Raw genomic sequence first — 72,089 nt, forward strand, 5'->3', positions numbered from 1 at the left:
CACTGGGCAGAAATTGTCTGAGTCTCTCATTGAAACAATATTTATCTGGATTAATAGAAAAGGAAGAAAGTCTGTATTGTGAAGGAAAAGCAGTGACACTCTGAATTTGAGTTAGGAACCTGGGATTATCTTCAATAAATCGTACCTAAAATAAAGGAAGAACAAAATGTGCTTCTTTGTTCCTTGATTGTCATTATATGACATTGTCAGTGGTAACTATGTACGATTTAATCATCCACCTGGAATCTTGTAGCTGACTCTGAATTTTGTAGTTTTCCAAAGGCTGCCTCTCATTGATGGGTGTCATTTTCCTTCATCGAAGAAGTGGACGTTATAATAAAATCCTTTTTTTGGTTAAGTTTTTATACAATTGACTATCTCCCATACCCTACCAAATTTAGAAGTTCTAGGTGGAAGAGCTGGGCTTCTGTTGTTCACCATTCCCAGTACCTGGTGCTGGGTCTGGAACTCAGTAGGTGTCTTAGGTTAGATGCCCCAGCAGCAGAGCTGGAGTGGGGATTCTTATGCAGTTGAACTTTGAAGGAGTGCTCTCTGGAGAAGGGGAGTGAGGGAAGGAGGGGAGCAAGCACTCAGCTGGAGATGAACTTCAGCCTCATCCCGCGGGGAGCTCACTGCACCACAGAGCTAGTCCCACCTCAAGTCAGTGGGCTGCTCCTTTGTATTCCCATGTTATTCTTAGGCCTGCGCTTCCCCTAGGAATGAGATTTGCATACCCATCTGGACAAGGCCCCTCCTCTTCTGCTGAGAGCAATTCTTTAATACTTCGACAGTGGGGAAAAAAGTATAACTCTGCTGGTTGTCTCTGCTTCATCTTTCTACTGTACTGCTGGCTGTTTTCTGCTTGTTCATGACTTCTGAACTGTCAAAAAAAAAGCTGGCTTTTTTTTCCTGAATGCTTCCTGGATTCTATTCTTTATTCTACACTACTGACCAACTTGACTCATCTTAACTTTGCTAACAAGGTCATCAGTAATTATCTTAAACACACTTTCAGTCACGAAAGGAATAAAATGAATTTGCATAGCTCAGGGCTAGGTTTTTCATATAACATAGGGTTGAAACCAACAAAGAATTTTCTGTTAAAAATCTTCATATACTTACAGCTTGGTGTGAAATGTGAATTATGTTAGTAATTGATCCCAGAACGGTTGGGTGGTTTTTATGGATTTATTTTTTATTTTTTTTTTAAATAGTGGAGGATAGCTCTCCATTATATAACGTTTGGCTATTTCATCGCTAACCAAAATACACACACACACACACACACACACACACACACACACACACAAACACACACACACGGGAATCAATTCTCACATCTACAGGCTGACTTTGCAGCCCAGTGAATGGCAAGCTTTGTTCCCAGATAGCTTATACTAAGTGTCTTCAGCTACCTTGGCTTTACTGTATGTGTCTTTCTACTCTTTTCTCTCAATATTAACATTGTTCACCTTTCTCTGTGTTCCTTTTGAGAAGGTGATGGTGTGTGGAAGAATATATTCCAAATTTCTAACTAGAAAAATATTAGTTATGAAAGGGCTTTACATGCCATACATTTAAGAAGATTCTTCATTGAAAATGTGTTGCTAAGCATGCATGTGTCGAATCTGTGTTGAAGGGGTAATTCTGAGTGAACTTAATTTGGAACTGGTAAGATAATGAAAGCCACTAATTTAATCTACATTTCAGGAAAAGTGTTTTAGTACATAACTATGCAATTGTATCCTAAACCAATCAGCAAGTTTTAATAAATGACATAGCAGAACTTTTTTTTTTAATAGAGAGATAGGTCGTCAGGGGGGAAGGGTGGGGGAAATGGATAGTTAGGGAGTATGAGATCGACATTTACACACTGCTATATTTAAAACGGATGACCAGGGCTTCCTTGGTGGTGCAGTGGTTAAGAATCCGCCTGCCAATGCAGGGGACACGGGTTCGAGCCCTGGTCCAGGAAGATCCCACATGCCGCGGAGCAACTAAGCCTGTGCGCCACAGCTACTGAGCCTGCGCTCTAGAGCCCGTGGGCCACAACTACTGAAGCCTGCATGCCACAACTGCTGAAGCCCGTGCGCCTAGAGCCCTTGCTCTGCAACAAGAGAAGACATCACAATGAGAAGCCTGCGCACCGCAACAAAGAGTAGCCCCTGCTCTTTGCAACTAGAGAAAGGCCCTGCGCAGCAACGAAGACCCAACGCAGCCAAAAATAAATAAATAATATAAATAATATAAAAATAAATAAATAAATAAAATAAAATGGATGACCAAAAAAGACCTACTGTATAGCACAGGGAACTCTGCTCAATGTTACATGGCAGCCTGGGTGGGAGGGGAGTTTGGGGGAGAATGGATACATGTATACATATGGCTGAGTCACTCTGCTGTGCACCTGAAGCTATCACAACATTGTTAATCGGCTATCCTCCAATATAGAATAAAAAGTTAGAAAAATAGAGAGGTAGGTCCTGTTAAATGGAAATCTTAAATGGAATTATTTCTATTTAATGTAGGGGATTTTTCATATTCATATTCTTGGAGTTTGAGAGTTTCCAAGCCAAGTAACTCTTCTTCAATTCAGGTTTTAATACCATTAACTTAGTGTTATATTTTACAGTGAACTGTAAAAGCTGTAAAATTTACTTTAGATTGTTCTTATTATGTCTGAATGACCAAACGGTTGTGGAATAACCTTTCATGATTCTATATGAAACTTGTTTTTACTTTATTGATCCATTTTGTGTAGTGAAAACAAGGAAGGCTGCAAGCTCATTCTGGTTATGCTACAAAAGGCTTTTTGACCATGGGCAATTATTTCTGTTTCTTTGGGCCTCAGTTTCCTCATATGTCAAATGCATGTGTTGTACAGACCAGTGGTTTTAAACTCTATAGAGAATAAGGATCATCTAGGGAGCTTGTTAGAATGCAGTTTGCTGGGCCTCAATCCCACAGATGCCGATCTACCATATGTGGCCATATCCCTCCTGACTAGTGTCTGTGCCCATATAGGCTGCCCCTTCTTTTAGTGCAGGACCAAATCTGCCCCTTATGCATGATGCTCTTTATCCTCCAGCTCTATTTTCTTCTCAAGGAAAGGGCTTCAGAAATCCCCCTCTAACTCTCACCTACCATCATTCCGCCCCTCCACAGACTCATACACACAGCTCCCAAATATGAGCTTTTATTTCTTTTATCTTAAAACAGTCTCTCTGGTTAGCAAACCACTTCTTTCCTTTCCTTTACGACCAGAATACGTTAGTCCCAGATATTTCACCTCAGACCATTTTGTTTCTCTTTTTCTACCTGGACGAGAATCACATCAAGAGTAGTAATTAATGTTCTATTTACGTCTAATGATGGCAAGAATAGCTAACATTGATTGAGTGCTTCTTGCGGTCAGACACTTTCTGAGTGTCTTCCTCTGGCCTTCCTTCAATCCTCACATTACTCCTATGAAATTGACCATTTCCTTTGGCCTTTGACTCTTATTTATTTATTTATTTATTTATTTATTTTTGGCTGCATTGGGTCTTCGTTGCTGCGCGCAGGCTTTCTCTAGTTGTGGCGAGTGGGGTCTACTCTTCGTTGCAGTGCACAGGCTTCTCATTGTGGTGGCTTCTCTTGTTGCAGAGCACGGGCTCTAGGCGCGCAGGCTCACGGGCTCTAGAGCGTGGAGTCTAGAGCGCATGCTCAGTAGTTGTGGCGCACGGGCTTAGTTGCTCTGCAGCCTGTGGGATCTTCCCGGACCAGGGCTCAAACCCGTGTCCCCTGCATTGGCAGGCGGATTCTTAACCACCGTGCCACCAGGGAAGCCCTGGCCTTTGACTCTTTGATTAAGACCTCAGGTTAACAGTTTACTCTTCAAGATCAACTTCAAATCATCTTGTCAGGATTCAAAATAATATCTCATTGGAGTTTAGATCACAGTTGCACGAAACTGGATAAATTTATGTTGGGAGCAATGACATCTTTATGATATCACGTCTTACCACCCAAGAATATCTATTAACTTAAATCTCCTCTTAAAAAAAAAAAAAAAACACTTTATTTTTAGACCAGTTTTAAGTTCGCAGCAAAATTGAGAGGAAGGTGCAGAAAGTCCCCATATGCCCCCTAGTCACCCCACACACTGCCTCTCCTACTGCCCACACTAGAGGGCACCTCTGTTAGACTTGATGAACCTATACTGGCACATCATTATCACCCAAATTCCATAGTTTACGTGAGGGTTCACTGTTGGTGCTTTTATTCTGTGGGTTTTGACAAATGTATAATGACATGTCCTCACCATTGTAGTATCATACAGGATAGTTTCACTGCCTGACAAGTCCTCTGTGCTCTGCCTATTCATCCTTCCCCCCACCAAACCCGGGCAGCCACTGCTATTTTTACTGTCTCTATAGTTTGACCTTTTCCAGAGTGTAATATAGTTAGAATCATGGTGTATGTAGCATTTTCAGATTGGCTTCTTTCACTTAGTAATATGCACTTAAGGTTCCTCCATGACTTTTCATGGATTGATAACTCATTTCTTTTCAGCACTGCATAATGTTCCATTGTCTGGATGTACCACACTTTATTTATCCATTCACCTACTGATGGACATTTTAGTTGCTTCCAAATTTGGCAATTATGAATAGAGCTGCTGTGAACATCCACGTGTAGGTTTCTCTGTGGGCATAATTTTTCAACTCTTTTGAGGAAATAAATACCAAGGTGTGTGACTGATGGATTGTATGGTAAGAGTGTGTTTAGTTTTGTGAGAAACTGCAAAACTGTCTTCCAAAGTGGCCATACTATCTTGAGTTCTTTCCAGCAATGAACCAGAGTTCCTATTGTTCCACATCTTCACCAGAATTTCATGTTGGCAGTGTTTTGGATTTTGGCTATTCTTATAGATGTGTGCTGGTATCTCTCTCGTTGTTTTATCTTGCAGTGCCTGAATGACATATAATGTGGAGTATCTTTTCATATGCTTTTAAGTCTTCTCTTTTTAATTACTTTTGTTAAGATTATGTAGCTCTTTCCATGTTCTGCATAGCTCCTATTACATTTCGTGGCCGATTGTTTTTCCCAAAGATGGTTGCAATATTATATACCATACCATAAGCTTTTGTAGAATCTTGCCATGCCCCCATCAAGAGGTAAAGTCTAATCCTCTTCCCTGTCAATCTGGCTGGGTTTGTGACTTACTTGTTACCAATAGAATGCCCTGGAAGTGATGCTGCATGACTTCTGATGATAGGGCATGAAAGGCTTTTCCTTTTCATAAAAGACGAGGCCATGGTGCAGCTATTTTAAGCTAGAATATTCACTCTAAGGGACTTCACCTGCCTTGAGGCTGCCATTTTGTAAGGAAGCCCAAAGTAGCATATGGAGAGACTGCCTGTAGAAGCTCTGAGACTAGAATAAAGAGAAAGAAAAAGACGTCAGCCCTAAGCTGGTCCCATAACTTGCTGTTTCCGCTCCAGTCACTATCTGACTGCAGCATGAAGAGAGATCCTGAGCTAAAACCTCTCATCTGAGGCCTGTATGAATGCCTGACCCTAAGGCATTAGGAGAGATAATAAAATGGTAGTTGTTGTTTTTATGGGACCAGTACATTTCATGGTGATTTACTATATAGCAATAGATAACTAGAACAAATTTTTTCCGAAATTCTTAACTTTTTAGATTGCTACTGTAAAAATATTTTTAATGTTAAACTTTCTGTTTGTTTTTGTTTCTTTAATCATCCGTGCCTTTTGTAATTTTGTGTCTCATGCAACATGTGTGTTTGTACATTATATAGTGTGTTGATACCTCTAAACTGCTTTTCATTTGCTAAATTTGGGTTTTCATCTCTCAACTGATGAACATACAATTTAAGCTATGTTTTACAGTGACTTGCCTCTTGGCAATTACTAGTTGAGTTATGGGGGATTGGATATATTTTTGGCATCTATATTTGAATATAAATTGAATTTTTCTTATCATTTTGAAAAAATGAACAGAAAAATTGAAAAATGAAAGCACTAATACAAGTGATAACAAGCATAGGTCTTCTGTTACAATCAAAGAAAAGGAAATATTCAGACATGCCAAAAAGCTCAAACCAGCCTCAACTAAGTACTCATTGTCCATATGCAACTGTGTTCAGTTGTAAAAGAAGTGAACAAATGCAAACACATATATGAAATGTTGGGAAAATGGCCTTAAAAGTTGTGTTTAAAAGGTGAGTTATAATTGGGGATTTTGTAATTATCTTATGACTCTCAGCTCAGTGGAGCCATGATTCTATACAGTTCTAACTAGCTCCAGTACTAGGTGATGGTTTCTTAAAGATTTTACCAAATAAATATGCATCTGAATCCCTATGGAGAGAAGACCCTCACCTGAGATAATGACACAACAGTGAGAGAAACTGCTGTATGAAAGGCACTAATGAGTTTGACCTTGATGTACCATACAAGAGCCAAGATTTCCCTCTTCATTCTGCTGTGAGAAAAGGAATCCAGGATCCAGAGGAAAGGAGCATGTTAGCTTTTAGGGGTCAGTGTGAAAATGCACATAAGTGTTTCATTTTAATTACTTTACCCATTACCTGATTTACTAATGAAATATCTCTTAATATCTTCATAAAACTTTTTATGTTCCATCCCTCATTCTGTCTACCCTAGTGTGGCATCATTGTTTGATAGTGTTTTTCAGAAACACATTATTTATAAAAGTAGGGAGAGAGGACAGACAGCAGAAGCAAGAAGAACTACAATTCTGCAGCCTGTGGAAAGAAAACCACATTCACAGAAAGATAGACAAAATGAAAAGGCAGAGGACTTTGTATGAGATGAAGGAACAAGATAAAACCCCAGAAAAACAACTAAATGAAGTGGACATAGGCAACCTTCCAGAAAAAGAATTCAGAATAACGATAGTGAAGATGATCCAGGACCTCGGAAAAAGAATGGAGACAAAGATCGAGAAGATGCAAGAAATGTTTAGCAAAGACCTAGAAGAATTAAAGAACAAACAAACAGAGATGAACAATACAATAACTGAAATGAAAAATACACTACAAGGAATCAATAGCAGAATAACTGAGGCAGAAGAACGGATAAGTGACCTGGAAGACAGAATGGTGAAATTCACGCTGCGGAACAGAATAAAGAAAACAGAATGAAAAGAAATGACAGCCTAAGAGACCTCTGGGACAACATTAAATGCACCAACATTTGCATTATAGGGGTCCCAGAAGGAGAAGAGAGAAATGACCCGAGAAAATATTTGAAGAGATTATAGTCGAAAACTTCCCTAACATGGGAAAGGAAATAGCCACCCAAGTCCAGAAAGTGCAGCGAGTCCCAGGCAGGATAAACCCAAGGGGAAACATGCTGAGATACATAGTAATCAAATTGACAAAAATTAAAGACAAAGAAAAATTATTGAAAGCAAAAAGGGAAAAACGACAAATAACATACAAGGGAACTCCCATAAGGTTAACAGCTGATTTCTCAGCAGAAACTCTACAAGCCAGAAGGGAGTGGCACGATATATTTAAAGTGATGAAAGGGAAGAACCTTAAACCAAGATTACTCTACTCGGCAAGGATCTCATTCAGATTTGATGGAGAAATCAAAAGCTTTACAGACAAGCAAAAGGTAAGAGAATTCAGCACCATCAAACCAACTCTACAACAAATGCTAAAGGAACTTCTCTAAGTGGGAAACGCAAGAGAAGTAAAGGACCTACAAAAACAAACCCATAACAATGAAGAAAACGGTAATAGGAACATGCATATTGATAATTACCTTAAACGTGAATGGATTAAATGCTCCAACCAAAAGACACAGGCTCACTGAACGGATACAAAACCAGGACCCAAATATATGCTGTCTACAAGAGACCCACTTCAGACCTAGGGACACATACAGACTGAAAGTGAGAGGATGGAAAAAGATATTTCATGCAAATGGAAATCAAAAGAAAGCTGGAGTACCAATAGTCATATCAATTAAAATAGACTTTAAAATAAAGAATATTACAAGAGACAAGGAAGGACACTACATAATGATCAAGGGATCAAGCCAAGAAAAAGGTATAACAATTATAAATATATATGCACCCAACATAGGAGCACCTCAATACATAAGGCAAATGCTAACATCTATAAAAGAGGAAATCGACAGTAACATGATAATAGGGGGGAATTTTAACACCTCACTCACACCAATGGACAGATCATCCAGACAGAAAATTAATAAGAAAACACAACCTTTAAATGACACAGTAGAGCAGATAGATTTAATTGATATTCATAGGACATTCCATCCCAAAACAGCATATTACACTTTCTTCTCAGGTGCACATGGAACATTCTCCAGGGTAGATCACGTCTTGGGTTACAAATCAAGCCTTGCTAAATTTAAGAAAATTGAAATCATGTCAAACATCTTTTCCGACCACAACGCTATGAGATTAGAAATCAATTACAGGGAAGAAAACCTAAAAAACACAAACACATGGAGGCCAAACAATACACTACTAAATAACAAAGAGATCACTGAAGAAATCTAAGAGGAAATGAAAAAATACCTGGAGACAAATTACAAAGAAAACACGATGATCCAAAACCTGTGGGATGCAGCAAAAGCAGTTCTGAGAGGGAAGTTTATAGCAATACAAGCCTACCTCAAGAAACAAGAAAAATCTCAAATAAACAATCTAACCTTACACCTAAAGGAACTAGACAAAGAAGAGCAAAAACCCCGAAGTTAGCAGAAGGAAAGAAATCATAAAGATCAGAGCAGAAATAAATGAAATAGAAACAAAGAAAACAATAGCAAAGATCAATAAAACTAAAAGCTTGTTCTTTGAGAAGATAAACAAAATTGATAAACCATTAGCCAGACTCATCAAGAAAAAGAGGGAGAGGACTCAAATCAATAAAATTAGAAATGAAAAAGGAGAAGTTACAATGGACACCTCAGAAATACAAAGCATCCTAAGAGACTACTACAAGCAACACTATGCCAATAAAATGGACAACCTGGAAGAAATGGACAAATTCTTAGAAAGGTGTAACCTTCCAAAACTGAACCAGGAAGAAATAGAAAATATGAACAGAACAATCACAGTAATGAAATTCAAACTGTGATTAAAAATCTTCCAACAAACAAAAGTCCAGGACCAGATGGCTTCAGAGGTGAATTCTATCAAACATTTAGAGAAGAGCTAACACCCATCCTTCTCAAACTCTTCCAAGAAATTGGAAGGAACACTCCCAAACTCATCCTATGAGGCCACCATCACCCTGATACCAAAACCAGACACAGATACTAGAAAAAAAGAAAATCACAGACCGATATCACTGATGAATATAGATGCAAAAATCCTCAGCAAAATACGAGGAAACAGAATCCAACAACATATTAAAAGAATCATACACCATGATCAAGTGGGATTTATCCCTGGGATGCAAGGATTCTTCAATATATGCAAATCAATCAGTGTGATACACCATATTAACATATTGAAGAATAAAAACCATATGATCATCTCAACAGGTGCAGAAAAAGCTTTTGACAAGAGTCAACACCCATTTTTCATAAAAACCCTCCAGAAAGTGGGCACAGAGGGAACCTACCTCAACATAATAAAGGCCATAAATGACAAACCCACAGCAAACATCATTCTCAATGGCGAAAAACTGACAGCATTTCCTCTAAGATCAGGAACAAGACAAGGATGTCCACTCTCACCACTATTATTCAACATAGTTTTGGAAGTCCTAGCCATGGCAATCAGAGAAGTAAAATAAATAAAAGGAATACAAATTGGAAAAGAAAAAGTAAAACTGTCACTGTTTGCAGATGACATGATACTATGCATAGAGAATCCTAAAGATGCCACCAGGAAACTACTAGAGCTAATCAATGAATTTGGTAAAGTTTCAGGATACAAAATTAATGCACAGGAATCTCTTGCATTCCTATACACTAACAACGAAAGATCAGAAAGAGAAACTAAGGAAACAATCCCATTCACCACTGCAAGAAAGAGAGTAAAATACCGAGGAATAAACCTACTTAAGGAGGTAAAAGACCAGTACTCAGAAAACTGTAAGACAATGATGAAAGAAATCAAAGATGACACAAACAGATGGAGAGATATACCATGTTCTTGGATTGGAAGAATCAACATTGTGAAAATGACTGTACTACCCAAAGCAATCTACAGATTCAATGCAATCCCTATCAAATTATCAATGGCATTTTTTTTTTTTACAGAACTAGAACAAAAAATATTAAAATTTTTTTGGAGACACAAAAGACCCCTAATAGCCAAGGCAATCTTGAGGTCAAAAAACAGAGCTGGAGGAATCAGACTCCCTGACTTCAGACTATACTACAAAGCTACAGTAAAGGAGACAATATGGTACTGACACAAAAACAGAAGTATAGAGCAGTGGAACAGGATAGAAAGCCCAGAGATAAACCCACGCACCTATGGTCAACTAATCTGTGACAAAGGAGACAAGGATTACAAGGGAGAAAAGACAGTCTTTTCAGTAAGTGGTGCTGGGAAAACTGGACACCTACATGTAAAAGAATGAAATTAGAACACTCCCTAACACCATACACAAAAATAAACTCAAAATGGTTTAGAGACCTAAATGTAAGACTGGACACTATAAAACTCTTAGAGGAAAACATAGGAAGAACACTCTTTGACATAAATCACAGGAAGATTTTTTTTGATCCACGTCCTAGAGTAATGGAAATAAAAACAAAAATAAACCAATGGGACCTAATGAAACTTAAAAGCTTTTGCAAAACAAAGGAAACTACAAACAAGACGAAAAGACAACCCTCAGAATGGGAGAAAATATTTGGAAACGAAGCAATGGACAAAGGATTAATCTGCAAAATATATAAACAGCTCATGCAGCTCAATATTAAAAAAACAAACAACCCAATCAAAAAATGGACAGAAGACCTAAATAAACATTTCTTCAAAGAAGACATACAGATGGCCAGGAAGCACATGAAAAGCTGCTCAACGTCACTAATTATTAGAGAAATGCAAATCAAAACTACAATGAGGTATCACCTCACACCAGTTAGAATGGGCATCATCAGAAAGTCTACAAACAATAAATGCTGGAGAGGGTGTGGAGAAAAGGGAACCCTCTTGCTCTGTTGGTGGGAATGTAAATTGATACAGCCACTATGGAGAACAGTATGGAGGTTCCTTAAAAAACTAAAAATAGAATTATCATATGACCCAGCAATACCACTACTGGGCATATACTCAGAGAAAACCATAATTCAAAGAGACACATGAACCCCAATGTTCATTGCAGCACTTTTTACAATAGCCAGGTCATGGAAGCACCCTAAATGTCCAGCGACAGATGAATGGATAAAGAAGATGTGGTATGTGTATACAATTGAATATTACTCAGCCATAAAAAGGAATGAAATTTGGTCATTTGTAGAGAAGTGGCTGGATCTAGAGACTGTCATACAGAGTGAAGTAAGCCAGAAAGAGAAAAACAAATATCGTATATTAACACATGTATGTGAAACCTAGAAAACTGGTACAGATGAATCTGTTTGCAGGGAAGAAATAGAGACACAGATGTAGAGAACAAATGTATGGACACCAAGGGGGGAAGCGGTGGGGGCGTGGTGGTGGTGGGATGATTTGGGAGATTTTGATTGACATATATATACTAAAATGTATAAAATAGATACCTAATAAGAACCTGCTCTATAAAAAATAAATAAAATAAAATTCAAAAATTAAAAAAAAAGTAGGGAGATATCTGTGAAGGAAAGGTATTGATTTTGCATATTAAGTTTGCAAACAACTTCCTTAAAGATATACCTTCCTATTTTAATGATTTTAAAATAGATTATCTTTGGTCTTCCAATTTAACAGTCATGTCCTCTATAAATAATTTTAAATGTTTCTTCTATCTCAAAATTTATATTCTTATTTTCAGTTTCTTATGTAAATGTGTTGGCTAGCTTTACAAAATAGTATTTAATGCTAGTGATGGTAATGAGCATGCTTATCTTGTTCCTGATTTTAATTTCTAGGCATTCATCATGAAGCATATTGTTTCTTAAATTTGAGAGTTTATTTTATACAGTCACTTAAGAAAGTAACCTTGTTTTCATCTTTTAAAAATTGAGAAAATTTAGAAGTGGAAGCTGTGTTTTATCAAATACCTTACTGGCATGATATTGAAATAATTGCAGTTGCTTTCTTTGAACTATTATATATTAAAGTTTACATATTAAAGTAAAATAGTTGGATATATAGATGATGTGGTAAAGATTTCTTTGTTTCACATTTTCATACTTGGAATTTAGAAACCGTTAGATATGTGTGATAAAGATTAGGTAGCTGTTATCACTTCATTTGACTGGTGAAGCCTCTTTGGTAGGATAACACTTGTTGGAAGACCATCATTGGCTACCCCTGCCTAGAATGGCTATATAGATAAGGAAGGAAGACAAAAGACATGCAGTTGGGTCAGAATAGAAAAAGAAGATGTGAGCTGCTATTTGTCCTTTCATTTTAGCTAGTGCCAAGGGTTTGACTGCCCATTTAGACCCATGCCTATCCTGAAATAGACAAAGTATGAATTCCTTTCAAATATCTTTGAAACTTTGTCAAAAGGCAATAAATGTAATTATGTGAATGATTTTCAATTTCCTCTTTAAGACATGTCTGTGGAGGCAGAGTCTCAAGGAATAAATATGATTTTTTGTATTTAACATTTAATTTAATATATTAATGTAAATTAAATTAATAAATAAAAAATATGATTTGGAAGAGAACAGTTTATCCAAGCTTTTAATAATGATGTGGAAGGAGGTCTGAGAACCAAAGATTCTGTAATATTCAACTAAGTACTCTACATAAACTTCCAGTACTAATTTTGCATGTTTTGATTATGTGGCTGAGGTCGAATCGAGACTAATAAAGAAGCGTTATTGAACACATTTAATGTTTAACAACATAAATCCCAGAGAGGTTATGTTTTTTCCTAAAACTGCCTCTAATAAGGATTTTTTTGTAAGTCTGAGGCTAAGTGTGTAAATAGGTGTGTTTGCATTGTCAGTTGTGCATAATGCTAATGCGCGGTGCTATCTCTAGCTGTAAAATTAATTGTTTGCAAATTCTAAGCCTATCAAAGAAGACTTCTTTAGCTCAAATAATAGTGATTTAAAAAACTGATGCAAGATTGGCTGAGAGATCAAATATATAAAGAGCTATTTCCTCCTTGAATGAAAATGAGTTGCTTTGCCAGGTGGAAAGTTAAAAATTTTTTAAAGAAAATAAATCCATATAAACTTGAAAGTAGACTTTTACAAGCAAAAAATGATAGTTGAATGAAGTACTAAGAAACTGATTTAAAAACTTAGGTATGGATAATAGGAATGTCTTATAAAGACTAGTTCTAAAATTTAATATTATGTGGGTTTTTTAAGAAGATTTTTTTAGACCAGTTTTAGGTTCACAGCAAAATTGAGCAGAAGGGACAGAGATTTCCCATATACTCCCTGACCCCCCCACATGCATAGACACCCCCATTATCAACATCTCTCACCAGAGTAGTACATTTGTTATAATTGATAAACCTACACTGACACATCATAATCACCCAAAGTCCATAGTATACATTAGGGTTTACTCTTATTCTGTGGGTTTGGACAAATGTATAATGACATGTACCCACCATTGTAGTATTGTACAGAGTAGTTTCACTGCCGTACAAGTCCTCTGTGCTCTGCCTATTCGTCCTTCCCCCCACCAACCCCTGGAAGCCACTGATGTTTGTACTATCTCTATAGTTTGGCCTTTTCCAGAATGTCATATAGTTGGAATCACACCATGTGATCACCATATGTAGCCGTCTCATATTGGCTTCTTTCACTTAGCAATATGCATTTAAGGTTTTTCCATGACTTTTCATGGATTGATAGCTCATTTCTTTTCAGCACTGAGTAACAGTCTGTTGTCTGGATATTCTATAGTTTATTTATCTTTCCACCTACTGAAGGATATCTTGGTTGCTTTCAAGTTTGACAGTTATGAATAGAGCTGCCATAAACATCTGTGTGCAGGTTTTTGTGTGGACATAATTTTTCAGTTCATTTGAGTAAATACCAAGGAGTATGACTGCTGGATTGTATGGTAAGCATATGTTTAGTTTTGTAAGAAACTGCAAAACTGTCTTCCAAAGTGGCTGCACCTTCTTGAGTTCCTACCAGCAATGCATCAGAATTCCTATTGCTCCACATCTTTGCCAGCATTTGGTGTTACCAGTGTTCTGGATTTTAGCTATTATAGAAGATGTGTAGTAGTATTGCACTGTGTAGTTTTAATTTGCATTTTCTTGATGACATATGATGTGAAGCATCTATTGATATTTTTGTTTTCATCTGTATATCTTCTTTAGTAAGGGGTCTGTTAATGTCTTTGGCTCATTTAAATTTTTTTTCTTATTGTTAAGTCTTAAGAGTTCTACGCTATTTTGGATAACAGTCCTTTGTCATATGTGTCTTTTGCAAATATTTTCTCCCAATCTGTGGCTTGCCTTCTCATTATCTTGACATTGTCTTTTGCAGAACAGAAATTTTTAATTTTAAGGAAGTCTAGCTCACCAATTATTTCTTTCATAGGTTGTGCCTTTGATGTTGTATCTAAAAAGTCATCACCATACCCAAGGTTATCTAGATTTTTCTCTATCTTATCTTCTAGAAATGTAATAGTTTTGCATTTTACGTTTAGGTTATGATCCATTATGAGTTATTTTTTGTAAAGGGTGCAAGGTCTGTGTCTAAATTCATTTTTTTTTTTTTTTTGCATGTGGATGTCCAATTATTGTAGCACCATTTGTTGAAAAGACTACCTTTGTTCTATTGTATTGCCTTTGTTTTTTGTCAAACATCAGTTGACCATATTTATGTGGGTCTATTTCTGGGCTTTCCATTCTGTTTCACTAATATTTGTCTATTTTTTAACCAATACCATATTATCTTGTAGTACTGGTAAAAGAAAGAAAGCTTTATAATAAGTCTTGAAGTCAGGTAGTGTTAGTCTTATAACTTTGTTCTTCTCTTTCAATATTGTGTTGGCTATCCTGGGTCTTTTAACTCTTCATAGAAACTTTAGATTCATTGTACTGGTAGCCACAAAATAACTTGTTGGGATTTTCATTGAAATTACATTGAGTTTATAGATCAATTTGTCAAGAACTGACTCCTTGTGGAGGTTTTTTTAAAAAACGTTAAGAATTACTGAGAGTGAAATAATTTAACAACATGATTCCAAAGTCAATTTCCTTTAAACAGAGGGATGAAATCTGGCTACCATGTGGCCTACGATAACAGTTTTGGAATTCCCTGACCCCTCTGCTGACATATGAAATAAAGAATTTTATCCGTTGTGTATCAACTGGTTTTCTTTATTCAATAAGTCATTGAACATGCTAGATGGCCAAGGGAAGTTTAGTTCATCTGCCCAGGTGTAAAATGAAGATGATGTTGATACAGTTTACCTTATCAGGGTTGAAAAGATACATGGAAAATGACGAGTGGAGGGCATGGCTCAATAACTGTTAGTTGTTATTCGACAGTGAGGCATAGGGTGATGAATGGAAACTGTGCCCTCCTTTAATTTAAGTAGGGAGCTTAAAGAGCTTATGGTTTCATGAGGCCAATCTAAACACAACTATAATCTTCCTGCCAGGACTTCCCTGGGGGGCACAGTGGTTAAGAATCCGCCTGCCAATGCAGGGGACACGGGTTCGAGCCCTGGTCTGGGAAGATCCCACATGCCACGGAGCAACTAAGCCCATGCGCCACAACTACTGAGCCTGCACTCTAGAGCCCAAGAGCCACAACTACTGAGCCTGCGTGCCACAACTACAGAAGCCCACATGCCTAGAGCCTGTGCTCCGAAACAAGAGAAGCCACCGCAATGAGAAGCCCACGTACCGCAACAAAGAGTAGCCCCCGCTCGCCGCGACTAGAGAAAGCCCGTGCACAGCAACAAAGACCCAATGCAGCCAAAAATAAATAAATAAATAAATAAATAAATAAATAAACTCTTCCTGCCAATCTCGGTTATATTTGACTGACATCCACAGGTCGCACCCTTCAGGTACTTTGACCTTATTGTGCAAATAATTTATGAATGTGAAAAAGTTAGATGTACTTTTATGTTATCACAGATTTATAACAGTCTCTGTGGAAAGACCTTTGATTGTGTGCATTGGGTGTATTGAAAAGACGGAGTTCTAGAAGTGAGTACTTCCAAATATTACTTGTATAAAATGATGTTTTGGACAAATGCACACTCAATGAAGAGTATGGGACTTCAGTGAAAGCTGAAATAGAAGAGGAAAGAAAAATGGGAGATAGTACAGAGCAATGGAGTAAATCACTGAGCCTGAAGCCTGAAGACCATGAGTGAGTCTTGGAGGTTACCTGCCACTTTTTCCATGGTGTCTGTGTTCTGAGTTCCAGACAACTGTCTTATAAAGACATTTGGAGGCTCAAACCTATTTGCTTATTGGAGAAGGCTGGTATTAGAATTATGATGGATTTTAGAAGTGGTACAGCTATTCAAGAAAACTTTCAGATTTCTGACTAGTGGTTTGGAAGTGTTATTGCTAGGGATAGAATAAGATAGTTACACAGCTAGAAATCCCACTAGGGAAAGATAGAGACTTGAGGAGATCACCATAAGCTAGACACCAACCAGGAAATGCCTAGAACATCTGGCAGCTAAGCAACAATCAGAACATTTTGAAAGTAAACAGACTTACTTGGGCCACTACCACCAAAAAATGGATCTAAGACCTGCATTTGGCCTTGGGGGGTCTGTAGGGTTACAGACCCTGAAAAACTGCATTCTTGCATGTAGCCAAGACAAGAATATAGGTGAAAGGAGAAAGAAACTAGGTGAAAGGGGATATTATACAAAAACCTGAGATGAATTACCGCATTTTGGTGTATGTTACCACCGTTCTGCTAATATACATATGATTTAAATAGTGCTATGACAGTCCTGGTTAGACCATATAGGGCCAAAGGAGGAACTAATGATGTAAGCCTTGATGTCTACCCAAAAATGAGGATGAAGGTGGTCTTCTCCCCTCCCCACTCTTTCTTTGATTATAAAAGTGTAGCCCTCTTTGTTCTCGGGGCTGCGCTCCCCTGCCTGCCCGCTTGTATCTTTCACAAGCGTCCTATGCTAATAAACTCACTCTTTCCCTGTCACTGGGCCTGTCTCTGAATTCCTTCTGCATGGAGACAAGAGAACCTGAACTTCGGTAAGTCCTGAGACAAGGTAAGCAGTTTCAACTGGAAGACAGTGAGGGGGTGGGCGCTGCCCTCCTAAGTCAGAGACTGTGGATTCAAGTCCCAGTCCCATCCGAGAAGTGCGGTTTCCTTATCAGTTCTTGTTTATTTGAAGGAGAATAAAAAGAAGCAGGAAACACAGTGTCTGTAGCCCCAGTGGGAGTTGTTTTCGGTAAACTGCTTTATTGAAATAATTTTAGCTCAGAAGGGAATGTGAGGCAGATCGTAGCCCCAGCACCTCCTCACATGAGAAACGTTCTCCGCGATTTCTCTTAGCACATCAGACTGACCCTTTGGTGTCTTCTGAAACATGAGCAAATATCGCTGCCCTCCAGTCCTGTTGAATTCATTGTTGTTTCCCCACCATGCCGTGCTGGTGCTGACCTCCCTGCCTTAGCACGTGGAGCTTTCTGTCTAGAGAATACTCTTCTACTATATCTTCTCCTTCCCTTTGTCCATTCTCCTTTCTTCAGCACTTCAAATTATCTCCCTTAATTCTGACACATGACTTAGGGTGCTGACACGTACTTGATTTTGAATCTTTTTTGTAGCCAGTGTTTAGTGAGTCCCGCCGGTATAGAAGGCCCCGTATGAGGAACTGCAGAGGAATAATAAAATTACAAACCCAAACCCAAATCAACCCCCCTTTTTTGCTTCAAGTATAAAATGAGCTGCAACATGAGAACAAATAACTACAGGATTGTGCTATAACACAGATGAAGAATTGAAGGAGGATAAACTTTCTACCAGGAAAAAGGAGTAGGGAATGAGAGGTGCTTCGTGCTGGGTGTACCACTGAGCTGCCTCTAGAGGCTGGGATGGGTTTTAACAGGGCCGAGCCATAGGGAGAAGGCGTGACCTGACAGAATTGCAGAGGCCAGAAGGCTCAGACCGAGTGTTATTAGTACAACACTGAGGCTGTCAGCAGCTGGAACTTTCCCTGGTTCCCGAGGGAACACAAAGAATCAAGAGGCTACCTGATCTGTTTTTCAGAGTTTTGAGGCTTTGTGGGAGCTGCCATCACCATGGTAGCAAGTGCTGCTGCTCAGAGAACATGCTAAGGTTTTGGTGGATGAGCACCCCATGTTTTTGCATTAGACTTTCACATAAAATTACATAATGAAGCTCATATTTCATAATAAGGGTAATCGAAAGTGGTATTATGAAAGATAGGAGGTGAAAGCCTACTGTTGTCACCTTGGCCACGATCTGGAAATGTTTGCCCTTTGCTCTCGTTAAGGACTTTATAATCCCCTGATGGCGTCCGGCATTTTCTGATGTACAGAACCTTCCCACGAACAGGTGGCTGTAGCTCCTCCTCTCACCCTGGGCCAAAGGCTCTCACTTAGATCCCTGTGTGTCCTTTCTGTTTCCTGTAACGCCAAGATCACTTCAGTCCTAAGCATCGCAGCTCAGACCACCCAGTAGAAGCCGATCTTGATGGACACTACACAGTTCTCTAAAACAAAAAGGAAATCAGACTGTTAGAGAAAATGGACTTTCTTTCTGGAGAGAGAATTAGTGGTAAGTAGTTACGAAATTTAGACATCTGCCTTATAAGCTGGGCACCCAGAATAGAATTGTATTTGTGTTCTACCCTTTATAAGCACCCCCCATATGATTGGAATGGTGAGTAGATCAGATTGACTGAAATATAGGATATGTGTAGATGAATCAGGGGCTATCAGACAGAAAAAGTAATTTGTGCAAAGTTGTGAAGAGCCTTAAATATCAGATTCGGAAGTCTCGATTTTATTTGGTGTACAACTGGATGTTAGGTAGGGAGCATTATATTATCAAAAGGGTGTGTTACTAGGTAGATTCATCTGGAGGCTAATTCACCAGGTGTATTGGAGTTAGGATGGAGAGGACGAGGAGGAGTATTAGGAAGGCATTTCCATGATCAGATGAGAGAGATCAATCTACAGAGGGCTGATAGCAGTGAGAAAAGAAAGATCAAATGAGGGTAACTTTCAAAGAAACTATAACCCTTTTGTCAGGTACATCCTTTTCTGCTAGGCTACCAAGGTATTCTAGCATATCAGAATTCTTTCTTTCTAGAATATGAATACGTCTTATTTATTTTAATATGTTCCATGTGTAAGGTGATTTACTTATATTTTATAATCACCATAAACAACCCATTGAGGTAAGTCACTATTATTCCCATATTACAGATGAGAAAACCGAGACTCAGTTAAGTAGGTAATATACCTAATATCACATGGCAGGTAAATGATAGAGCCAGGGTCTGAACCCATGTCTACCTAACATAAAAATCCACATGCTTCTACTACAGAAAGTTGACTTTCTGTGAACAAAGTATATTGCAGCTTTTCCTAAAAATATTATTTTGTGAAAGAACTTGAAAATATTCTTTGCTTAAAGAATGTGGAGTAAAAAAATTGACTGAGTCAGTCAGATGAGTTACATTTTTCCAATAGTCAGGCACATTTTCTAATTACGGATTGCATTAGCTAGATTTGAAGACCAGACAATATTTTGCACAAATGAAATTTCAAAGGCTGTACCTCTTTAAGACAAGCTCAAGTTCTGAGGTAAATCTTTATATAGTTGGCTAAAATCAAGTGAATGCTTCAATGATTTTATTCCTACTTATTCCTTTAAAAATAATGTTTCTAAAATGATGTGTCTGCTTAAATCAAGATGTTGGTACTAAAATAGAGTCAATTCTTTTGGGACAGTATATCTTGAAGGATTACCTATTGCTAGCATGAAAATCCATTTTACAGTATTTTCTAGATGTTAAAAGGCGTCCTTTTGATTAGAAGTATTATTTAAGTAAGAAAGCCAATTGAACATCTTTCCATCAGCCACATGATCACTTTTCTTTATAAGCTTCAAGGAAAAAAATCAATACAGGGAAGCCATTGTAAAATTCTGTTTAAATGCTTCCAGGAGACCGGGGTTGGTGAGACTATAAATGTGGTTCCCCATGTTAATTAGAATGCAGGGTGTCCTTAGTCCTTTATAGGTATCCAATCCTATATTTCCTTCTTTTCTTTTAGTTTTTTTTTTTTTTGGTTTTGTTTTTGTTTGGGGGCTTTGTAATAAGGGGAGTGCATTGTCAGTTTTGAATGGCAGTGGATATAATTGCCCCACGTTCCCTAATTTTCTTTTTTTGACTTTTTTTTTTTAATTAATTAATTTATTTTTGGCTGTGTTGGGTCTTCGTTTCTGTGCGAGGGGTTTCTCTAGTTGCGGCAAGCGGGGGCCACTCTTCATCGCGGTGCGTGGGCCTCTCACTATCGCGGCCTCTCTCGTTGCGGAGCACAGGTTCCAGACGCGCAGGCTCAGTAGTTGTGGCTCACGGGCCTAGTTGCTCCACGGCATGTGGGATCTTCCCAGACCAGGGCTCGAACCCGTGTCCCCTGCATTGGTAGGCAGATTCTCAACCACTGCGCCACCAGGGAAGCCCCCCTAATTCTTTTATTCTGGCTCCCAGGGGCCACCCTCCCACAGATGTGACCCTGAGACTCTACATTAACACAGGAGAAACCAGAAGTGTGTCTGTGTGTATTCTCGGTATGTGATGAGCAGTGTGTTTTGGGCATCAGGCAATTTCCTGTCTCTATCTGACTCCTAAATTTAATGAAATCCCCAAATCTCCCAATTTGCATTTCACTCAGTCCTTCTCACATTACAGTCTGGCAGAGAGAGACTTTTTCCTGACACTCTCTGGTCCAAGGGCCATGACTAAACTCAGCACTATACTTCACACATTGTAAATCCTAATTTGTGTAGATTTTACAGACCACTTCAGGGAACTGTCTATCTTTCACTTTTCTTGGTCATATCTTGGCTCACCAGGTGTTATCAATAATCCCAAATAAAGAAACTCCTAGATCATAATAGTGCTGTTCTAAGCCAATTAGCCAAGAAAACAAAACAAAGAAACAATAGCAACAACAACAAAAAATGCAGTTGAGCACCTTACATGTATCTTTCCATTTCATGTATTGATTTAGCAGATTTTTATTGAGAGCTTGATGTGCTTCAGGAACTGTTTGAGGCACTTGGGCTGTATTGATGATAAAAAATCCTTGCCTCCGTGAATTTTCATTCTAACAGGGGGTCAAGGGTGGGGGATTTGAGAACAGACAAGTCATAAGTGTTACGGTTAAAACAAGCAAAGAGAATCAAGACAGGGGGATGTGGAGTGTTAGGAGAATCAGGTGGTCAGGGTGGGTCTCCTCAAAAAGGTGAGAATGAAGCAGATTCCAAGTAGGTGAGGGAAGAAGCTGTGTGGGCCTTGGAGACAGGAGTGTTCCAGCAGAGGGTCCAGTTCAAAGGGACCAAAGCAGGGACAGACCTGGTGTGTTTGAAGAATAGTGTGCAGACTAGGGTGGTGATAGCCAGGTGAGCAGGGGGAAATAGTAGGAGGTGAGGTGGGAGCCATAACAGAGGACAAGACTGGTGGGACCTGTAGCAAAGTTTTGGGCAGAAGAAAGCACCATCTGGCTCATGTTTTAAAATGATTGCTCTGGTTGCTGATTTGAGAAGTAACTCGAAAAAGGGACCCCTTTGGAGGCTGGTATAAGAATCCAGGGAAGAGATAATGAACACCTTTCTTTATTTCATAATGTTATTGTGGCAAATAAGTATGCAAGCATAAACACTTGGTAAAAAGCAACTTTCCAAATTTGGGGGGTAGTTGTACTATCTTTTGATTTCTAAGTCACATTTTAACATTTAAAATTGAACAGAGTATAGAAAAAGTTCAACTAACTGGAACCCTCACAGTGGCAACCATTTTTACATGTGATTTTTAACTGGGAGAGGCAAATAGAAAAAAAAAACAAAACTGAGATCAGAGATTTAGTGACTATAAAGTATATTCCAGGAGAGGAGTGGGATTGTTTTATGCCTGGGAAATAACACAATGATAATTGACATTCAAGTGGTGACTTCAAATATATTTTCACTCAAAAGGGCTATATATAATAAGCCAGTACCAGGAAGGGGTTTATATTCAAACCTAAGACCATCAGAAATTTAATAAAACAGAACACTCTCTGACTGAGACAGTCCAGTTATTGAGGTCTTTTGGTTCTTGTGTGCAGGTTTTACTCAAAGAAATTTATTCATTACTAGGAGTTCACAAAAGGAAATGAAGCTTGGTCACTAGTCTTTTTTTTTTTATCCTAGTGCTTGCAAATATTTTAAGGTAATCCATCTCGGGAATTTCCTCAAAGAAAGAAATAACAAAAGTTGGATATTTAGTTATTTTATTATTAGCATTCCTTTTTTTATACACCACTTGGAGCAATCCTGACTTTTTAAGGATTCACTTTTAACTTACTGTCGGAAAAGAACTGTTACAGTGATAGATGCTTGAGGACCCATATAATCAGTTATCTCTTCTTGGCATTCTGTTTTACTTTTCTACCTGTAACATATTCACAGATAACAAGTGGTATAGATATGCTCGGAGGGCAAGTGTTGATTTAGTAAATTCTTGATAGCTTTTCTGTTGCAGACAAAAGTCCTTAATGCAGCAAATTTTATGAGGTTCAATAATCTACCCAGGACAAGTCAACAGGTAACAGGGTAACTATTAAGCTTCCATTTTGCTTGAAGCTATGATGCTTCCTGTTACTTGTGGCATCTTGCACAAGCCACGGATGGAATCTATCTCACTGATAAAAGGAATCATGAAGACCACACCTGCCTAAAAGCTGGAGCCTGGTCTATCCCAGTGGACCCTTTGATTCTATGTCTTGAGGATTTTCTTCAGAGTTAACTGCCAAGAACAACACTTTCTTTTCCTGTGAAACAGCACAATAAATTCATGAGTCTGTCCATGATAAATAGAAACGTTCCATCTGCTGTTATGTACCATTTTTGCTTTACATTCCATCCACGAAATGCTGTAACAGCAGTGCCAACTGGAAAGAACGACTCGAAAAAATTTCCTTCTTTCCATTTCCATTCAATAATGCATTTTAGATCTGTATCCTTTACTTGCTTTTCTTGGGGTCATCAAATTTAGGCATAAGCATTTTATGAACTCTGATTTGGGTTTCTAATCCACAGATACTGTGGCCTGCTTGGTTTATATTTTAAAGATATTCCTTCCTCTTTGTCTAACAAATAACTTAATACACTCTCGTCTAATCTATGTAAATTATTTGAGAGAATAATCACACACTGTTCAGTCATTCTAAACTCTCTTTAACAAGTTATTTTCCTGAGTTTTTCAAATTTTGAGGAAATAGAATGAGATATAAAATATTCTGTTATGAATAGTTTTACAATAACTATTGGTCCAGTGTAATATACATATTTTTATTTCTTATTGAGAATTGTGGTCATGGTTTCAAAGCTCCCAGTATCTTGATATGCTTATTATGTGAATGTAATTCTCAGTTATTCTTTGAAAGGTTATTTTAAAATAGCTTATTTGAATTAACTTGTAGACAAAAGTTTAATGTAAAAATTCAAAAATGAATAAGGAAAACAGATTTTTTTACTAATCACTCTAAGGCAAAATTGACAATTGATGTGCTCTGAGAGGTTACACCACTTACTGGGAGAAGCTCTAACGAGATGACCTAAGAGGTTCAGCCCCACATTGGCCACTTGCTTCAGGACCAAACCAAGTTACTGAACTGCTCAGGGCTTCATTATCACCAAAAGTCCTTCTAGTTGGGCTGTTTTGTAAGTCTATTCATTTTTTGATTTTTTTAAATTGAAGTATAATTGAGGTACAATATATAAGTTACAGGTGTACAGTATGGTGATTCACAATTTTTCGAGGTTACATTCCATTCATAGTTACAGAATACTGGCTATATTCCTTGTGTTGTACAGTATAGCCTATTTTATACCAAATAGTTCGTAGCTCTGACTCCCCTACCTGTATATTAACCCCTCCCCCTTTCCCTCTCCCCACTGGTAACCATTAATTTGTTCTCTACATCTGTGAGTCTGTTTCTTTTTCGTTATACTCCCAAGTTTGTTGTAGTTTTTAGATTCCACATATAAGTGATATCATAACAATATTTGTCTTTCTCTGACTTATTTCACTTAGCATAATGCCCTCCAAGTCCATCCATGCTGCTGCAGATGTAAGTCTATTCTTTTATTCACTGTCTATTTCAACTCACATTTCTCTTTTACTGTAAGCTTTACCCAACATTTTCCCACTCTGAGCCCTCCTTTAAATTACACTTCCCACTGACTTTTGCTGTCATCTCTGCTCTGGTTGTCTGTTCCACAATTATTATTTTGACCAAGTAATTAAATCTTTAACCAAATTTAGTTGCTCTATTCTTCTTCATTTTCGAGAATACCAATTGGAGCATGCAATCCTGCACTCATGATAACCCCTAGAATTCTTTATAAAATGAACCTTTCCTGTTGGATCCAGTACTGGGTCAGAGCACCAGTGATTATCCTGTAAGTCAAACTTGCCTCACCCTGGAGATACCAGTCACCCTAAGATTGTCCTATCACCTTCCCACCCCCGTGCAGTAAGCTGCTGGAGAAACTGTCCTCTGGGGAGATCCTAAAACTTCCATTTAAAAACTTGGGGCTACAACCTGAGCTAATCACCAGTCTGGTTCAGAATGCCTGCTATAACACATCGCTTCTGCCTTACATCCTGCTTTGTCTCAGTTACTCTTGTTAATCTTGTCCTTTGTTAATCCACACCATGGAGACCCTTAGCCCCACCCTGCTCTGTTCACTGCCTTGCCCAATATCTGCCAACCATATTCTGTTACTACTTCCCCAAGGAGACAGATTGGACATTGTTTTTCTTAACACCCCCCGACCCATGAAATTTTAATGCCTGCAGACATATTATACAACTCTTAATTGTATTGTATGATTGCAATACGTAAAAGAGTAAGATATTCTTACCTCTCAAGAATCAATTCTCCCCCCTGTTGAGAATGTACTATGTAGTCTGATTCTGTTTTCCCTGTCTTTCAGCTTCCCGAAACTTTCCTCTGTATAAATGTTTTACTCTTGTAAATCCATTCTGTGGTTGCTGGGTATTTGGGTTGTTTCAACTTTTGGTTACTAAAAACAACGTTTCTACGTGCATTTGCATATATGTGTCCTGGCACATATGTTTGAGTTTCTCTACTATGTATATATAGGGATGAGTGGAATTGCAGAGTCATAGGATATTTGTATCCTCAGTTTTTCTAGATAATATCATATTGTTTTCCCAAGTGCTTGTACCAATTTATAGGTTTATAAGTTTGTTTTGGTCTCCATCATTCCCACCATTGGGCTTGTCTCTCTTTTTAATATTATGTAAGTAACAGTATCTTATTTTTCTTAAATTTGTATTTTCCTGATTACTAATTAGGAAAAGCACGCTTTAAATAAACTTATTGGTCATTTGTGTTTCCTGTGTGTGTGTGTGTGTGTGTGTGTAAAATGACTATTCCAGTGTTTTGCTCATTTTAAAATTCAGTTTTCTGTCTTTTCCTATTAATTTTTAGGAATTCTTCATGTAGTCTAAGTGTAAGTTCTTCAGCTATATGTGCTGCAAACATTCTCATGCTGTGTCCTTGACATTTTACTCCTTGTATGGTGTCTTTGGGGAGCCAGAAGTTGTTAATTTCAATGTAAGTAAATTTATATTTTCCTTTATGGTCAGTGCTCTTTGCGTCTTGTTTAATAAATCATTCCCTATCCAAAAGAAAGTACGGCATTTTCCCATAATGTCTTCTTAAAGGGTTTTAGTTCAGTTTTTCATATTTATTGAAAAGATGATTCTTTTCCTAACAATCTCCAAAGCCGTCCCTACAATATTACAAGAGTCCACATAAATATAGGTCTACTTTGCAGTGGGCTGTTGTGTTCCACTGGTCTACTATCACTATATCGTACATACTGGCTTAATTACTGTAGCTTTTTAGAACAACCCTTGATATCTTGAAGAACAAGACCTCTTGTTTAGCTTTTTAAAAAGTGTTGATTAGTCTTGGCCCTTTTCACTTCCATATAAATTTTAGAGTCAGCTTGTTTGGTTCCACAAAAAACAAATTGGAATTTGATGGAGATTCTCTTGAATTTCTAAACCATTTTAGAGAGAATTGAAATCTTCACATTAGTGAATCTTCCATATTATGAACATAGTATGTTCTGCTTTTATCTAGTAGGATTATTCTTAGGTATTTACTATTTTTTTAAAAATTAGTGATTATTGCAAGTGATATATTAAAACATATTTTAAAAATTTAATTTCTAAGTTGATGTATAAGAATACAATAGATTTTTGTTTATTGACTTATATTCCCCTCACCTTGATAAATTCTTTTATTGTCTGTAGATCTTTTTGGATGTTCCAAGGACATAATTATATTATGTGCACACAACAGTTATGCTTCTTCCTTTATCATTTTTATATATTTTAATTTTTTTCTTGCCTAACTTTGCTGACTAGGATTGAACAATGTCAAAAGTTATTCCTAATATTGTAAGGAAATATTTCAGAGTTACATGATTTTATATGATGTTTGATGTATACTCTTTGCAGCTACATTTTTTTTTCCCTCCGAAATAAGGAGTTGAGCTGGGTTTGTGTTGCGCTGTTGAAATCATTACCCAAAGTACACCACTGGGTACTTGGTTTCCTGGCAACCTGAGTTCTTTGAGATATTCAAGAACAGTTACGGTTTTGTAGTTTATTCAGACTTTTCTGATTGTTAAAACAGGGGCATCACTCTTGTTTTAAAATTACTTTTATGAGGCATATTTTTCATACCATAGAGTTTATACCCAAGATGATTCCTCGTGCCACTCTCCACCCCCCTTCTCCACCAGTAACCACTACTCTTTTTTTGTTTTTGTAGTTTGGGGCAGTGCTCTTCCCAGATTTCTACATCCCTGACACAAGTAGAACCAGTTGGTGTAGGATGTTCATTTACCTACTTACATGTAAGTTGAAGTTACACTGTTGACATGTCTTTACTTCCCGCGTCTGTGGTTTTACATTGCTTAAGTATTCTAAATGCAGGCAGTCCCCAGCTTGTGATGGTTCGACTTAATGATTCTGTGACTTTACGATGTTGTGAAATCTGTACCCATTCGGTAGAAAGCATACTTCTAATTTTGAGTGTTGATCTTTTCCCCGCTAGCGATATGTTTGTTGTACGATTCTCTCTCATGGTGCTGGGCACTGACTGCAGCTCCTAGTCAGCCAGGCAGTCATGAGGGTGAACAGTGATACACTCACAACCATGCTGGACCCACACACCATTCTGCTTTTCATTTGCAGCACAGTGTTCAATAAATTGCATGAAACATTCAACACTTTATTGTAAAGTAAGCTTTGTGTTGGATGATTTTGCCCAACAGTGGGCCAATGTAAGTGCTCTGAGCACTTTTATGGCGTTCAGGAGGTTAGCTGCAGTAAATTCATTTTTGACTTGTGATATTTTCAACTTAGAATGGGCTTTTGGGGATATAACCCAGTTTTAAGGTAGGCAGAGCTGTACTTAGGAATGTTTTTATCTGTGTGCCTTATTATTTTCTCAGGGAGGTATTTAAAAATTTCTGTGAATTTCAGAGCAGTTTTAAATCATTTTCCATTATGATTGTTGTTTGCCAATTTTTTCTCATACTCATCAGTTTTGTCATTATTTTGAAGCTATGCTATTAGAATGCATAGAGGGGGACTTCCCTGGTGGTCCAGTGGTTAAGACTCCAAGCTTCCACTGCAAGGGGTGCGGATTCAATTCCTGGTCAGGGAACTAAGATCCCACATGCCTCGGGGCATGGCCAAAAAACAAACAAAAAAGATCAAGAATGCATATAGACCTAGAATTGTTAAATATCTCTAGTGAGTTTCTTTTTATCATTAGGTCATGACTCTCTTTTATCTTGATGTTTTTTTAAGTGGTATTTTATCTCATTAATATTTCATTTTTTTAATTTCAAATTTTCTTTGTTTTTATATTTTAGGTGTATCTATTGTAAACAGCACCTTTTTTTTTTAAATTCAGTTAGGTAATTTCCATCTTTTAAAAGGGGAAACAATTTATTTTAATTCACTGTGATTGCATATTTCCACTACCTGACTTGTGTTTTCTTTTAGCAATGACTTTGCTTTTTCTCTCCCTTTCTTGCCTTTCATGAGATTGAGTTTTTTATTTTATTTTTTGTTTTGGAATAATCATAGATTCACAGGAAGTTGCAAAATTAATACAAACAATTCTCATGTACCCTTCACCCAGTTTTCCCCAGTGTTCATGTCTTACATGGTTACAGAACAGTTTCGAAACCAGGAGATCAGTGGTGGTACGATGAATGTGTGAACCTCTGTGCTGTTTCATTCCATGCGTCAATGTGTAACCACCACCCCCAATCAAGATACAGGACTGCTCCGTCACCACCGGGGTCTCCCTCATGCTCCCTCTGTATGGTTACACGTATCCCTCCTCGTCTCTACCCCCTGGCAGTATGAATCTGCTCTCCACCTCTATAATTCTGTCATTTCGGTGATGTTGTATAAATGGAATCATACACCAGACCTTTTAAGGCTGCCTTTTTTTTTCATCCAACGTACCACCCTTGATTCATCCAGGTTGTCACCTGTATCAGTAGTTTGTTCCTTTTATTGCTGAGTAGTATTCCAAGGTATGGATATTCCACAGTTTGTTTGGGCAGGGGGTGGACGTTCAGGTTCCTCACCCTGGATGGTGGTATCAGGTATTGTCACTGCTCCTGACACCCCCGGGGGCTGCGGGTGGGCAGGGGCCTCGTTAGGGCTGGGAGGTGGGGAACGTTTGGTTTTCCCCCTCAGCTCCTCTAACACTACCAGATGGGAGGCGGGGAGGAGGGAGAGCTCAGTAACACGGGATGGAGGCAGAAGTCCCGGCTTTCCACGTGGCCCCCCGATGACCCTGCACGCATGTCTACAACGTGCACACAAGCTCCCTAAACGGGGCTGCAAGTCCGGGCTCCCTCCTCCCTCTCTCTGATACCAGCCTGGGGGAGAGAGCGGCACAGTCTGGACAGTCCGGCCCCCAGCCAGGCCTTGACTGACAGAGTGGGTGGAGGACCACGCTTTACCTCCACGGTGTTCAGGTCTAATGAGAAGGTGATTGTTGAACAGTTTTCTGTTTTGCTAGGTTGCCCTTTGCCTGATCCTTTAGGGGGGGCAGGCTTTTTTTTTAGAGCTTTTTGGTCTGTCCGTTGGTTTCTGTTGGCATATTTGGTTGCAGGCTTCTGATTGCTTGAGCTCTATTTCATTCCCTTTCTCACTAAAAATTGGAAATAGTTTATTTTCCTTCTTGTATATCAGCAGTAACCCTCAAGTGCTTAATTCTAAAATATATCAGTACTTCTGTAGCCTACCAGAGATCTTAGAATGTTCCAACTTTAACATCCTCCATCCAATTTCTTGCCCATTATCATGGCCTTTTTATTTTAGTTCCATCTCATTGGTAAATTCTCCCAAATTTTAATTTTTATTACAAGCCCTGTTTACACTCAATACTTATTTTAACTTACTAATATGTTTACCAGTTTTGTTTTTTTTTAACATTTTTATTGGAGTATAATTGCTTTACAATGGTTTGTTAGTTTCTGCTTTATAACAAAGTGAATCAGTTATACATATACATATATCCCCACATCTCCTCCCTCTTGTGTCTCCCTCCCTCCCGCCCTCCCTATCCCACCCTTCTGGCTGGTCACAAAGCACCAAGCTGATCTCCCTGTGCTATGTGACTGCTTCCCACTAGCTATCTGTTTTACATTTGGTAGTGTATATATGTCCATGCCACTCTCTCACTTTGTCCCAGCTTACCCTTCCCCCTCCCCGTGTCCTCAAGTCCATTCTCTAGTAGGTCTGTGTCTTTATTCCCATCTTGCCCCTAGGTTCTTCATGACCATTTTTTTTTTTTTAGATTACATATATATGTGTTGGCATACGGTATCCGTTTTTCTCCTTCTGACTTACTTCACTCTGTATGACAGACTCTAGGTCCATCCACCTCACTACAAATAACTCAGTTTCGTTCCTTTTTATGGCTGAATAATATTCCATTGATATGTGCCACATCTTCTTTATCCATTCATCTGTCAGTGGACATTTAGGTTGGTTCCATGTCCTGGCTATTGTAAATAGAGCTGCAATGAACATTGTGGTACACGACTCTTTTCGAATTATGGTTTTCTCAGGGTATATGCCTAGTAGTGGGATTGCTGGGTCTTATGGTAGTTCTATTTTTAGTTTTTTAAGGAACCTCCATACTGTTCTCCATAGTGGCTGTATCAATTTACATTCCCACCAACAGTGTAGGAGGGTTCCCTTTTCTCCACCCCAAATAACCAGTTTCTTTATTCAGCATTTTTTCTTGGTTCCCATTCCTCCGTTCCTGGTTCAATTACATTCTTACTAAAATACACACTTAATGGCTTTTTCATTGAGAGTAAATGGTGACAGTCTTTTTTCTTTACTGTAACCAAGACAGCCTTAACGTTCCTCTCAGCTTGACTAAAAGTTTTTAAAAAAATTTTTTATTGGCGTATAGTTGATTTACAATGTTGTGTTAGTTTCAGGTGTTCAGCAAAGTGATTCAGTTATACACATGCATATATCCATTCTTTTTCAGATTATTTTCCCATTTATAGGTCATTACAGAGTACTGAGTAGAATTCCCTGTGCTCTACAGTAGGTCCTTGTTGGCTATCTGTTTTATATAAAGTAGTGTGTGTATGCCAGCTTGGCCAAACTTCAGACAGACTTCTCCCAGACTCTGAGCCCCTCCACCTCTCGTTTTAAATAGCATTTACTTTAGAAAAGTTGTCAGTTCAAATTCCTTCCCTGCTCCTTTGAGATGGGGATCTTCTCCCATCTTCGCTCCACTTTTACACCCAGGAATGAGAGCCATCCCACTTGACATGCCATCGAGAAAGACAGTGACGCAATCTCCCAGTTTCTGTGGGAGGGCGGGAGCCTAACTTCCATAAACTATGAGCAGAATCCTCATCACGGTGACAGCCTCTCCACTCACATTGCCCCATACCTTTCCGCTACTCACCCTGGCACTCAGAAGCCCTCTCGCCTTTGTCTCAGTGGTGATTGAGTTCAATCTTTCTTCTCTATTGCAATTGTCTTTTTCTTTTTGAAGTACAGTTGACTTACAATATTGTGTTAGTTTCAGGTGTACAGCAAAGTAATTCAGTTAGATATGTATATATCTATATTCTTTTTTTTCTATTCTTTTCCATTACAGGTTATCATAGTTCCCTGTGCTATACAGTAGGTCCTTGTTGTTTATCTATTTTGTATATAGTAGTGTGTATATGTTAAACCCACACTCCCACTTTATCTCTCCCTCCCCTCCCCTTTGGTAACCATAAGTTTGTTTTCTATGCCTGTGAGTCTATTTCTGTTTTGCAAAGTTCAATTGTACCATTTTTTTATTCCACTATAAATGATATCATATGTATGTCTTTGTCTGAGTTACTTCACTTAGCATGATAATCTCTAGGTCCATCCATGTTGTTGCAAATGGCATTATTTCATTCTATTTTTATGGCTGAGTAATATTCCATTGTATATATGTACCACATTTTCTTTATCCATTCATCTGTTGATTGACATTTAGGTTGCTTTCACGTCTTGGCTATTGTAAATAGTGTTGCTGTGAACACTGGGGTGCATGTATCTTTTCGAATTAGAGTTTTTGTCTCTTCCAGGTATATGCCCAGGAGTGGGATTCCTGGATCATGTGGTAGTTTTATTTTTAGTTTTTAAAGGAACCTCCATACTGTTCTCCATATTGCAACAGTCTTGAATGAAGTCTGCCTTGTCTGTTTAACTCTATCCAGTGTAATCCTTTGTTGACAACTCTCAGTGTGTTTATTTTACCTCCCCTGAATGATAGGGTCACTTAGAAGAAAACTGACAGTTATTTTTCTTTCTGCACATTAAAGATATTATAGAAAACAGTACAGTCTAATAATTTTTAATTGTTTTGAAGCAAATGCCCTCAAGAACACAAATCTTTAAAATGTTTTAAAAATTGTTGTAAAATACGCATATCATTTCAGTCATTTTTATGTGTACACTTCTGTGGCAGTAAGTTCACTTCTATTGTTGTGCAACCATCACCACCATAATCTCTTTCATTTTCCCAGAGTGAAACTCTGTACCCATTAAACAATAACTCCCCATCCCCCTTTCTCCTAGCCCCTGGCAACCACCATTCTCATTTCTGTCTCTATGAATTTGACTATTCTAAGTACCTCATATAAACGGAATTATACAATAGTTGTCTTTTAGTGTCTGGCATATTTCATTTAGCATTAATATCTTCAAGGTTCATTCATGTTGTGGCATGTGTCAAAATCTCGTTCCCCATTTCATATTCTGGTGTTTGTATATACCATTTTTTCATCCATTCATTCATCAGTGGACATATGGGTTGGCTCCACCTTTTGGCTACTATAAATAATACTGCTATGAACATGGATGTACAGATATCTCTTTGAGACTCTGCTTTCCAATTCTGGAGTATATGTCCAGAAGTGGAATTGCTGGATCATGTGGTAATTCTGTGTTTAATTTTTTTTTAAGATTTGTCATAATATTTTCCACAGAAGCTGCACTATTTTACATTTTCATCAACAATGCATAAGAGTTCCAGTTTCTCCACATCCTTGCCAATGCTTGTTATTTTCTCTCTCTCTCTCTCTCTCTCTGTGTTTAGTAATAGCCATCCTAATGAATGTGGAGTGGTATCTCATGGGAATTTTGATGATGTGCATTTCCCTAATGATTAGTGATATTGAGCATCTTTTTATGTACTTATTGACCATTTGTTATCTTCTTTAGAGAAATGTGTATTCAAGTCTTTTGCCCATTTTGAAACTGGGTTCTTTAATTTTTTTGCTGTTGAGTTATAGAAGTTCTTTACATATTCTGGATATTAACCCCTTATCAGATACATGATTTGCAAATATATTCTCATGATTTAAAATTTTTTATTGACCTGTAATAGAAACGTCTTGGGTAGAGCTATAATAAAATAAATTGCAGTGATAGTATTTCAACCAAACCAAAATAAAAGTTATTTTGGAGCATGCTGGACATATACGATAAGTCTTAAGGCAGGAACCACTGAGTGGTTGATTTATTCATTTACCATTTTTTAAACACTTATCATCTATCCTAATGTTAAATGTCTGGTGATTCAGAGATGGGGGACAGAGTTCCTGCCTTTAAAATCCTCCTAGTGATCAGGCCATCTAATGATAATAATGGAAAGGAGATTAAGTATTATACGTTTGTGTCATGTTGGCACCAACATGCTTTTCAAGTCTGATCTTGCTCTTAATCTCTACTTCCAGCCATGCTTTTATTCTTTCCTGGCCTCTGCACATTTCCTGGTCCTGAAATTTCCTCATTTTCCTCTCCCAACCTCTCTCCTAAACAGGTAATTCCAAATCGTTTCTGAAGTTCTTGTTTTAAAGGTCATTTCTTCAGTGCGTCCTCTGCTGACCTTCTAATTCTTCTAGTTGCAAGTCTTCCCAGCAGATCTTACGACCCTTGTTTTGACATTCGTCACATTTATTACTTCTTCAGTGTGTGTTTTCCCCACTCGATTCTGGATTCTTTAAGGTCAGGGAATGGTTTACCACTGTATGTGCCCAGCCCTATCTCACTCTTCCATTTCAGAACATTGGCAATGGCTTTGTGATGTACCAATTTGGCTAGATTGGACCATGTTTCCTGGAATTCCCATTCTTGTGTATTTCTCACTAAGGAGAGCTATTAAGGAAATTCTCTCTCCAGACTGGAAAGGAGGTTGCAGCCGTTTTGCATGTCGTATACACATCTCACATTGCTGCTGATTCCTGACTTGCCTCCTTGGTGTAAAGCAGTAGCTGGGCCAGATACATGTGGCTCAGCCTCTAAGAGTCCTGGCTTTTACAGTATTCTCTTGTCATCAAGGTCAGAGAAAACAAGAATGGACATGGGTTTCACTCTGTCCTTGTAGGATTCCACCCTGCTCTTGATCTTCCCTTCCTGCCGGCCTGCATGTGATTTCAAACTCCAGCCTCAGGCATGATGATAGCGTATGTATCTCCTACTGGTTCTGCTTTTCTGGTCGAGCCCTTACTGAGATAGAGAACATTTTTCATTTCTTTCGTAGCTCATATAAATAGCATGTTGGTTTATTAACTTATTTATTGGCTGCTTCTTCCACTAGAAGAAATGTAACATGGTGGTTAAAAGCACAAATTCTGAAGAAAAGTGGTTGTAGTTAATCCTGGCTTGACCACTTACTAGCTATGGTTTAGTTCCCTCATCTGTAAAATGGGAATATTTATAATATCTACCTGATAAAGTTTTTATGAAGATTAAAGGAAGTATTATTTTATAGATCAATGCCTGGCACATATAAACAGCATATATGAATTTGATAAATAAAAATATAATAAAAATAATGGGCTGTAAAGCTTTTCAGGAGATCAGGGATCTTTTCTCTTTTGTTCAGCCCCTGTGTCACAGCACCCTGAAGAGTGTTTAGCACATAGTAGGTGCTCAAGACTTGAATTGAATTCCAGGATAAAACAATCTCAAGGACTAACAATTCTTAATGTATTGATTTTTTTTCTGTGTTTCTCAACTTTTTATCCATTCAGTATATCAAAGAAATATACCACACTTCTCTCAGTAATGGTCAGCCACTAAGGCAATGATTCCACTCTGAGGCAGGTGATGATTCAGAATCCTGGGATCCCTGGGGTCGGGAAAGATAAGTTGAGAAATCTCCCCGGGTGACCCTACGTATCCTCTTGTGTGATTGTGCCCTCCTCAAGGATGGTTTCTTCGTGTCAAGGTCAAGGGTATTAGACTTTCCACAAAGATGTAAGTATAGTAAAAATAATTACCTATTGATGAAATGCAAATATATTCTCTTTAATACTCACTGGAATGCCCTATCAAATAAAGATTATAAGATAAAGATACAGATGCCTATGTTATTAAATATTATTGTAAATAGAAAGTGATGTATTTACTCAATAATTCTTCTCCCTTAAAATCTTCCCTTGCCTTTTTTTTCCCAAAGGTTTTTAGCTTTTCAAAGTTTGCCTAGAGTTTGTTTTCTGACTACAAAAGAAAGCAATATGTGGATGTCTAAATTTCTCAGAATTAATAAGACTCAAGTCAACTCTGCCCTTCTGGTAGCTTACTTTCATCCAAAGGCTCTTTTATTACTAATTAAGCATGCTAAATAAATTATTTTCTGAAGCTGTTTTCTACTCTTGTACTTGAGTTTAAAAATGACAGCCTTAACAGTATCCAATACAGAGAATCTAATTTCCATTTCAGTGTTCCATCATAAGCCAAAATGCCATCTAAATAAATAAAATCACTTGACCACAGTTAATCACCCAAAATATTTTCTCATTATTAACTTTTTAAAAGTTGCTGCCCATTTTACACCCAAGAAATACGTAGGTCAGATATTCCATTTGTAGTCTACTATTATCTTTTAAATTTTTTCTTGTGGAGTGAAAAATGAAGCTGCTCTCTGGAAATTTCCATTCCTCTTCTTAGCAGTTCCTGAATGGAGGGGATTTATTGGGTAGCTACAGTCACTAAGTCATTTCTCTGTTCCTGGAGTTGTGGAGTAATCCTAACCAAATTCTAGTCTAGTGAGAAATGTCTTTATTTCTAGTACTTAAATTATTTGGATTCAATTCTTGCTCACCCACGTGAAGCAAGCCTGCTTTCTGCACTCACTGTGGCAACTTGGTGTCCTCAGACCTTTACTACTTAGTGTGTTTCTAGCTGTGCTCTTCCTGGTTCTAGCTGATGTGTGCTCAGGGAAGTAAATCTCACCTGGATATTTGCCTAAAGCAAAGACAAATAGGAAAATGAGACTAAAGCAAATATAAATTACTTTTGGATAATCTATTGGTTTGTATTATATATGGCTTTCCTTCCCTCTGTTAGCCCAGCTAATTAATGTACTTGCTCGAAGGCCTTCTCGGATCTTATATTTCTCTTGTGCAGCTTCTCAGTTCTATTCATTAGAAACTAAAGGAGACACATTTATCTTGGTTTTGTCTGCAAATGGAAGATTACTTATTTACTGGATACTTCAGGAGGGAGAGCATAGGATAGAGGAATCTAGACCAAAAGAAGATGATTCTTTTGACTTAAAAGTAGACAGATCATTTATCTTTTCTTTATAGAGAACAGACAGATCATTTATCTTTCTTTATACAGAATTCTAAGTAGTTTTCAATATGTTTCTATGGGACAAAATAGGAGTAGCCACTGGTGACTCCTCAAAGCTGCCACGAATCCCCGAGGCTTCTCCTCAGTCTACAAATGTGAGTGACCTCCCTTACGATCAGGCCACCTTTTGAATCCCAAGCATCTTAGGTCAGGTTTCCCCAAAGCAGATCCTGAGATGAGATTTCGTGTGCAAGTGATGTATTGCAGAAGTGTCTGAGGGAAACTAGAAAAGGATAGGCTTGGGACAGAAAGAGGAAGAAGCTAAGGAAGGGCAAGGTCTCAGGTCACAGACGACAGCTTTGCCTCTACCCTTTGGTGGAACGCTGGGGTATAAGATCCACAAACCAAGGCAAGGGAGCTGGGCAAGGGAATAACTCTCACACGTGTTTGTCACTGGCTCAAGTCTGGTCCAGGTGAACATGGATACCCAAGTCCTTCTCTGCCTCTCCAGGCAAAGTGGTTCCAGTGGCCTGAGGGCAGTCCTCCTCCTGCAAAGAGGTGCAGGTCCTGCTTATCGAAAATACCCCAAATCTGGGGTGGCGTGCAAGAAAATGCCATAATATAGATGCGAGGGGATCTGAGTGGAGCACTGATGTTGTCTACTACTCCAGGATAACACAACCTGGGGCTTGAGGTGTGTCCTCCAACACATGATCCCAACCAATTTTTGTTATCTCAGAGAAGTCCCATCTTGGAGGGACAGAAAAAGGACAGAAGCATTTCAGTGGGATGCTCAGATACTTTTCCTGGTCTTGGCTTCCTGTGGTCCTGATTTCCATCTGCTAAACAAGGTGGGCCTGTGTGGGAGTTTATTTCCCTGTATTCCTGGTATGAAGTAAGTCAGTCCTGAACCCAATCGTGTTCATGAACTTCTGCTACATAGAATAAGCTCCCTTTTCTTCCCTATTTTTTTGATTATTAAAAATATTTATTACAAGCAGATTCCTTTTCCCATACTTCAAAGAAAACACATGACTGGAAATATTCAGAGATGGAAACTGGGTTAAACAAATTCTCAAGTCCTTATCAAGTAAGGAATCAATAAAGGAAAAGATATTTTGGAACTTAAAATTAGGGAAGCCTATACACAATTTAGATGGGAGGGAAAGAGAAAAACCAAAATAAAGTCAGATCGTTTACATTTTATAGCCTTTAATTAAGCACATAAAACCGTACTACTTAATATATTTCTCCATGAACTTTTTATGAAATTCAGCTCGCAGTGTATCATTTACAAATCTTTTGTCTTTCTTCTGATTATCTACACCTTCTACACAGTTCTTGAAAACAACGTCATCATCCCACCTTATTTTGACTTTGAAGTTGGCCTGAAGCTGGGATGGGCCAGTGAGATTAAGTAGGTTTCCACTCAGAATGTTCTCCATAGGAATCCTTTCTTCTTGAACCTTTTGTTCTTGTCCCTTCCTGGCCTGCTCTTCAGCTCTTTCTTTTTAAGTTTTTTCCAACTCTGCAAGAAGAGCTGCGGTATCATCATCATCACTCTCCTCTTCAGAATCCACAGAGGTTCTTGAAGAACAGGTACATATTCCCTGAAAAAGGAGCTCCCAGATTCAGCGACATTCCCATTCAAACCCTTCAGGTGCTGCGGGCTGGTGGAGCTTTTGGTTTAGAGGAGCTGCACAATGCTTACAGTTGAGCCTGTCTGGTATGACTGGTTCCCTACCTTAGCTCAGAAACCATCCTCAGATCCCACATGTGCTCCTGTAGCCTGAGGTCACAGGTACGTGGAGGATTTGCTGTGCTCCCCCCGCCGGCATGAACAGACAGCAGGTTGATGTCATCTGGTATGAATGGTTCAGGACTGTGGCTAGCCTCCTTTCTAATTATTTGACATCTGTGTGGCATTCATTGCCCATGTTGGACCAATTGTGAAATATTTGGATTATCATGCCTGATCCAGAATCGCTCTTGACCTCTTTTCAGATTGAGTGCTCTTACTGGATTATTATTTAAAAAATCATTGCTGTATGTCAGAATATTGTGGTTGTAATCAAAATAAAATAACAGTGGTAGCACTTACCACTTCATGCTTTGGCAAGAGTTTGCCCAGGCTATAGTGGCTTTGCAGGGCAAAGTCAGTATGGTGAAATAGCCCCAAGGGGCTGGGAATTGGGGATTCTCACTTGGATTTTTTGATGCATTTCATCTTTCCCCTATTACAATCCTTCTCATTTTGGACTTGTTAGAAAGAAATTAATAACAACTGCTGTATTTGATTCATTATATTTTTTGTGTTTCAACAACTCGCCTTTTCCTAATAAATAGGCAATACTTTCTTCCTCTCCTTTGGATGAGTCTTGAGAAGATTGACTCATGTCACCATCTGTTGAAGTCTCCTTAAGTATGTCAACCAGAACATACAGATGACAGGCAAAAAGGTTTTGATTGGCCTCCTGTTCTTTTCTCTCTTAGCTACTAGAAACTCATTCAGCATGTCAGTGGTATGTTTCAGCCAAAATTCGAAAGTTTCTTTGCAGGAGTTGGCACAGTGTACTGTGGTATTTAGAGTTTTGTTTCCACAAGACAGCTGATGCTCTTTTTTTTCTGCCCTCTCTCCCAGAATAATGATTCTCTTCTCACCTTGCAATCCCAGGCTTAGGTCTTCCAAAGTCATGTCACACTTCAGTAATCAGCCACATTAGGTTATGGCCTCCTCTTCTTCTAGACAGAGGGTCAATCTCTTTAGACCTCAGCATTTCATGTTAGGGGTTAGTCGAGTAGGGAGCGCTTTTTGAGAATAATATATGTGAGATTAATATTCTGTAGAAGTTGGAGATTTCTGCTTTAAGATATTACAGTTCATTGGTACATTCTTAAAAGAAATGATCTCTAACAATGTATGTTTATACCAGTGGGTGGGGAGAACACAAGATTTAGGCCAGGGAAGTGGAAAAATGGAAATTAGAAAAATGTCAAAAAGTAGGAATTAGCCCACAGAATAGATGGCTGCTGCCCCAGGATTTTAAGTTCTCCTGGATGAGTGTCACACTTGGAGATCATGAAGGAGACAGCAGTTCCAACTGCTGCCGTATCCTTATTGCTTTGTGCTCCTAATCTCTTCTCTCTTGTATAAATTGCTATCACTCATGCCACTTGGTTGAAAACAAATACAGCTACCCTGGCCAGTATTGATTAGAAAAAGGTTAGACACTAAGTCAAAGGTGGGTCATGTGATCAGACCAAGTACCTCTGAACTGACTTTGTTCAAACTCTGTCCAGTAATGGTCTTGCATATTGGAGATGAATCAACCCAGTCTTCCACTGGGATGTGTAAATGTGAGGTAAGAAAAGAGCAGGCAGCTCCCTACATGTCATGGTGGATTCCAGCAGACTCTGAGCTGTTACTTCAGTTCTTCATGGAGCCTCTGTACCTCCCAGCCTAGAACCCCAAGTAACTGTATGGATGAGGAGACAGTATCCTCTACTAAACCATGACAAACTCCATTTCTGAGAGCCATGTGATCTTCGCTCACTGTTTGCTTTAAAGAGCTTGATTAAAACAAACTCCGTAAATACGGCCCATGTTTCCTCATGACCCACCAGCCAAAGAACAAAACTGAGCCCTGGGAAGGGAAGAGAATGGAATTCTAACAAGATTAAAGCAATGCTACCTATTTTTCCCTGTCCCACCACTCAGACTTGTTTCTCAAAGGATGTGTGCTTATGATCAATTCTATTGACTACACAGTGAGGCATCCATTTTACAATCCTGCTTGGGTCCCCGGAAAAAAATAATTTTTAGAAAGTGCTCTGATGCCTGCAGCCACACAGCTGACGTGAAGCAGCAGCTGAAACTCTACAACATCATCTCCTGATGATGCTTAACCATCAACGCGATATCCTCTTCTCTTCCTTTGCTGGTCCATGAGCAGCCTGTTCTGGCCTTTAAATCTGCTCCAGCTGCTTTTTCTCCAGAGAAATCCCCAAGTGAGGAAGTGAGGAAAAGTGCCTCCTTTTCCAGTAGTCCTGACCTCTGTCATACAGACTACCGAGCTGTACGGGCTTTTGTCCTCAATATCTTAAAGCGCATTTGTACAAGGACATTTCAGTATTTTCTCAGAACTCCTCTTCTAGGACTCATGCATGAAAGCAGAGGCCGGGCTGGGAGATCCTCCGAATGACTGGCATTCTGCACTTTGCCTTTATTCGCCTTTATTCATGGATTTTCATTCCCTGTACCATTGAGGAGTATCATACCCGTGAATCTGCATTAACTTCATTCCCTGAGGCTGTAGCCTTTCTTCGAATGGGATCTTCATGCAAATAGTCACCTACTGAGCTTTCCTCACTGCCAGCCATAGATGCCAAACAAGATAGAATTTTATATAAAATTAGTCCCAAGTTGGGACTTCCATGACTCAGGATTCTTTGTGACTGACAACAGCATCCACTCTGGCTAGTTTAACCCAACAGGGATTATTAACAGATACCAGTTAGCCAGTAGGATTTTCTCCACCTCTGTAATAACCCTGTGATGTAAGCTCCCAGGAGCAGTGTCCAAACCAACAGCCCCGAGACGAGGGGGCTGCTGCCTCTACCCCCCACATGCGGTGTCTGCCAGGCATTGGGAACTATCCTGCAGCAGCTGTCAACGCCAGAATCTTTCTGCTGGTTTCAAAATTGTATTCTGTATCATCAAAGTGTGTGTCTTGCTCTCAGTGTTCCTTTCGTATAACTCACTTCTGAATCTCAGTCTCACATGGGTACATCTGATGGGTGGGAAGTAGCTGCTTGTCTGCACCATAAATGCAAGGAGTCTCGGGAAGTGTAGTATTTTGGATACTCAAATAAAGGAGGCAGGATTTGGAATGCGGGTGCTCTCCCAGTTTGGAGAGGGAGTTCAAAGAATAATAGGCGACCACGAATAAAAGATGTCCGCTACAGATCACAAGTGATCTTATATTAATTGGGGGAATCTGAGTAATAATAATATAAATAAAAGTAACAACTAGCAGTAGTAGTTAGCATTTATTAAGCATTTGTTTTGTTTTAGGCATTGTGGTAAATGCTATACAAACGTTAACTGATTTTATACTCACAAGAACATTAAGAATGTTTTCAAATTCGTTTTAAAAGGGAGAGACTCAGGGACTTCCCTGGTGGTACAGCGGTAAAGAATCCGCCTTCCAATGCAGGGGACGCGGGTTCGATGCTTGGTCGGGGAGCTAGGATCCCACATGCTGCAGCGCAAGTAAGGCTGTGCCCCACAACTCGACAGAAATCCACGCACCGCAAAAACAGATCCCGCATGCCACAGCCAAAAAATAAAGTATTTTTAAAAATTCTCTAAAAAAATAATAACACTGGTATTAAAAAAAGAAAAAGGTAGAGACCCAAAACTCAGGGAGATTAAGAAATTCACCAAAGTCAATTAGTAACTGGTGAACACAGGCTTCAAAGCCAGGTCTGCTCAATTCCAACGCCTATGGTGTGTTGCCTCCTTAACTCATTCCTTTTTTATTAAGGCAATATTTCTAAGAATTTGCTTAGAAGTTTCTTTAAAACACAAGAACTCCAATAAAACATATGGTTTATTAGACCAAATCATTTGCCTCATTAAGACTGTGCTGAAAGACCTATCCTAATAGTCTTTATGCTACGTCTACATTTATCTCAAAGCTTTAATTAGATGAATTTGCCTTTTTAGAAAATGAACATTCAACATTTTTTTCTTTCAGAAGGATTTGGTAGGGTTTTTTTTTTGTTTTTGTTTTTCAGCTTTGCAAATAGTTTTTCCTCTTACTTTTCTTCTATCATCTTCTGGACTGTTGATACTTTCCGCCAGGTTCTGTGAGAAGGCTTTAAATTCTTCTGCTGTCATTCTTTGAACATTTTCAAATGAGGGTATAGCACATTTTAATTCATTTTGCTCTACCTTATTGCTTTCCTATACATGTGTTATATTGTTTGAAAAACATTATTTTGTCACTGTCACCTTCAGCCTTATGCAACCTTGGTAGCCATTTCATTAATCTTTTTCAAACTTAATTTTCTCCAAGTGTATCCAAGGGTAAAAAAAGACTTTTAAAACCATCAAAGAATTCCCCCTAAACTTTAGTCTTTGAAAACATTGCATCATGAAATTTGTCAGTTTTTCTTTTAGTTTTTTAAATTATAGAAACAAGCATTAGGGCTAAGAAAATTTACCTCCTTCAACTCTATAGCTAATATGTGGGAGGAATATTCATAAAAGTGTATTCCTTTGCAGTATTTTTTATTTCAAATTATCCTTCACTCAAATAAGTATAGGAAATACAACATATTTTTTAGCTTTTAGAGATGAAAGGAAAACTCCATCTAATGCCAGGACACACACACACACACACACACACACACACACACCACACACACACACCCATACCCCACATGCACACAATACACACCATACACCTTTCCCCACAACTGCTAACGTCTCTTCCCTGGACCACATGTGGCACCATTAGAGATGGAGGATCAGGGGAGAGAAAGCAAAGTGTGGATGATTCCTGGATTCTAGGTTGGCTGACTGGATTGGATAGTAGTGTCAAAACCTGAGGTAGAATTAGTCTTATTAGATGGGAAAGAGTATGAACTCAGTTTGATTGGTACTGGTGTGAGAGGCCTGTGGGACATTTGGCTAGAGGTATTTACCAGTGTGAAGCTCAGAGACTATAAGCAAACACAGATGTGCTGGTTTCCACCATAGGGGTGTATATCAATTATCCATTGCCATTATGATGCCGCGCAACACACAACAAAACTTCAGTGGCATACAATTATGAACATATATTTAATTTACACTATGAAACTTGTCTGGGTTGGCCTCATTCTTTGTGTGCAATGCCCTGTCTGACTGCTGCTTTAGAATGCTTTTGGCTGAGACGACTAGGGAGTGTTAGCTCTGTACTCCACGCTCTCCTTCTCTAGCAGCTGCTGTGTGCTTATTCCCAGGGCAATGGGAGAGGAGCAAGAGCTTGCAAGTCCATGCGTATAAATGCTTTCAAGCTTCCATGCCCATTGCATTTGCTAACATCCCACTGACAAGTTGCATAGCCAGCCCCTGTGTCAGAGTGGTAGGATATTACAATGTTACACGACAAAGGGTGCAAACATAGGGAGGGGTGAAGAATTGGGACTGTTAGTGCAACCAACCTACCACAACATGGTTGTTAGAAACAAGAGTGCATGGAATTATCTAAAAAGACTATAAAATTAGCATGAAAGTGACCAGGAATAGAACGCTAAAGGAAACTAGTAATTGAGCTGTAAGTATAGAAAAGTGTAATCAAAGATGAATGGTCAGTAAGTCTATTTCTGTTTTGTAAACAAATTCATTTGTATCATTTTTTTAGATTCCACATATAAGTGATACCATATGATATTTGTCTTTCTCTGTCTGACTTACTTCACTTAGGTTGATCATCTCTAGGTTCATCCATGTTGCTGCACATGGCATTATTTCATTCTTTTTTATGGCTGAGTAATATTCCATTGTATATAAACCACACCTTCTTTATCCATTCCTCTGCTGATGGGCAGTTAGGTTGCTCCCATGTCTTGGCTATCGTAAATAGTGCTGCTATGAACATTGAGGTGCATGTATCTTTTCGAATCCAGAGCTTTCTCCAGATATATGCTCAGGAGTGGGATCCCTGGATCATATGGCAACTCTGTTTTTAGTTTTTTAAGGAACCCCCATACTGTTTTCCATAGTGGCTGCACCAATTTACATTCCCACCAACAGTGTAGGAGGGTTCCCTTTTCTCCACACCCTCTCCAGTATTTATTATTTGTAGACTTTTTAACGATGGCCATTCTGACTGATGTGAGGTGATACCTCAGTGTAGTTTTGTTTTGAATTTCTCTAATAAATTATCAATGTTGCGAATCTTTTCATGTGCCTCTTGGCCATCTGTATGCCTTCTTTGATAAACTAGGAGTTTGGGTTTAACATATACACACTACTATAAATAAAATAGGTAAACAACAAGGACCTACTGTATAGCACAGGGAACTATATTCAATATCTTGTATAACCTATAATGGAAAAGAATCTGAAAAAGAATATATATATGTATATATATAAAACTGAATTACTTTGCTGTACACTTGAAACTAACAAAACATTGTAAATTAACTATACTTAAATAAAAAAAGAAAGAAAAAAAGATGAGTGGTCAGACAGGTTCAAAAGAAACCAAAAAATATGCAATCTAGAATCTAGGAGGTAGAGAAATTCAAGCAGGTAATGAACAAGGTCAAGTGCATGAGAGAATCCAACAAGGTCAGGATTAACAAATACAATGGAATTAGATAGTACAAGGTAATCAGTGACCTTTGTGAGAGAAGGTTCACCTGAATAATTGAGTTGAGAGAAAAGATGGGGAGGAGACAGGCTGGAGAGACATATTTTAAAAAGGGGGGAGAATTTTATTTATTTATTTTTCTTAAATTATAAGAGAAATGAACTTGATAAAAATTAACGGAGGGACTTCCTTGGTGGTCCGGTGGGTATGACTTCGCGCTCCCAATGCAGGGGGCCCGGGTTCGATCCCTGGTTGGGGAACTAGATCCCACATGCATGCCACAACTAAGAATTCACATGCCGCAACTAAGAGGTCTGCGTGCCGCAACTAAATATGCCGCAACTAAGACCCGGTGCAGCCAAAATAAATAAATAAATAAATAAATAAATAAATAAATAAATAAATAAATAAATATTTTTAAAAAGTTAATGGAGAAGGTGTCAACCAAGAAAAGTTGAAGGTATAAGAAAATCAGGCAAATAAATGAAGTGAGAAATCTCAGGGTGGAAGGAGGTTTGTCGTGGGTAGAGGTGGGGAGATTATCATAAATGAGGGGGTAGAACACACTATCTATATTGGGAGGGAAAAAGCAAGAATTGAATGAATGTGGAGACATTTTATATATGTGATGATGAGTCAGTGTTCTGGCAGGTCACATATTATTATACTTTGTATTCTTATTCTGTAAGAGGTTTATTGAAGTATAATTCACATACCATAAAATTCACCCATTTTAAGTGTACAATTCAATAATTCTTAGTAAGTTTATACAGTTGAGTTGTGCAAACATTCCCAGAATCCACCTTTTAATTCTCATTCTACTCCTGGCCCCAGGTAACCACTAATTTGCTTTTTTTTTTTTTTTTTTTAATTGGAGTATAATTGCTTTACAATGGTATGTTAGTTTTTGCTTCATAACAAAGTGAATCAGCCATACATACACATACGTTCCCATATCTCTTCCCTCCTGCATCTCCCTCCCTCCCACCCTCCCTATCCCACCCCTCTAGGTGGTCACAAAGCACCGAGCTGATCTCCCTGTGCTATGCGGCTGCTTCCCACTAGCTATCTATTTTACATTTGGTAGTGTATATATGTCCATGACACTCTCTCACCCTGTCACATCTCACCCCTCCCCCTCCCCATATCCTCAAGTCCATTCTCTAGTAGGTCTGTGTCTTTATTCCCGTCTTGCCACTAGGTTCTTCATGGCCTTTTTTTTTTTTTTTTCCCTTAGATTCCATATATATGTGTTAGCATACTGTATTTGTTTTTCTCTTTCTGACTTACTTCACTCTGTATGACAGACTCTAACTCCATCCACCTCATTACAAATACCTCCATTTCATTTCTTTTTATGGCTGAGTAATATTCCATTGTATATATGTGCCACATCTTCTTTATCCATTCATCAGATGATGGACACTTAGGTTGCTTCCATGTCCTGGCTATTGTAAATAGAGCTGCAATGAACATTTTGGTACATGACTCTTTTTGAACTATGGTTTTCTCAGGGTATATGCCCAGTAGTGGGATTGCTGGGTCGTATGGTAGTTCTATTTTTAGTTTTTTAAGGAACCTCCATACTGTTCTCCATAGTGGCTGTATCAATTTACATTCCCACCAACAGTGCAAGAGTGTTCCCTTTTCTCCACACCCTCTCCAGCATTTATTGTTTCTAGAGTTTTTGATGATGGCCATTCTGACCGGTGTGAGATGATATCTCATTGTAGTTTTGATTTGCATTTCTCTCATGATTAAGGATGTTGAGCATTCTTTCATGTGTCTGTTGGCCATCTGTATATCTTCTTTGGAGAAATGTCTATTTAGGTCTTCTGCCCATTTTTGGATTGGGTTGTTTGTTTTTTTGTTATTGAGCTGCATGAGCTGCTTGTAAATCTTGGAGATTAATCCTTTGTCAGTTGCTTCATTTGCAAATATTTTCTCCCATTCTGAGGGTTGTCTTTTGGTCTTGTTTATGGTTTCCTTTGCTGTGCAAAAGCTTTTAAGTTTCATTAGGTCCCATTTGTTTATTTGTGTTTTTATTTCCATTTCTCTAGGGGCTGGGTCAAAAAGGATCTTGCTGTGATTTATGTCATAGAGTGTTCTGCCTATGTTTTCCTCTAAGAGTTTGATAGTGTCTGGCCTTGCACTTAGGTCTTTAATCCATTTTGAGTTTATTTTTGTGTATGGTTTCAGGGAGTGTTCTAATTTCATACTTTTACATGTACCTGTCCAATTTTCCCAGCACCACTTATTGAAGAGGCTGTCTTTTCTCCACTGTATATGCTTGCCTCCTTTATCGAAGATAAGGTGACCATATGTGCGTGGGTTTATCTCTGGGCTTTCTATCCTGTTCCATTGATCTATATTTCTGTTTTTGTGCCAGTACCAAACTGTCTTGATTACTGTAGCTTTGTAATATAGTCTGAAGTCAGGGAGCCTGATTCCTCCAGCTCCATTTTTCGTTCTCAAGATTGCTTTGGCTATTCTGGGTCTTTTGTGTCTCCATACAAATTGTGAAATTTTTTGTTCTAGTTCTGTGAAAAATGCCAGTGGTAGTTTGATAGGGATTGCATTGAATCTGTAGATTGCTTTGGGTAGTAGAGTCATTTTCACAATGTTGATTCTTCCAATCCAAGAACATGGTATATCTCTCCATCTATTTGTATCATCTTTAATTTCTTTCATCAGTGTCCTATAATTTTCTGCATACAGGTCTTTTGTCTCCTTAGGTAGGTTTATTCCTAGATATTTTATTCTTTTTGTTGCAATGGTAAACGGGAGTGTTTTCTTAATTTCACTTTCAGATTTTTCATCATTAGTATATAGGAATGCAAGAGATTTCTGTGCATTAATTTTGTATCCTGCTACTTTACCAAATTCATTGATTAGCTCTAGTAGTTTTCTGGTAGCATCTTTAGGATTCTCTATGTATAGTATCATGTCATCTGCAAACAGTGACAGCTTTACTTCTCCTTTTCCGATTTGGATTCCTTTTATTTCTTTTTCTTCTCTGATTGCTGTGGCTAACACTTCCAAAACTATGTTGAATAATAGTGGTGAGGGTGGGCAACCTTGTCTTGTTCCTGATCTTAGTGGAAATGGTTCCAGTCTTTCACCATTGAGGACAATGTTGGCTGTGGGTTTGTCATATATGGCCTTTATTATGTTGAGGAAAGTTCCCTCTATGCCTACTTTCTGCAGGGCTTTTATCATAAATGGGTGTTGAATTTTGTCGAAAGCTTTCTCTGCATCTATTGAGATGATCATATGGTTTTTCTCCTTCAATTTGTTAATATGATGTATCACGTTGATTGATTTGCGTATATTGAAGAATCCTTGCATTCCTGGAATAAACCCCACTTGATCATGGTGTATAATCCTTTTAATGTGCTGTTGGATTCTGTTTGCTAGTATTTTGTTGAGGATTTTTGCATCTATGTTCATCAGTGATATTGGCCTGTAGTTTTCTTTCTTTGTGACATCTTTGTCTGGTTTTGGTATCAGGGTGATGGTGGCCTCGTAGAATGAGTTGGGGAGTGTTCCTCCCTCTGCAATATTTTGGAAGAGTTTGAGAAGGATAGGTGTTAGCTCTTCTCTAAATGTTTGATAGAATTCGCCTGTGAAGCCATCTGGTCCTGGGCTTTTGTTTGTTGGAAGATTTTTAATCACAGTTTCAATTTCAGTGCTTGTGATTGGTCTGTTCATACTAATTTGCTTTTGATTTCTGGATATAACATATGTAGTGTTTTGCATCTGGTTTTTAAAATTTTTTCACTTAACATACTGTTTTTGGAGTTATCCATGTTGTAGCATGTATCATTACTTTGTTATTGCTGAATAGTATTCCATTGTATGGATGTATCGCATTGTGTTTAGCCATTTTCTAGTTCATGGATATTCAGAACATTTCCAGTTTTAGGCTATTCTAAATAATGTGTCTATGAATATTGAATATAAATGTTTATATAGACATATATCTCTATTTCTCCTGGGTAGATACCTGGGTGGAATTCCTAGGTCATATGATAAATTTAGGTTTAACTTTTTTTTTTTTTGTTTTAAATGTACCTTTACTTCTTTTTATTTATTTATTTATTTATTTATTTATTTATTTATTTATTTATTTATTTATGGCTGTGTTGGGTCTTTGTTTCTGTGCGAGGGCTTCCTCCAGTTGTGGCAAGCGGGGGCCACTGTTCATCGCGGTGCGCGGGCCTCTCACTGTCACGGCCTCTCTTGTTGCGGAGCACAGGCTCCAGACGCGCAGGCTCAGTAGTTGTGGCTCACGGGCCTAGTTGCTCTGCGGCATGTGGGATCTTCCCAGACCAGGGCTCGAACCCGTGTCCCCTGCATTAGCAGGCAGATTCTCAACCACTTTGCCACCAGGGAAGCCCTAGGTTTAACTTTTAAAGTAACTTCCAAACTACTTTCCAAAAGGACTGTACAATTTTATATTCCTGTCAGTAGTATATGAGTGCTCTAGTTTCTCCACAGCCATGTTAAGACTTGTTGTTTGCCTTTGATTATGGTCCTTATAATGGGTGTAAATGATAACTTACTGTAGTTTTCATTTGTATTTCCCTAATAACTAATGATGAGCATTTTTCATCTGTTTGTGAGCCATTCATACATCATTTTTGGAGAAATGTATATTCAAATAAAATACACCATCTTAACAGAATAAAGGGTTGAGTTTTAAGAGTTCTTTTTATTTTGGATACAAGTCCTTACAAGACATGTATTTTGAAAATATTTTTTCCCAGTCTGTGACTTGTCTTTTCATTATTTTAACAGTGCTTTTCACAGAGCAGGAGTTTTTAATATTAATGAAATCTAACTTATTAATATTTTCTTTCACAGATTATGCTTTGGTGTTGTATCTAAAAAGTCATTGGCAAACCCAAAGTCACCTAGATTTTCTCCTGTGTTCTCTAGAAATTTTATAGTTTTGCATTTTACATTTAAGTCTGTCATTCATTTGAGTTATTTTTTTGTGGAAGTTGTAAATCTGTGCCTAGATTCATATTTTTTTTTGCATGTGGTATCAAGTTGTTACAGCATCATTTGTTGAAAAGGCTACCTATTCTCTATTGTATTGCCTTTGAATTGCCTTTGCTCCTTTGTCAAAGATCAGCTGACTTTATTTATGTGAGTCTATTTCTGAGCTCTCTGTTCTGATCCATCATTTTGTCTATTCTTTTTTCAATACAACACTGCCTTGATTACTGCAGCTTTACAGTAAGTCTTGAAGTTGCGTAGTGTTCATTTTCCGATGTTTGCAACATTTTCTTGGCTATTCTGGGTCTTTTGCCTCTCCGTATAAACTTTAGAATCAGTTTGTCAATATCCACAAAATAACTTGCTGGGATTTTGATTGGTGTTGTATTGAATCTATAGATCAAGTTGGGAAGAACTGACATCTTGACAGTACTGAGTCTTCCTACCCATGAGCATGAATTATCTCTTCATTTTTTTAGTTCTTTGATTTCATTCATCAGAGTTTTATAGTTTTCCTCATATAGATCTTGTACATATTTTGTTAAATTTATACCTAAGTATTTCATTCTTGGGGGTGATAATGTAAATGGTATTGTGTTTTTAAAATTCAACTTGTTTTTTGCTGGTATACAAAAAAGTCATTGAATTTTGTATATTAACCTTGTATCCTGAAAACTTGCTATAATCACTTTTTTTTGTAGGTATTCTTTATCAAATTGAAGAAGTTCCCTTTTATTCCTAGTTTACTGAGAGTTGTTATCATGAATGGGTATTGGATTTTGTTAAATGCTTTTTCTGCATCTATTGATATGATCATGTAATTTTTCTTCTTCAGCCTGTTGACACAATGAATTACATTAATTAATTTTCAAATGTTGAATCAGCCTTGCATACCTGGGATAAATCTCACCTAGTTGTGGTGTTTAATTATTTTTGTACATTGTTGAATTTGATTTGCTAATATTTTTTTGAGAATTTTTATATCTGTATTCATGAGAGACATTGGTATAATTTCTCTTTCTTGTAATGACTTTGATTTTGCTTTTAGGGTAATGACAACCTCATAGAATGAGTTAGGAAGTATTCACGCTGTTTCTATTTTGGGGAAGAGAATGTGGAGAATTGGCATAATTTCTTCTTTAAATTTGATAGAAGTGACCTGAGAAATCATGTGGGCCTGGTGCGTTCTTTTTTTGGAAGGTTATTAATTATTGATTCAATTTCTTTAGTAGATATAGGCCTCCTCAGATTATCTATATCTACTTGTGTGGGTTTCAGTAGGTTGTATCTTTTAAGAAATTGGTTTATTTTGTCTAAGTCATCACATTTCTGAGCATAGAGTTGTTCAGAATATTCTTTTATTACCCTTTTAATGTCTGTGGGGTCAGAAATGATGGTCTTTCATTTCTGATATTAGTGATTTGTGTCTTTTTTCTTTACTTCTTGGTTTGCCTGACTGACACTTTCAATTTCATTCATCTTTTCAAAGAATAAGTTTTTGGTATCATTAATTTTCTCTTTTGTTTTCTGGTTTTCAATTCCATTAATTTCAGTGCTTCTTTTTATTATTTCTTTTCACCTATTTGGTTTAAGTTTATGTCACTATTATTCCTCTAGATGGTGGCAGCTTAGATTATTGATTTTATATCTTTCTTCTTGTCTAATATATGCATTCAACATTATAATTTCCCTCTAGGCCTGCTTTTGCAGTGCCTCACACATTTGGATAAGTTGTATCTATATTTTCATTTAGTTCAAACTGTATTTTAAAAATTGAGTCTTCTACTTTGACTTAGTTAGAAGTATGTTGTTTAGTCTCTAAATATTTTGAGATTTTCCAGTTATCTTTCTGTTACTGATTTCTAGTTCAATTCCTTTGTGGGTTGAGAGCATATTTTTTATGATTTCTCTTTTCAAAAATTTTAACTGTGTTTTATGGTCTGGAATGTGGTCTGTCTTGATGAATGTCCCATGTGAGCTTGAGAAGTATATGCATTCTGCTGTTGTTGGATGAAGTATTCTGTAAATGTCAATTAAGTCAAGTTGATTGATGGTGCTGTTCTGTTCAACTATATTTTTACTGACTTTCTGTCTGCTGGTTCTGTCAATTGTTGATTGAGATATGTGGGAAGTCTCAAAAGTAATAGTGGACTTAATCCTTTCTCCTTGTAGTTCTATCTGATTTTGTTTCACATATTTTACGCTCTGTTGTTAAGCACATAAACATTAAGGATTACTATGTCTTCTTGGAGAATTGACTTTATCATTCTTTATCATACAGAATTGACTCTTTATCACTTATAATTTTCCTTTTCTTGAAGTCTGCTTTTTCTGAAACAATATTGTTATGCAGGTGTTCTTTTGATCAGTGTTAGTATGACATATCTTTTTCCACTTCTTTACTTTTAATCTATCTTGTCTTTATATTTAAAGTGGATTTTTTGTAGACAATGTACATTTGTGGGGGCTTTTTTTCTGCTCTAAATTTACTCTGTCAGTCTCCGTCTTTAAATTGGTGCATTTATTTGTAACTGTTTCCTGTTAAAATTCTGTTTATTCCACTTATTCTTTCTTTCTTTCTTATCCACCTTTCTTTATCTTGCCTTCTCTGGTTTTTTTTTTTTTTTAAATTTATTTATTTATCTATTCATGGCTGTGTTGGGTCTTCGTTTCTGTGCGAGGGCTTTCTCCAGTTGCGGCAAGCGGGGGCCACTCTTCATCGCGGTGCGCGGGCCTCTCACTATCGTGGCCTCTCTTGTTGCGGAGCACAGGCTCCAGACGGGCAGGCTCAGCAATTGTGGCTCACGGGCCCAGCCGCTCCGCAGCACGTGGGATCCTCCCAGACCAGGGCTCGAACCCGTGTCCCCTGCATTGGCAGGCAGATTCTCAACCACTGCGCCACCAGGGAAGCCCGCCTTCTCTGGTTTTAATTGAACATTTTATGCAATTGCATTTCTTCTTCTCTATTTATTTTTTTATTCATTGAAGTACAGTTGACTTACAATATTATATTAGTTTCAGGTGTGTGACATTGGATTCAATATTTTTAGAGGTTACACACCATGCAAAGTTATTATAAAATATTGACAGTATACATCACATCCCTATGAATTACTTATTTTATAACCGGTAGTTTGTACATTTAATCCCTTTCACTTATTTCATTACTTTCCCACCATCCCTACTTCTCTCTCTTTTGGCAACCAATAATTTATTCTTTGTATCTTTGTGTTTGTTTTGTAATATTTTTTTTAGAAGAGTATAGTTGCTTTACAGTGTTCTGTTAGTTTCTGCTGTACAGCAAGGTGAATCAGCTATACATATACATATATCCCCTCTTCCTTGGATTTCCTTCCCATTAGGTCACCACAGAGCATTGAGTATAGTTCCCTGTGCTATACAGTCTGTTCTCATTAGTTATCTATTTTATACATAGTAGTGTATATATGTCAATCCCAGTCTCCCAATTCATCCCACCCCACCTTTCCCTGTGGGTATCCATATGTTTGTCTCTACACCTGTGTCTCTATTTCTGTTTTGCAAATAAGTTCATCTATACCATTTTTCTAGATTCCACATATATGTGTTAATATATGATATTTGTTTTTTTCTTTCTGACTTACTTCATTCTGTATGACAGTCTCTAGGTCCATCCACATCTCTGGAAATGGCACATTCTTTTTTATGGCTGAGTAATATTCCATTGTATATATGTACCACATCTTTTTTATCCATTCCTCTGTTGATGGACATTTAGGTTGCTTCCATGTCCTGGCTATTGTAAATAGTGCTGCAGTGAATATTGGGGTGCATGTATCTTTTTGAATTATGGTTTTCTCCAGGCATATGCCCAGGAGTGGGATTGTTGGGTAATATGGTAATTCTATTTTTAGTTTTTTAAGGAACCTCCATACTGTTCTCCATAGTGGCTGTATTAATTTACATTCCCACCAACAGCACAAGAGGGTTCCCTTTTCTCCACACCCTCTCCAGCATTTATTATTTGTAGACTTTTTGATGATGGTCATTCTGACTGGTGTGAGGTGATACCTCATTGTAGTTTTGATTTGCATTTGTCTAATAATTACTGATGTTGAGCATCTTTTCATGTGTTTGTTGGTCATCTGTATGTCTTCTCTGGAGAAATGTCAATTGCTTAGCATACCAATTCCACTTCTTTTAAAAAAAAGTTTAATAGTCACTCTAGAGTTTAAAATATACATTTACAACTAATCTAAAGTCCACTTTCAAATAACCCATACAACTCTGTGGGTAGTCTGTATCTTATAACAAAGTGTTCCCAATTTCTCCCTTCTATTTTTTACAACATTGCAATCATTCATTTCACTAGTTCATAACCACCCAATTAACTAGTTTTAACCACCCAATTAATTGTTGCTATTATTTTGAACACTTATCTGTTAGATCAATTAAGAGTAAAGAAAATAAAATATTTAATTCATTTATTTCTTCTCTAATGTTCTTCTTTCTTTATGGAGATCTGAGTTTCCTATTTATATGATATTTATTTCCTCTGAAGAACTTCCTTTAACTTTTTCTGTGATGCAGTTCTACTGAAGATAAATTCCCTCAGTTTTTGTTTGTCTGAGGAAGTCTTTAATTCTCCTCCTCTTTTGAATGATAATTTGGCTGGATACAGAATTGTAGGTTTGTGATTTTATTTCTTCCAACATGTTAAATATTTCAGTCCACTCTCTTTGCTAACATAGTTTCTGAAGAGATGTTCAGTATAATTCTTATCCTTTTCCTCTATTGATAAGGTGTTCTTTTCCTTTTGGCTTTTGCTTCTTTCAAGATTTTCTTTTAGGTTTTCTGCATTTTGATATGATATGCCTAGGCGTAGTGTTTGGGCTTTTTTCCCCCCCTCCTGTATTTATCTTGCTGGGTATTCTTTGAGTTTCTTGGATCTGTGTTTGGTCATCTTGGTTTGATATCTGTCATTAACTTTGGAGAGTTCCCAGTCATCATTCAAATATTTCTTCTGCTCGTTTCTGTCTTTCTTCTCCTCTGATATTCCCATTACACATTTAGTACAGCTTTTCTAATTGTCCCACTGTTCTTGGATATCTTGTTTCATACTGGTTTTGTTTGTTTGTTTTGTTTTCTTTCCTTTTTGAACTTCAATTTTGGAAGCTTCTACTGACCTATTTTCAAATTCACTGATTCTTTCCTCAGTCATGTTCCATGCACGTTCAACCTTTGATGAGTCCATCAAAGACATTCTTCATTTCTCTGACAGTGTTTTCATTTTCTAGCATTTTCTCTTGATTCTTTCTTAGAACTTTTATCTTTCTGCCTACATTACCCATCTTTTCTTGCACGCTGTCCAATTTTTCCATTACAGTCCTTACCATATTAATTGTAGTTATTTTAAATTCTTGGTCTGATAATTAAAATTTCTCTGCCCTAGCTGAGTTAGTTTCTGATGCTTGCTTTGTGTCTTCAGGCTGATCTTTCCTTGCCTTTTAGTATGCCTTGTAATTTTTTATTGAAATCCAGACATAACGTATTAGAAACTGAGGTAAATAGGTCTTTAGTGTGATGTTTTGTATTTATCTGGCTAGGAGTTAGGCTGTGTTTAATGTTTGCTGTAGCTATAGTGTAAGATGCTTCAATTTACTCTGGTATCCCTGTTTTTGTCTCCCTTGTTGTCTTCGGGTTTCCCTAGAAACTCCTTCTTACATAGAGTCTGTGTCTTGCCGCTCACTCGGTTGTAACTGACCGTTATTATACTGCATCCCTATTGATGTGGTAGTAAGGTATTAGGGAGGGGAAGCATTCTGTACTCTCATGATTAAATCTCCATTTATAAAAAGGGCCAGAATTCCTGCACTGTGACCTTCAGAAGAAGTCTTTTATTTTTTTCATTTTTTTTTTCCCCCAGATCTCTGTGTGAGACAGGAAGGCTGTGGGGATTAGAGTTGGCTCATTGCTCTTCTGGAGATAAAGTTCTAGTGAATTAGTTTTCCTTGAGGGCAGGGCTTCGTTTTGGAGAACAGAACCCGCTGGTTGTATCTTAACAAGGTTATTTTTTTCTCTTATCTTCCCCAAAGTACATGGCCATTTTCCCCCCAGTTTTCACAAGTGGGAATCTGGTGAGGTTTTTGGAGGTAAAACTTACGGATGTACAGAGGCTCCCTGAGGACTGGGCCCTCAGGAGTTTTAACTCTAAAGCTAGTCAACACTCAACCTCCAGAAATGTGTCATTTACAGTTTTTAGCATTCCTGCCAGTTTCTGGCTCTAGCAGCTTCTGCTCCTGGTAAGCTGTTATTCTCTTTGTTCTATTTCTCCAGTTTTCAGGGCAGTAGTTTGCCCTGTGACCTCAATTCTCTGATAAATCTAAGGAGAGTTGTTGATTTTTAGTTTTTTAGCTTTCTTCTTGTTATGAGGATGGGAGTTACAACTTATAATCTCTTCACATGTTGGAATGGACACTGGAAATGCCAGTTATTGTTATACATTACAACTCCAGAATTTCCTTTTTTAAAAACAGTATTTATTTCTTTATTGGTAGTCTCTATTTGATGAGCCACTTTATCATATTTCCCTTTAATTTATAGAAGTGATTTTTTTTTTTGTTCCTTGAACCTGTTTGTGATATCCGCTTTGGTGTCTTTTTGTGCTAATGCGACATCTAGGTCCTCTAGTAGACCATTTCTTTTGACTGCTTTTTTCCTTGTGAAGGGGAAACACTTTTGTGGTTTTTTGCATATACTATAAGTTTTTATTTGAAAACTGGACATTTTAGGTAATATATATCATAGCAAATGTGAGTTTGATTCTTCTCTGATATTGTTTCTGTTTATTGTTAATGATTTGTTTGGGCTAATTCTGTGGAGTCTGTCTTTCCCCACTGTTTATGACCTTTGATGTCTCTGTAAAGTGTTTCTTTTTCCTTATTACTTTTATTTTCAAGCCTGACTTCATAGGGGTTGCTCCCATGTCAGAATTGTTTAGTGGTAACTGAATAATTAAAAGTGTTCTCATCTACCTTGAGCTATTAAGTTTCTGCCCTTGTTCATGGATCTGTGTGTAAGTTGGGAGACACATGTAAACTTCAGACAGTTTACTTGTTGTTCCTGGCTTTTACCTTCTGCTAGCACAAGTCCTCACATTCATCCAGGGACAAACAGATAGCTGCCTTTTCCAGTCTCTCCTAAGAACGTGTGCAGCCTTGTACATGCACACTGCCTTCGGAACCACCAGGGCTATGTGGAGACCTATCAAGGCCTACTCTGGCTGTCTCATTTCCTGATAAATTTATGCCTAGTCTGATTGCCACAACCTCAGGCTAGCTGACATTGGTCTTTCTTATTTGTCATTAAAATCGCTACTGTTTCTGACAGTGTGTGTGGGGATTTTTCCATATTCTGATGAATATCAAGTTAGCCCTTAGCCTTCCTGGCTGAGAAGGTGCTGGTTTTCATGGCTTACACCAACCTAGAACTTAGCTGGGCACAAATACAGAGCTGGGGTGGGTGGCCACATTGGAATCATAGCAACGCTGGGATACAACACCACGGTGAAATTCTTACCTGAATTGCTTCAACATACATGTTGAAAAAACTACTACTACTACCACACAAGCTTTTCTTGTGTAGATACACCTCAATTTATCTTGTGCCTTTGTCCTATTTTCAGAGTCCTGAAATTTTTGTTTTTGACAGTTTCGTCCCATTTTATCATTGCCTTTTGGAGTGAGGTTTTGGAGTTACTCTACCATTCAGGACTATTTGATGGTTCTTATGTCCCAGGGGAGGTTGTGGAATGGGAATTTAGCAAGGTGCTATTTGACACGTTACTGTGACTATCTAGTTCACCCCTGCCTTCATTGGAGTCGGAGGGATTTAACATTACGCAGGTGTTGGACTTCACCTGGTCAGGTTCTCAGAAGGTATTGGGACAGGAGAACAAAGGATGCTGATGAGAGATCAGTCCAGGTGATTCACCTTGAGACCAATACTGGCTATGAATGGAAAAGAAGTGATGACAATGCTGACGGCCAGAGGGACTGAAAGAGGAAGGTTCTGGAAGTGAGTTTGAAGTAAGAACGGTATTTGTCTTGAAGTCCTGAGTGAGTTGGAAGTCATTAGGAATTTGGGGTCAGAGGTTGCGCCTGAGTAGCTGTGGATTGGAAGACTCAGAGGAGCCAGTTATTTGCTACTAACCTGTCTTCCTAGGACCCTCAGACTGACCATGACAAGCATCCAGTTTAGTCGACTGCTGGGGAAACTGGAATAGCCACACGACTGAAAAAGAATCACCAACAGCGAACGGAGTCCAGTCCTAGAATTTGACTACTAAGCCTTTCCTTCCAGCTTTCCCTTCACAAATCAGTAAAAACAACAAACACCAACAAAAGAAGAAACAATTTGCTCTCCAGCCTCACGGACTTAATAGTCTAGTCTTCCTCTGAGCCATCAGGCAGGTTCTGTGGCCTCTTCTACCCCTTGGGATCTAGTTCATTTCTTTGACCCCAGTGGCTCTTACTGCATTGGGCACCCTGTGTATGACAAAGCAGGAGGGAAGATTTGGACCAAGATAAAATGATTAATCTTGTTAGAAAATTTGACAAGATAGTTATTAAAAATATGATGGCTAGGAAGTGCATAACTTGAAGAGACTATTTCAGTATATTGCCCCTCAAACGTATTTCTTTTTTAAAGTCAGTTCACTTGGGATTTTAAATAAGTGGTTGATTTAATCCATTTGACCAAATTGGTTATCATCAAGACATTCCTCCTGCTCTATTTTTCACCACTCAACAGGCTGACCTAGCATGAACAGGTGTTGCTGTGGGGCAGATGGGTCCCCTGTGCTTATACCCTTGGTACCTAATTCATTTCCCTTACTCATTGTTGATTATTCTAGTACATGAAGCAAAGCTATGGAACTAATGTCTGATTTTTCTTTTCTGTGAAAAAATACTTGGTTTGTCATTAATGAACTTGGTCAATGGCTCCATAATGAATTCAGGCTTTATGGACTCTGATTCCATGTTATTTGAGCTTTTGGAAGAAAATTAAAAGTTTTTAAACCTGTTTTTCTTTTGCATTGATTTCTATGGCAACTAGTTTAATTATGGATCATTAACTACCTCACTTCAATTCTAGTTTCATCAAAGTTTCTATATTTTTTAATTGGAAAATTTTCTCATGGAATAAATGTCTCCTGAAAGATTCTTATTCTGCCCATCATGGCTTCTGATGGTGGGGGCTGAAGCTTAATCAGAAATAACTGACCATGAAATACCGGTATTTTTTTTAACAACTGATGGAATAGTTTAATTTTAAAAAGACATTTTCTAAGGCATTCGTTTAAAAATAATTAAATAACTTATTACCTATCTTACACGCACACACACACACACACACACACGCTATGAAAGGCATGTGCCATTTATAAGAGAATAATGAAAACTTTTGTTTTATGTTAGATTGAAGCAGGTACTTGGAACACTGCAGTGAAAATGGAGATTTTGAACATGTGTGTGTATGTGTGTACATTTAACTGCCATGCTTAGAATTACATGAACCATATCCTCCTACTCCTAAGCAGATTTCTTTTTCATCTTCATCTGAGAAACAGCATTTCTTAGTCCATCTTCATATGGAATTCTTTTTTTTTTTTTTAATTTATTTTTGGCTGCTTTGGGTCTTCATTGCTGCGTGAGGGCTACTCTTCGTTGCGGTGCACCAGCTTCTCTTTCGGTGGCTTCTCTTGTTGTGGAGCACGGGCTCTAGAGTGCAGGCTCAGTAGTTGTGGCATGTGGGCTCAGTAGTTGTGGCTTGTGGGCTCTAGAGTGCAGGCTCAGTAGTTGTGGCGCACGGGCTTAGTTGCTCCGCGGCATGTGGGGTCTTCCCGCAGCAGGGATCAAACCCACGTCCCCTGCATTGACAGGCGGATTCTTTACCACTGTGCCACTAGGGAAGTCCCATGTGGAATTTTGATACCACCCTCTTGCTGCATCATCCCCAAATTCAAGGACAACATCTTTTCCTAGTGTTAGAAATTCAAATGCACAAGTACTAGCAGTTCCAACTTCTACAATTGTGATAAATAAGTAACGCACTATTTCACAAGCCCCCTGGCTGGTGCAGCCAGCCCCAAGAACCCCACTTTGGTGCGTCTCACCCCGGGAGCCCTTACACTCAGCTCTGTGTGCTCCCAGGACTGGGGAAGTAGCAGGAACAGCCAGCCCTCTTCCCTCAATCTCCCCCCAGATTGTCTCAGTTAATGCTTCAACTTCTTATTTTAGCTCTTCTTACTGTATTCTCTCAGTCTTGGAATGATTTACAACTTTCCCCTGTAATGTTTATCGTGGTTCTTTCCAGCAGTGCCATCCCTATCTCTCCTTATAGAGGAAACGTCTTTACTACTCACTTTGACCTTGAGAAATGTCACTGGCTTCCTACGTGATTTTGCCGACCGCCGTCGTTTCCACCCTGTCTCTACCTGGTTGAATACATTTCAATTCTGTTTCACTGTGTAAGAGTGATTGGGGACACTAATGGATGCAGGGTGTGGAGAGAATCTATCTTACTATGTGTGGGCAAAGAACATTTTAAATGGACATAGATAAACTATTATATTCAGAAGATTTGCCTTTTGGGGAGTGCACAGTGACTTTGGTAGATAAATATTCTGTTAAAGACGGTATGTCTTAGTACCTTTCGTAGAGCTTCCAGGTGGGACATAGGATGAATTATTCCCGTCATTAACAAGGAAAGTCCTCTTCCATAGAGTGCTAAGAATATTGAGATTAAATTTAAGAGAAACGCATACAACCTAGTTCAAATGACAAGAGGAAAAGAAATATGTTGCATATGATTGTCCTTCAATCAAGACCTCTTTCTTCACCTGCAAAATAGCAGGGTTGGATTTGACCAGTTGTTTGGTTTTTTTTTTCTTTAACTTTTTAATAAAACTTTGGGACCATTTGTTAAATGGAAATATTGCTCTTAAACTTAATGGCTGGGCTTCCCTGGTGGCACAGTGGTTAAGAATCCCCCTGCCAATGCAGGGGACATGGGTTTGAGCCCTGATCTGGGAAGATCCCACATGCCACGGAGCAGCGAAGCCTGTGTGCCACAACGACTGAGCCTGCGCTCTAGAACCCATGAGCCACATCTACTGAGCCCACGTGCCATAACTATTGAAGCCTGTGTGCCTAGAGCCCATGCTGCACAACAGGAGAAGCCATCACAATGAGAAGCCTGTGCACTGCAACAAAGAGTAGCCCCCGCTTGCAGCAACTAGAGAAAGCCCGTGCGCAGCAAAGAAGACCCAAGGCAGCCTAAATAAATAAATAAATAAATAAACTTAATGGCTATGTGGCAGTTTTAAAATATTGCCTCACATTCTTTGACAATATTTTCATTGAGATTAAGGTCTCTGTCCCCTTCCCTTGAGTTTGAGCCGGTTTGTGATAGCTTCAACCAGTAGAGTATGGTAGAAGAGACACGATGTAACTTCTGAAGCCAAGTCATAAAGTCCATGCAGCTTCTGCCTTGTTCTCTGGGACACTTGCTCTGGAGGCTGTGACCTTAACAGGGTAAGAAGTCCTAGTACCCTGAAGCCACCATACTGTGTGGAAGTCCAAGCCACAAGCAGAGGCTGTTACAGAGATGCTAGTTCATAGTCTCCATCAGCAGTCCTGGTCCAGGCTCTGGGATCCCATCCCCCATCCACTTGAGTCACCCCCAGCCATGCGAGTCTTCATGGCTGAGGCCCCAAACATCATAGACCAGAGACATGCCATCCCTGCTACACCCTGTCTGGATTCCTAAGACTCACAGAATCTGTGAGCATAGTAAAGTTGGTGGGTTTTTTTAAAAATTATGTTGAATTTTGGAGTGGGTTAGTTAAGCTGCAGTATATGACCAGAGCAAAATTATAGAGATTATATTGGACTTTCTTAGGCTGAAATAAAGGACCTATGGAATTCTGGAAATTGCTACCCTGAAAACTGCTTATGGTATCTGGCAACCATGAGAAAAATAGGGCTAATTGTGGCCTTTTGTGAGTTCATCATAACCTATGTGACCTGGGAGACAGATTCCAAATATTTCAAAATGTTGATTGTTAATACTAAACATTCCCTGGAAATATAGTATGATTCTAAAAGACCTTTGATGGGAAAGCTCAACATTTAAAATTACTTCCTGTGATCCGAGGTTTTAGAAGGCACAATTCTGCATGGGTAGTTTGGGGTATTTTTGAGGACCCTTCTTATTCTAGTGGAACTTTCCACTTTGTTATTAACTTCATGTTTCAGTGTCAATAGGAGTATTCTGTCGAATTTCTCTACAAATCCATTCACATCCAGAAAAATGACAGTTTATTTATAGCTTCTGCTTAGAACTTAATATTTAGAAGAGTTCAGTGACATTTTCATAGTAAAATGACATGAGACCAATAAAATATTATAGAAGCAGAAAAAGTTCAAACACATTTCATTTCCATTGATGACACTTGTATGTCACACCGGAGGATGGTAAGCCAATTAATTAAAATCAAGAAGAGCAAAAACTAGACAGTGTCTGAAGCAAGGCAAAACTGTAGATTCCTCTTGGGAACCCAAAACTCTTCTCTTGCTTTCCTTTCCCCCTTGGTATGACATAAAATCTTCCTTCTCAGTTATTGAGGCAGAAAATATCTTTGCTGAAAGTCCAGAAGGAAACCAACAGTGGACCTTGTGGATGTTTTTTTGTTTGTTATTTTTTTTTACATTTGTCTAACAGACCAAGGCATATTTTGAAAATGGAGGAGAGGGTACATGGGATGGTGTTGGTGATCTGATGGATGAAAGATGCATTGGACCAAATATGCCACCTTTAGTTCTGTTGAGACAGTCTCTTTAATTCTGTGTTTTAGTTTTCTGAGAGTATTTTAACTCAGTGCTTCCCAAGTTTTATGTGCATAACAGTCTTCTTTGGATCATGTTAAAATGCAGATTCTGACTCAGTAGGTTGGGGCCTTAGTTCAGTGGGGCCTAAGATTCTGCATTTCCAGTGATCCCAAGATGACCCCCAGGACCACACTTAGAGTAGCAAGTGTGTCTATAACTAGTTGCAGAAACTGGCAGCCGGATGTGGCAGCCTTAACTCAGACTTTCATTTAAAAAGTTGAATTTCAGTGTAAATGCAAAACCTGCACATAGTGCTTAAATTACTCAAATCAGTGAGTACTTAAATTTAGTACTCAGTTCCTAAGTGCCTCTGCAACTCTCTTGTCCACTTGTGAAAAATGACATTTCTGGGGAATTCCCTGGTGGCCCAGTGATTAGGACTTGGCACTTTCACTGCTGTGGGCCCGGGTTCAATCCCTGGTCAGGGAAATAAGATCCCTCAAGCCATGTCGTGTGGCCAAAAAAAAAAAAAAATCTGAAAATGACATTTCTTCTGAAGATCTGGGTGTTGTTATAGCTCAGGGGGGTACCAAAATTTTTGTATTTTATTTTATACAAAAATTCAAGGCAGTAGCTCCATGCAGACACAAACTGAAAGTTTGCATGTGACTCTTCTCCTTTAGCTATATATCCCAGAATCAAGGTGCATGTTTCCAAGGCAATTAAAAAAACTGGTTATGCTTCTTCCTAACCAATTATATTTTGGAAGTGGAGTCACTGATTTAAAATTTCAGTGCCACATAGTTTTGACATTTTATTTTCAAAGAGAATTTGAGGTGGCAGATATAATCCTGGGATGGATTATCAAAGAAACATTTACCCAATAGAATCTTCTAATATAGTAAAATTATTAGCATATATAAAGGTTAGTAGATCATAGAAACAGGGTTCTGAACCAGCGTAATTTTTTCTCCCTCAAGGAAGATGAACTGTAGTTTGACAACTTTGATTGACATCCTGTGAATGAATAACATTCGAAACATAGTTATATTTCATAGAGGCTTATTTTTTCCTGAAATACAATGAATAAAGAGATGTGAAATAAGATTTTGATAATCTGACTTTCAGAGACATTAGTATGCATGATATCAAAACGGTGTTTTATTTTCAATATTTTTCATGGATCTACGCATACATGCTCTATAACGTGTATATAATCTTTCTAGTAGGAGGTCGGAGGAGCTTGGCTGAAAAAAATCCAACGTCTGAAATGTCTGGGGTGTCGGGCAACACATGAGTCCCACAGCCAACCTGCTTTCTGAAATAATCTCATGTAGTTAAGCAAGTCTTTAATTAGTCGTTACAGATGTTTTTGATGTCTCTGACCTCCCTTTCAGAGACACAGTTGCAGCCCATTAATAATGTACCTGTAGCCGGAAATATTTTACGTAGTTATCTGTGTAGTGTGACAAGTTGGGGAAAGGGACAAATTTGTTGAAGAACTGATGCTGCGTTATATCTCCAGCTGTGACTAGAAAGCTGATCTCACACTTTATTACAGAAAAGAGAACGGAAGTAATAGGGTTCACAAAAGGCTGCCACATAGGATGCCCATGGCGACGGAATCACACCAAAGGGTATCTGCCCTAAGCCTGCCCCTGCAGCAGGTAACAGGGGGATTAAGGAGATAATATATGTAAAGGGCTTTGATCTCTTTCGGGGAAGTGGCTGTGCAAACTCAAAGCTTTATATTATTGTTATGACTTTTCCTCTAACCTATGATTTTTTCCACATTATGCAAGCTTGTCAATTACCCACCTGTGTCCTGTTCACGCCACCATGATTTTATTTCTCATTTTTAAAGTTTATGCTTCTAATTGAGAGACATTGCTGTTTTTCCAGATTCATCCTGGCAGATTAATACCCAACAAGAAAGTGCTGCTGTCAATGGGCATCTGAATTACGTGTTTAAAATTGCCTTTGATGGCAAGGATGCCAAATTATGCGCTTCACGAAAACCGTTTTGTGCTTATTTGCTAGCTGTGTGATTGAAAAACCGCAGATGTTTGATATCATCTTTTACTGCGTTTGTTTGGTAAATGAAATCTTAAATACATTTTACCTCTTTGAAATTCATCTTCTGATGCCATTTAGAGAACATTAAAAGAAAATTAAAAAAGAAAAGACAGTATCACTGAAATTTAGCCCCTAGAAAAGTCAACTTTTCAAGTCAGAATCTGTTTCTGAGTCATTCTTTAGGCTGCAGAGCCTTCTAATGGTGTAGCTGGAGCAGATGACAGACTTGAGCTGTAAGGGGTACGAGTGGGGAGCATGTTGCCTTCCCAGAACCTCAGTTCAGTGAGAAAGCGAATCCAGAAGATGAATCCATCCGTAAGCTACCAGTGGAACACATAGCACTGTTCTTTTTTTAAAAACTTTTTTGGAGTATAGTTGGTTTACAACGTGTTTCTGCTGTCCAGCAAAGTGATTCAATTATACATATACATATATCCAGTCTTTTTTAGATTCTTTTCCCATATAGGTCATTACAGAGTATTGAGTAGAGGTCCCTGTGCTATACAGTAGGTCCTTATCAGTTACCTATTTTATATAGAGTAATGTGTATATGTCAGTCCCAATCTCCCAATTTATCCCTCCCCCCACCCTTTCCCCACTGGGAACCATAAGTTTGTTTTCTACATCTGTGACTCTATTTCTGTTTTGTAAATAAGTTCATTTGTACCATTTTTTTTCTGGCATCTGCAGTGCCTTCCAAAATGAAAGCCTGCCAGTTTCTTCTTAAAAAGTGAAGTGCCCTGTATCATATGCTTCCATATACATTTTCCTTTGGAAACTCTTGATGTCTCTGAGGGTGTGGGTTATTACCCTATCATATACACGTGGAAACGGAGGCTAATCTATAGTACATGTCTTATTATCTGCACAGTAAGAAGTGATGGTGCTTCCATTCAAGTTCTTAGATCTTCTGACATAGAAATCTGGGACATTTAACATTATAATGTGTCCACTGGAAAAACTACTATTTAACACTGTGTTCTGGTTATCTTTGGCTGTATAACCACCCTAAAACTTAGTGGCTTAAAACAACAGCAGCAGTTTTGCTCTTCATTCTGCAATTTGGACAGAGTTAGCTTGGTGGAGATAGCTTGTTTCTACTGCCCTCAGCATCAGTTGGGCTGCAGTCATCTGAAGGGTCATTCATGCACATATCTGGTGGTTGGTGCAGGCCACTGGCTGGCACCTCAGCTGGGGCTGTCATCCGCAATGCCTACGCATGGCATCTCAGACTATGACTCCGCAGAGTCCGTAGGGACACACACACACGCACATACACACACAGAAAGATAGAGAGAGAGAAAATATCCCTACCTGGAAGGAGGTTCTATTACCTTTCCTCTTCAACTAGCTTTGAAACTCACACAGAATCACTTGTATGACTTTTTTGTATTAGATCCGAGTCACTGTGATTGAACCATATTCAAGAGGAGAGCAATTAGATTCCGCCTATAGATGGGAGGTATTCTGGACTGAAATTTTGTGTCTTCCTCAAAATTCATATGTTAAGATCCTGACTCCCAATGCAGTGGTATTTGGAATGGGGACTTTGGGGGGGTGGTAATTAGGTCAGGAGGGTGGAGTGCTCTTACAAAGGAGACCCTAGAGTGCTCTCTGGCCCCTCTGCCATGTGAGGACACAGTGAAAAGACATCGTCTGTGACCCAGGAGCTGGCTCTCACTAGACACTAAATCTGCTGGTGCCTTGATCTTAGACTTCCCAGCCTGCAGAACTGTGAACATTTCTGTTGTTTATATGGTATTCTGTTACAGCAGCCTGGATGGAGTAAGACAGGAGAAATATCAAATAACTTGCAGACATGTGTAAACCCAACATATATTGCCGAACAACAGAGAATTTCCTTAAGTTGGTGAGCAAATGTAATCAGCAGGCAAATATCCACCCTACTCTGCCCAGCTTCTCATGCTCAGTGCAACTCCTTTAGCCCTTGGGTCCCCATGGTGATGTCTCATATGTGGCTTTAGGACCCTTGGGTGGGAATGCAGGCCAGTCTGTGGGTGCAGCATAGGTTATAACTTTTAAATATTTAGACACATGGTATGCAGACTCCCACTTGTACCCTTGCCTGGGGCTCCACAAAAGGTAGATGTAGGCCGGTTGGAGAACAAAGCCCCACCAAAGAAGATACAGATGGGACCACTTCTGAGGTCATTCTTCTAGCCATAGGAGTTAAGGTTTACCAGCAACTCCGAGGTAATGAGGAACTGAAGATTTGGATACTCCTGCATATTCTTTAGAATTTGTTATAAATAATCGGTCTGTTAAACTCTCTGTTGTCCTCAATATGAAATAAATACTTCTCAAAGCTTTTTTCTTACATAAATTCCCAAGATAAAGACCCTTCAGGTATTCTTATATTTTGATACTTTTGGATCCCACCTGGTTATTTAAGTTAATAATTTAAATCCTAAAGTAAGAGAAACCAGATAATTAAGTTCATTGCAGAAAAGTGCCTCAACAAGGCACAACAATATTTCCATGTTTAGATATCTTGTACCTTACATGAAATTCTAACAGGTCTTTACTCACGCAATGGTGTCTGTGTATGATATTGCTTCTTACTGATTAGGTAGAAACAATTTTCATATCACTATTTCTTTTTTTTGTTTTTAAAATTCTTATTTATTTATTTATTTATTTATTATTTTTGGCTGCGTTGGGTCTGCGTTTCTCTGCGAGGGCTTTCTCTAGCTGCGGCGAGTGGGGTCCACTCTTAATCGCGGTGCGCGGGCCTCTCACTGTCGCGGCCTCTCCTTTTGCCGAGCACAGGCTCCAGACGCGCAGGCTCAGTAGTTGTGGCTCACGGGTCCAGTTGCTCCACGGCATGTGGGATCTTCCCAGACCAGGGCTCGAACCGGTGTCCCCTGCATTGGCAGGCAGATTCTCAACCACTGCGCCACCAAGGAAGCCCCTATATCACTATTTCTTAGAATGACCCTCAGTGAAAGGCCAAGTACATGATGATAAAACAGAACAAAATGAAAACATGTTTTCAGGAAATGCTTTGATAAAAGTCTTGCTTTCCAGAGAGTCTGGATGAACAGCTTCAAACAGATATTTCTCTGAAGTTTTGTGTGTTATCTTAAAAAGTTTTGAATATTTTTGTTCTATCCAATAATATAACTGTGGTTGATGTATATATTTCATCGACAGTGATTGATGCTTATGTTCAGTTATATTATAGTTATTACATATACTATATATCTATAATATAATAAAATAATAAAATAGAAGTGTTAGCTCAGGAGCTAGACTCTCAGGGTTAAACCCTGTGTTTTCCACCTACTACGGTGACCTTAAGGAAGTTACAAAAACACTCTTTGCTCTAGTTTTTTATCTTGAAACAGAAAAATTACACTTATCTCACAGGGTTTTTGAAAGGATTAAATGAATTAATACATGTAATTTTTTTTAAGCACTGCCTGGCACACAATTATGGGTCAATATATATCAACTATTATTCTAGTTGTCTACTGTTGTGCAAAACTTAGTGACATAGAACAAACCCACCATTTTACTCTCTCTCATGTTCTCTGTAGGTCAGCAACTTGGGAAGGGCTTGTCTGATTGGTTCTGGTTTGAGGGGCTATAGCTGAAATGATGGGGGCCTGGAGTAGCTGAGGGCTGACTGTACATGTCTCTTGAAGAGTTCTCTGCATTTCTCCATCCATTCTCACATGTAGGCTATTTGGGCTTCCTCACAGCATGGCTGCTTCACCGCAGTTAGCTTGGATGCAGAGAGGCTCAGGGCTCAATGTGTGATTGTTCAACAGCAAGGTGGAAACTAAATTATCTTTTATGACATAGCCTCAGAGGTCATGCAAGATCACTTCCACTGTACTCTACTCGTTGAACCTGTCATAAAAGCCCAGCTAGTTTCAAGGGGTGGGAATGTAGATTTCATTTTTTTTAATGGATGGAGTTGCTTTGTAAGAGGAATACGTGGGTTGGGAGATATTATCTAGGCCATCTTTAGAAGGCACAATCCACAGCTATTATTATTGTCTAGTGCCTTCTTGACACTGTCACATACCTCAATGGGATATATCCAAACAGTTGAAGAAACATAATGCTAAGCATATTTCTCTTATGAAATGAAATAGAAGTTTTCTGTCTCAACCAGGCTGTTGCCTGATGCTGAAGAGTCATCAACTGCATGGAATTTTCTCACAAATGGAGATATCCTATGTTGTTGGTTGAAAGAAGATACATATTCTGTTGATACCAGATGCAAAGGTATCCTACTTCATATTCAGTTATGGATGGAGTTGCTTTGTAAGAGGAATATGTGGGTTGGGAGATATTATCTAGGCCACCTTTAGAAGACATAATCCACAGCTATTATTATTGTCTAGTGCCTTCTTGACACTGTCACATACCTCAAGGGGATATATCCAAGGGGATATATCCAATGAAGGAGTCTAATTGGAGTTATTGTTTGAAAAGAGAATCACCTTCTCTTGTGTGTCCTGGAAATGCCTTTAGACATTGCATTCATCTGCAAGGAAGAAGGAAATGCATTGTCTTCTAGGATTAAAGAACCCAAACTATCCATTTCTAAAGATGCCTGATACTCAAGAAACCTAGCAGTTTTGACCCAAGAAATCTCTCTGTGGAGTTATTAGTTTTACCAGTGTTGACTCAAGAATCTGAGAATCTTAAATTATTCAAGAACACTGAGTGCAGGGATGTCTAAGGAGAAAAGCCTCTCTCTATTTTCATGTCTTTCGATCTAATTCTCCTTTATATGAGCTTGAGACAAGTGTTACGATTTTGAGCCAGTAAAGGTTTATCCTGCCCTCACAATCCTTGTTACCAGTAGTTGTTGATGACTGAACATCACAGCCTTCTCCTCCACCATTATTTTTTCTTAGTTGAAGACTATTGGGAAATAGTTGAAACGGAAACATGAAAAATAAGTATTCAGGCAATGAAAATGCCTGAAAATCAAAGAGATCAAAAACTGTTCTGTGGGAAAGATAGTCCATACTTCAGAAACTCTTGTTGTGATGTAGTATGCTTTCACCAAAGGAGAGAAGCAGTTGGTGGCAGATTCTTGGTCCTAGAAGAGAAAGCTTCTAAATGTGAACTTAACAAAAAAGAAAAGCACATGTGTAAAAAGTAAGTCCCTTGATAGAATCTGTTATAGCATGTTTGTTCTCTCAAAAATGAATTCTGTGGGATGCAAACTAACACATCCAGTCTGATCTAATAATATTCAAATACAGAAAACTACACAATGCACAAACACATAGACATTGCATAGAAAAAACCTGGAAGAATAAAACATGCTAAATTGAAATGTCCTCAGTAGTTGCCTCTGGAAGAGGAAGTGACATTGGAGTCATGAGAGAAGCAGGAAGGGGAATTTTCACTTTTCACTCTCCTGTATAATTTGACCTTTTTTGATGTAAATATATTATTTTATTTTAAAATAACAAGAATGTTCCGTGTATTGCTACTTTTGTTTGTGTCGAAATCAGGGTATATTTTTTACTAGGTAAAGATGTCTATTTGTCATTTAATTCACAGGAGAATACAGTCATATTTTAAAAGGGTGAAAGGATATAATTATTTCTATTTTTGAATTTCAAAGCTGAAAACATAATATAGAAAATATCACATCTCAAGCTATCTCCTACTCTAAACTCTTTATTTAAAATTTGAATGCATCGTTTATCTTTTCTAGTGTAACTACAACTCCCACTCCCTAAAAAAATACCTAATGGCTTAAAACAGCAATAGTTTATTATTTTTCATGGTTCTGTGAGTTGACTGGACCATTCCGCTCCACACAGTATCAGCTGGGGTCACCCCCATGGCTGCGTTCCGCTGGCTCATGGGCTGGGTTGGAAAGAAGACGTGGCTGCCTCACCAAGGGCTGGAGACTTGGAGCTGGCAGCTGGTTGTGGTGCCTTAAGTCTTGTCCATGTGGCCCTTTCTCCCTGGAATCTCATCCTCCACAGCCTCTCCAGGTGAGCTCTGCCCCCAGCAGGACAGCTTGGACTTCGTTACAGCATGGTCACTGGGTCCATGCTGAAAGTGAAAGCTGTCTGTGCTCTTAAAGGTTACACTTGGAACTGGCTCATGGTTGGTCCCCATTGTATTCTGTTGGTCAAAACAGGTCAGAGGGCCCTTTAGATTCAAGGAGTGTGGGAAGAACCATCAGTGGCCATCTTCCCAGCCATTTGTCACACCCTGCCTGTCATCACTGCCTTGCAGGGGCCATCATTCTGATGACTCCTGTTAGGTAGACTCATGGTATCCAACTATGCCATCGTTAAAGTAATGCTTGCTGTTGTAGGGAGCTCAGCACCAGATCTCAAAGGCTTAACATGATAAAGTTAATTTCTTGTTTACATAGCAGTCCAGGGGTTCCTGGTCCAAACAGCTCTTGTTCTATTGGCAATTCGGAGGTTCAGGCTCCTTATGTCTTGTCACTTTTTCGTCTTCAGCATGTGGTTTCCAGGTTTGCTGTGCTCATAGGCAGTGATATATGAGAAAGTAAGGAGCATGGAGAATCACACAGGAAAGGTTTAATGGACCAGGGTTGGAAACAGTGTCCCTCATTTCTACTCACATGTCACCGGCTAGACCTCAGTCACCCGGCCACACCCAGCCACACAGAGGAGGCTGAGACTTGTACTCTGGTGGCTATGTGTCCAGCAGAAGAGGGAAGGAGGTTGGTGGTTAGCTAGTGCTCTGCCACAACCTGCTGCCCCATCCCACCCACCACCCCCAACAAAAAAAGAAAGAAAAACAGCAAAACTTCCTTTTGAGAGCAGTCATAGCCACCTCTGCACTGGTTTCTTCAAACCCACTTGAGAAACTTGTTCTTTCATTGGAATTTAAAAATCAAAGGAACGTGGTTTTTTTTTTTTTTTTTTTTTTTTGAGTGTAATAGGGGCAATGTGTCTGTGAGGGATCAGGGAGACTAGTACAGTGGTATCGAACTTGAATAAAAGCTAATAAACAGAAATCAGAATCGACGAAACATAAATCAGGTAATAATTATAAATGAAAAAAATAGAGAGAGATTCCCTTGCTTGTTTTATATATTTATCCAGTGACTTTAGAATGGGATTGTTTATGGAAAATAGATCTGCCCCAATTTTCTTTTGTGTGAAGTACAGGTGTAGGTCACAGTTGTCTGAGCAGCGGGCAGAGGGTTAGATTTATT

The sequence above is a fragment of the Eschrichtius robustus genome, chromosome 6 (assembly GCF_028021215.1).
Source record: "Eschrichtius robustus isolate mEscRob2 chromosome 6, mEscRob2.pri, whole genome shotgun sequence".
In the NCBI taxonomy this organism is placed as follows: Eukaryota; Metazoa; Chordata; class Mammalia; order Artiodactyla; family Eschrichtiidae; genus Eschrichtius; species Eschrichtius robustus.